At 41.2% G+C, this 70,404-nt stretch overlaps 1 long non-coding RNA gene across 1 annotated transcript; it reads left to right on the forward strand.

Annotated features, from left to right (window-relative positions):
- The first annotated feature begins 26,766 nt into the window (after positions 1–26,766).
- On the forward strand, positions 26,767–60,569 carry LOC137208549 (uncharacterized). The gene is made up of 3 exons (XR_010935658.1): positions 26,767–26,902; positions 49,268–49,369; positions 60,500–60,569. It is a non-coding gene; the product is annotated as an uncharacterized lncRNA (long non-coding RNA).
- The last annotated feature ends 9,835 nt before the right edge of the window (positions 60,570–70,404 follow it).

Raw genomic sequence — 70,404 nt, forward strand, 5'->3', positions numbered from 1 at the left:
AAGAATGAAATAGTGCCACGTGCAGCAACATGGATTGACCTAGAGACGATCATACTGAGTGAAATAAGTCAGACAAAGACAAATATCATGTACTGCTTATATGTGGAATCTCAAAAATAATAACACAAATGAACTTACTTACAAAACAGAAACAGATTCACAGACTTAGAGAATGAACTTACGGTTACCAGGGGGGAAGGGTGGGAGGGATAGACTGAGAGTTTGGGATTGACATGTACACACTAAAAAAAAAAAAAAAGACTATCTCCAAATACAGTTACATTCTGAGGAAATGGGACTTCAACATATGAATTTGGGGGGAGACACAATTCATCCCATAGTGCTCGAGAATCCAGGAATCTGACAGCTCGCCCTCTCATAGCCCTGTGTTCACTGACCACCTCTAGCTACACTTTACTCTCCAAGGATCAGGCTTAGAATCCCAAGACTTCTTTCTGACCCCAGGGCCCACAGTGTCTCCGATGCTATCACAGATTCACTTCTGCTTACCTTCTTACGGCTGCCATAGTTACTAGGGACCAGGCAAAAGAGTTCTATATAGAATTCTGAGTGACTTCTTTCTTCTACTTGACTGTGTGTATGTATGTGTAGGTACTCTTTTGATACAAAAAAACAAACCTCTAGTCCCTTGTTTGAATTTAAGCATCAATAAATCAATGACAATAATTCCACTTACATTTGTGTAGAACTCTACATTAAGAGGAGAACTGTGGAAGAAAGTCTAACAAAAGTGACAAAAGGGACAGCCAGACAGAGGTAAGAGAACTGTGAGAGAATGAAGCTAAAAGAAGAAAGGAGGAGATTCAAAAGTTGATAGATGCTTTAAGGGATATTGACCAATAAAAGATCAGAGAGCTTGGAAATTAAGAAATAACTGATAATATTAAGAACAGCTGCAGTGGAGTGGAGTAGAATTTTGGAAGGCAAATATAACTGGTTGGGAGTTGAATAAGAAGTGGTTAACAGAATAGTGAATACGAGACAACAACAAGTAGCTTGAAGGGTGGCTGGGGGAATGTGGAGGGCCAAGAAACGAGTTTGTAAGGATGGGTGAACACAGTCATAGGCTAGGACAGGGAGAAAGGGCAAAGAAATTGTTAATTAGACTGAGGGAGAATCTAACAAATGAAGCAAGGTTTGGGGAGAAGAAACGGCATCCAAGAGATAAAGCACAGACAAGGAAATAACAAGAAGTTACTAATAAAGTTAGTAAAAAAAGAAAGCCCACATCCATCCTTAACAGGGCACATCGGAAAGGATGATTGCCAGCACGGCCGACAGGAGAGGCAGCTACGCCTCTGTTGGGGTTGGTAAAACGAGACAATCTCAGTAGCTCCCATTCGATGCCCATTTGAGATACATGACATGTTTCAGATGGCAGCGGGGAAAAGGCGGCCTTTGGGGATCTGGGCTCACGTTCAAAAACTCATTTTGCTGGAAAAAAATCAATTAAGCAAAGAGTCAATTCACCAAATTTATCAGTTTATTTAAATTTTGTTTATCTTAACTGTACGTTTACAGCAATCAGTATTGGATGAGATTTAACAGATTTTTGAAGCTTTGGGGGAAGTTTTTGTTGACTGATTTTCATTCGTTCTTCATGCCACCCTTACAAAAGCAAAGTATCATGGAGTGCTTTAATCTCATTATGAGCATAGCTAATATCTAGAAAAGTACATGTAAATACCAGGAATCAAAATGTCAGGGTTTCCTAAGGAGGGTTTTGTCTTGCCCACTCTTTGCCCTACTTAAGGCTGTTTGGCCAAAATTTTCAAGCAGAATAGCCCACCTATGTTGTTATCATAGCAACAGGTAGCCAAAACTTAAAATATGGTATAGCTGCTCTTATTGCTTCATAGTTAACTTTTTCCACCCCCGAAAAGCACAGTATTCCCAAGATGCAAAGGGTCAGTGAACGTGTCAGCTACTGAGTAAAACTCATCACAGGGAATTGTCCCGAGTCCCGCCTCTGGAAGTTCTGCCATGGCCTTCAGAAGCTATCATTTTTTAAAGTATTTGTCTGTCCATCACTTAGAGCATAGCTATGTTACTTGGGCTTTTTATGACAGCTGGAAGAGGCAAGTTCAAGATTTGCTGGAAGGGTACCAGGAATCTAGGGCAGCAACAGCGACAGGATCACTAGGGGACCTGTGATTGCAAGGCCAGGATGTGTAATCAGCTCCATAGAAAACTGGCTCATTGGAGCCAGAAAAGACTTGCGCAAGAGTGACCACTAGGGACACTCTGAACTAATATATTATGTGACCTCTCGATCAAAATTTTGTATTTAGACTTAATGTAGTTTGACTTTGAAGTCCTAATCACATGGTCCTTTATAGTAATTCCATCTAAGCAGACTTATATTCTTTCCCATCTTTGAATGGTTCCAAATTCCATTTTCTGCAACTGTCAACAAGTCTATGCCTTTGGAATGCTTTACATAGTAGCTAAACATTTATTTCCTAAAAGACTGATACGAAATATACAAGTGCCAAGATAAATTTTATTGGGGCCAAAAACATACTTCTCTTTAATGAGAGAATAACAAATTGGATTATACAAGCATCTGTCTAGAGCCCTTTGGGGATGAAAGAGGATCCCTTCTGACCCTTCCATGTTGATCTACAGCCTCATAAGGAATCTGGTGCACAGCCCAGAGTCAGAGCTGAGCCACACTCACGAAGTCAGCCGCAAAGCATGTAGATAGGACAGTTCTCCATAGCGGTTAAAAACTGGAGTCAGGTTTCCGAAGTGTAAGTTCTGGTCAGCAATAGGTTCAAATCACTTAGTACTTAATATTTGACAAGTTATTTAATCTCTTTCTGCCTCTGTTTTATCTTTCATGAAATTAGGTGGGAAATGGATGAACTTGAGTATGTGTGGTATATATGCATATACTTGGCACATAATATACACTCAATAAATATTAGCCCTTTTGTACACAATGGAAAAGTTTATAGATGGCAACTTGGGGTCACACACATTACTTTGTAAATTCTTCCCTTTTTGCTTTTCACAAGGCAAGTCTAAAAAGTTGGACTTAAATTAAATGCTATTGTTTCTCCGATACAGAATTTATTCACTCATTCAAGAAATACTTATTGGGGGGGGTGGGGGAGGGATGCATTGGGAGTTTGGGGTTAGCAGATGCACACTATTACATATAGGATGGATAAATAACAAGGTCCTACTATAGAGCACAGGGAGCTATATTTAATATCCTGCGATAAACCATAATGGAAAAGAATACATATGTATGTATACCTGAATCACTTTTCTGTACAGCAGAAATTAACACAACATTGTAAATCAATTATACTTTAATTTAAAAAAAAGAAAAAAAAATTATTGAGTGAATACCATATGTCATGCTTTGTGCTAACGTGTAATAAAAAAAGAGTGAAAAATAAAACCCGTGTGGTCTCTACCCTCAAGGAGTTTACAGTCTGACAGGCAACAGTTCAAACTATAAATAAAACACAGTTAGAATGTGTGTGATGATGACAGGAAGGAGAAGAAGAGATGTAAAACAGATGTAATATTCAAAGTTTCCATCAGTTTAAACCTGCACTTATGATAGGTGGCAACCAGAATCGCCGCCAGGCAAGAAGAGAGGTATTTCCTTCCCTGCACTAATGGAGATCCTCAAAGAAAATTAAACAGGTACAGAGTTAGTCTCCTTTAATACACTTCTACCTGCATACGTTGAGAGAGCTATAGCAGGATTCACCTATCTCACTGGAGAGTCAACTATTAAGCAATGAAATCTCTGCCTAAAAGAAAAATCCAAAGAGAGAAAAAAATGGGGGTAATAAGTCATGAAAGATGGGGAGAGGGAAACTAGGAGAGACTAGAAAATACTCCCCCTGACTGCTGTCCACGCTCAGTCTTCTCTGCCCTGGAACCATGTCCCTCTGCTACATTTACATCCTCATGGGCAGCTAGGAGGGCTGAAAAGTACACTCCAAAGAGTCTTGGGGACTCCGCACCACTGACCCCCTTCAGTATGGACGTCACAGAACTCACGTATCAGGGACGCATCAATCCCTTGGACAGCTGTAACAGGCCCCTCCATGCCCAAATGAGAAATAGATTTGCACTAGCCGTACTGGTCACCAGCTGCCTCAGTTTGCCTGGGGGCTGAGGCATGTCCCAGGGAGTGACTTTTGATGATAAAACTGGGACAGTCCCAAGCTAACCAGGACAGTTGGCCATCCTAATGGCAGGGAACTCTCACAAAGGCAGACGTCCGCTCTACGCTCTAGAGGATCTGCAGTGTGGAACCCCTGGTAATGGAGCGTGGTGGTCAAATACGGGGGTCTCTGGGGTCAGAGGACGTGTGTTCAAACCCAGCTTTCACTTACAAGCTGTGCAACCTCAGACATTTTACTCTTCCTCTCTAGGTCTCAATTTCCTCCTCTGCAAAGTAACCATGTGCTTCAGTTTGCTGCAAGGATTAAATAAAGTACTGGATGTGAAGCTTTCCACACACCACCTGGCACACTGGCAGCACGCTGTATGGGTTATTACCTTTTCTACTTTAGGAAGCTCTCAACAAATATTTACCGAATGAACAAATACTTGCACGTACTTCTGATGAGTCTGTCGTGTTCCTCACAGTTACAAATCGCTTTTCCTCTGGAAGGAGGGGGGTGTGGGATAATGAATACGACACCGCCACTGCCCAGCACCCCCACCCCATACCACCTCACAGCTCGGCATATGCCTTCCTGCACTCTTCAGGATCCAGTCCTGTTCCTTTAGAGTCTCCACATCCCACCAAGCACGTCTTGAGCAGAAGGACACTTCATTGTCCTAGCAATGGACAGTCACATTCTCTCCATCCCTCCCTTGCTCTCAGCCCAGGAAGACAGGGCTACCTTGTAATCCTTGCTACATGGGAAATATTTGGTTGATTCAGCCGGGATCCAAGGAGTGAGCAGCAAATGAAGAAGACAGAGAAGAACACGTTGTGCTTTTTCAAGGGTGTGGGGAAATGGACAGCAGGAGCCCAGTCAAATCTGATCTGTCAGGGCTTCCCTGGTGGCGCAGTGGTTGGGAATCCGCCTGCCAGTGCAGGGGACGCGGGTTCGATCCTTGGTCCGGGAAGTTCCCACATGCCGTGGGGCAACTAAGCCTGTACACCACAACTACTGAGCCTGCGCTTTAGAGCCCAAGAGCCACAACTATTAAAAAAAAAAAAAAAAAAAATCCGATCTGTCAGGAGAAAAGTTGGGTTCCACCGGTTGGCAGGCTGGCTTTGAACTGAACCAAAAGTGACCAACATACCGAAGCGTTCACTGTATAAATGAAGCAGCTGACATGTATTATATAAACAGTAAGTCTAATGAGAAGGCATTTTAGTTTCCAGAATAAGAGATTTCCAGACTCCCAGGGGAAGATGCAGGAGGGATAGAAAGAAATATTTAGAAAAACTACAGAAAATCCATTAATACTACCCATGAGCTTCAAAGAGCTGGAGACTTGTTCTTGGAGCATTTAAAAACTAAACTCAATAACCCCACCATGATTGTGATACCTACCCTTTGGACAGTCTCTCTCTCTCTCTCTCTCTCTCTCTCACAGACACACACACACACACACACACACACACACACACACACACACACAGGCACTGTAATCCATAGTATCCAGCGGAATGTGTCATACATCAAGATGGATGCCGGTGGACAAGCAAGGCTGGGAATTCATGGCTGGTGGACAGAGCACTGGGTTAGGAGACCAGAAATCTTCATTTCAACCCAGTGAACTTGGGACTGTGACAAATCATCCACTTCTTTGTCCTTTAGCTGCTCTAGCTGCAAAGGGACCGCAGCCATTTCTGTTTTCTGCCATATAGGACACTCGTCAACTGGAGTGAGATCGCATGTACGGAGTCCCTCTTCAGAAGAGAACATATGCACACCCTCTATGATTAATAATAAAAGTCGGACTCCAAGATTCTGTCAGGAAGCCTTTGTCGAAAGCCCAGGAGAGCATAATTCCTCCGTAACGGTGCCAGTCCTTTGTACCACCCTAGGCTTTAGAAATGTGAAGATATTTTTAAGCAACAGGACGTCACTGGCATATAATCATTCCCCACTCATATTTTCAAGAGCCTTGTTCAAGCTAGTTTTAACTTAATTGAAGTAACAAGTCGAGACTTTAAAATAGATATCAATGAAAGAAATCCCTTTCTGTAGTAGATATTATATAAGCTTATTCTTTCTTTATGAAGCATTAGTTCATATTGAAAGAAACAAGTGGTTTCTGATTATAAAGCCCAGTGAAAAATACAACCATCATTAGACAGCATATGTTGAATAAATAACACTCAATCACGTGAGTTAGCCAACTACTGTGGATACAAATACATTTCTGAGTCATGCCGGCTATTAATCAGTGGTAAGACCAACGAACAGAAGGAAAAGTTTCATCCCAAGCCAACTACTGAAGTGTTGCACAGAACATTCCCCATTCATTCTCCACAGAATTAGTCGTATTGCTAGCTCTGATAAGAGGGTCTGGTTTCCTATATCTTTTCCGGTTTCTTGGGTACTGAACGGTGTTCTGCGAAGGGACAAGAACAGCATCTGCTTTCAATTCTGCTTGTGATTCGAAACTTTGCTCACATGAAAGTCACACCTGGAATAAAAGGCGGAGCCATACGAGCGTATCTGGCCAGTTACAGCAAGTAAACATTGTCATCAGTAAAAAGTACACACAGTTTCCTGAATCACTGTGCCTCATGACATTCTTTTGGAAGACTGTCAACAGCGTGGGGTCAATATTTCAACCTTCCAGAACAAGAGCCCAACTTACCACCTGATTGTGCTACTTAGACCTACTGCGTAACCATAGCTCAGGCTGCTCTCTTTGAGTGTTAGAGACCAGACAGAATCAGCGATCAGTCAATAATTATTAACAGAGCTCTCTTTCCACAAGCTGAGCCCTGACCTCGTCTGTCTGTGTTCACTTGGATGTGGCTCGTCTCTAAGACAACACAGTCTCCCTACTGTCAAGGAGATTACGATCTAGTGGGGAAGTTAAAACATATACTTGAAAAATTAAATAACCACGCAAGATGTATTGTGGCTGAAGTATGAGAAATGTCAAAAAGCAGTAACTGATTAAATGCTAAATGAATGATACTGAGACCTGCAGTTTGCACACTGTGCTCCAGGTAACCCCAGCTGTTCAGGTGACCCCAGTTGTTCAGGTGGGGGCAACTGTCAAGGATGCAGCACAAAAAAGAGAAGCACCAAGTAAGTGGGGCTTCCGCTGAGCCCCCCATCCTGGTCTCCACCTCCACCAGAGTCACTCCCGTGCTTTTTGTTTTCTGTTCTCTGTTTTTGTTTTTCACTTTCTATACTGGATCTTCACATACAATTCCATATCAAGGAAGGGGCTCAAATTATTTTTTTAAGATCACTTATATATTTTTCAATGCCCTAAGTTTCAAAATCACATAGTGTCATCACTCTGAGTTGTGGTGGCAGAAGGTTTCCTGGAGGAGGATGACGGGAGACTTGCCAGATGCAGAGGACACAGATAGTTAGAAAGTTTCCAGGCTAATGGTTTATATAAGACCACTAAGATGCCTCACCAAGTGGCAGTCCTCAGCCTAGATTAGCAAAGGAGACAGTGCCACCTGCACACAAGCTGCGGCGCAAGACAATGAGATGGGGATTTAAGAGGCCTCCTCTTGGAGAGGAGCCATATCAAAATCCACACCCACAGTCATCAGTTTATAGAAAGAATTCAGGTACACAGATGCAACACCTATCGGAGAACTCAGTGGAGAACAACAAGGTTCCTAGTAAATGGGCAGAGCTGGACTGGCCTGACAGGGAGTCGGTGTGGGTGGGGCTCCTGGCCCAGCTAAGGCAAACATCACAACCAGATCAGTTTTAGGAACTAAGAGTGAGAGTCCTGGCTTGCTAGGAAACACTGCAATGGCAAAATATGAGGATGGGGTCCTCTTCTCCCATAGATCATTTACCCCTGAATTGAGCAGGCACCCTCTGTACAGAGAGGTGAGCAGAAAAAGCTCTGAAAGAGGTCCTGACACCATTTCTCTCTTCCCCTGACCATCAGACCCAGACACCAGGGGGATATGAATTCTGCTATTACTATCTGAAGAAACAGAGTTGTAAGGAGTCAAACACATTTCTCACAGCATTTGCAGTTAATAACAGAATTGGTGGGTACTACCTGAGCATAGGTAATACGTTTCTCTAGATTACACAAACAAGACAAAATAAGATACAAACACAACACAAGCATTCTTGGGATGCAAGCACCAAAAAAAGGATAAGTTAAGTATTAAAAAATTATTAGAAAACTAGAACAAATAATCCTAAAATTTATATGGAACCCCAAAAGATCCCAAATTGCCATAGCAATCTTGACAAGAAGAACAAAGATGGAGGTATCATGCTCCCTGACTTCAGACTATACTACAAAGCCACAGTAATCAAAACAGTAACGGTACTGGCAGAAAAGCACACATAGATCAATGGAACAGAATAGAGAGCCCAGAAATAAAGCCACACACTTATGGTCAATTAATCTATGATGAAGGAGGCAAGAATATACAATGGACAAAAGACAGTCTTTCAATAAGTGGTGCTGGGAAAACTGGACAGCTACATGTTAAAGAGTAAGATTAGGACATTTTCTCACATCATATACAAAAATAAACTGAAACGGATTAAAGACCCAAATATAAAACTGGAAAACATGAAACTTTTAGAAGAAGACAGTACATTCCTTGATAGAAGACTTAGCAAAATATATTTTTTTGGATCTGTTTCATCAGGCAATGGAAACAAAAGCAAAAATAAACCAATGGGATCCAATTAAACTTAAAAGCTTTTGCACATTGAAGGAAATCATCAACAAAATGAAAAGACAGCCTACTGAATATGATAAACTATTTGCAAATAATATGACTGATAATACCCCAAATATATAGAGAGATCACACAACTCAATATAAAAACAAACGAACAACACAAGAAAAGTGGGCAGACATTTTTCCATATGTCTTTCCAATGAAGACATACAGATGGTCAACAGGCACATGAAAAAATGCTCAGCATTGCTAATCGTCAGAGAAATGCAAATCAAAACCACAATGAGATATCACCTCACACCTGTCAGAACGGTTAACTTCAAAAAGTCTACAAATAAGGATGTGGATAAAAGGGAACCCTCGTACACTGCTGGTGGGAACGTAATCTGCTATAGCCACTGTGGAAAAGAATATGTAGGTTCCTCAAAAGACTAAAAATACAATTCCTATATGATCCAGCAATCTCACTCCTGGGTATGTATCTGAAGAAGACTAAAACTCTAATTCAAAAAGATAAGTGCACTGCAATGTTCATAGCAGCATTATTTATAATAGCCAAGATATGGAAACAACCTAAGTGTCCATCAACAGATGAAGACTCTGTTTTATTTACACACACATACACACATACACACACACACACACACACACACACACACAGAGGAATACTATTAAGCCATAAAAAACAATGAAATTTTGCCATTTGCAACAATGTGGTAGATATTATGCCTAGAGAAATCAGAAAGAGAAAGACAAATACTCTGTTATCACTTATATGTGGAATCTAAAAAAATAAACAAACGAATGAATATAACAAAACAGAAAGAGATTCACGGACATAGAGAATAAACTAGCGGTTACCATGGGGACAGGTACAGGAGCAGGAGCATGATAGGGGTAGAGGCTTAAGAGATACAAACTACTATGTATAAAATAAATAAGCAGGGCTTCCCTGGTGGCGCAGTGATTGAGAGTCCGCCTGCCGATGCAGGGGACACGGGTACGTGCCCCGGTCCGCGAAGATCCCACATGCCGCGGAGCGGCTGGGCCCGTGAGCCATGGCTGCTGAGCCTGCGCGTCCGGAGCCTGTGCTCCGCAACGGGAGAGGCCACAACAGGGAGAGGCCACAACAATGAGAGGCCTGCGTACTGCAAAAAAAAAAAAAAAAAAAAAAGATAGAGACTGTTTCCTATTCATCTTTGCATCTCTAATTACCATACCGCAGTTAGGTGATCAATAAACATTTCTTACATGTTAAATGAAAATCATGCCTGCCAGACTGAGGATGGATGTAGCTATTGGTCAGACTCAGAAAAAGTCTGTGCTCTCCAGGCACCAATTTTGAGGAAAATAACAGGAGAATACAGAAAGATGTGACCCTTGATGAAGGACTCATGCCATGCACATGGTTGGGAAGCTAATTAGAAATCAGTTACACAGTTAGCTCATGGGAAGCAGATCTCCACGACACAGACTGAAGCAAACAAGCCCCTGGAGACAGCCCTGGTCAGTGCCCATCACAGCCCCTAAGGCACGGCCTGGCCGATCTTATCTAAGGATGGGGCTGTTATCTTCAGACAGGTTCTGCAATGTCAAATGCTGGGTCCTCCATTATCTACTCTTCCTCTTCTAAAGATCTGTCCTAAAAGCGGAGAAGCAGATGGGGGTGAGGTGCAGAGGCAGGCTGTCTGCTTCCCCTTGAGCCCCATCCTCTATTCAAAGAGAAATAGTTAACAGTTCACCTTCTGTATAACCCATCCCTAAACTGCTAAGGAAAACCTGATTTCAGGCAGTTTTATTATACCTCCTACTTCCCAGGGAGGTTTCTTCCACTCTAGAGGAGAGAAGCTTTCCTCTTCTAAATCAAGAGTCCAATTAATCAGAGGGCCTCCCACCTCCCATGGAATTCAGTGATGGCAAAACCATCTCCAGTCCAGCTACCACTAAGGCTCACTAGAAATCACTGCTTCTTTGAAGAATGTTGCCAACATAGCTGACCACTCCCCAAATACTAGCAAGAATTCGGGTCATCGGTGATGATCTTCAGAGTTATTTGATCATGTTTCCTTGTGGATCATACTCATGTACTCAGAGTATTTTTAAGATAAAGGAACATAGGTTATAATAAGACTGACTCTGAGCTCTCTGTGTAACTTCTTAACAATACTGCTCCTTCTAATGAATTACCAGATCTTTAGAATATGATCAAAGCCAAAGTCCCCTAGTGGCCAGGATGAAGGTCCAAAAGTGATGCAGAAAACAGAGGCTAGAGCCCAGGAGAAGAAATTTCATCCGTCCTGGCAGGGAAACACAGAGAGGAAATGTGGGTCAGGAGCGAGACAGCTTCTACAGTAACATTAGCATCAAAGAAAAGGATGAGAATATTATTAAATATAGAATAAATACATAAAATGTAACATACTTGAAACCAAATAGCATCTCTGTCCTTTTCAAAAACATTATATTGCCTTCTTAGGAAGCATATATCTAAAATTATAATAAATCAGATTGCTTTAGGTTCCACTCAGAAACATTTTGTCAAAAGACTGCCTTGCATCTTATTTGAAAAACATAAGCAGACTTTTACCAAATATAGACACAAGGATCATAAACTGAAAATAGAAACCAGAAGACAGACTCAGTGGAAACCAAGGGAATACTGAACATTGTATTACACTTGGCAGTGAAGAAATAGAAATCTACAGTGATTTACTATCTTTACATATGAATATAGAATTAGGTGAAAAAATATTCAAACTATCAGAAATAGTAAGACACTTTTGGCAATAAGTAAGGAAGAAGATTTATTTAACTTTGGAGAGGGTTGGCAGAAAGGGACTAAAACGAGAAACAATAATATCACATATTAACTTTGTTCTTCAACAACCACATTTTAATGTATCAACTTTGGCTGTTGTTGTATGCCTTGGCAATTCAATAAAGTTACTGAAATGGAAAATTGAAAATTTTTATTGTGATATTTCCAATTTCTCCACTCGTGGAATAGTTTAATAATAAGCCCTTGCATATGCTTCCAGCATTCTCATTAAAATGACTGAGCTATCATTTTTCTTTCTATTCCTAGTTATCAGCAACTTTATTTACCAGGGCGTATTAAGTAGAACACAAGGCTCAGCTAACCATTTGGGGTTGTACTTTCTGAACGGGCAAGGATTATCCACTGCAAAGACACAGTTTTAAAGCTGGAAGGAATCCTAAATGTTTTCATTTTCCATACGTCATGGTATCAGCGAGGAAACTGAGGTTCACAAAGGTTAAGTAACTTGTCCTAAGTCAACAGTCAGTCAATGGCAGAGTAGATGTCATGCTTCCAGGATGTTCTACTACAGCAGACTATCCTAGAGTCCAAATATTATTTTAGTAGTAACTGTGGAACACTGGCCTACACATGCCTGTCTGGCAAAACAACAAAAAACTAAATGGCCAAAGAGGAGTCTTAATTTATTGAAAACCTCCCTCAGCCTTATCACAAGGAATTCCAGATTGCAAAGGAATCAGATTCCACGTACAGTCACCTTACTTGGGACATTTTCCTTTCGGCTTTTATGAATCTGCCCCCAGCTTTGACATGTTCCAATGTTCTATAAAATGTCTCTTTGTGTTCACACAGAGTCATGTGGAATATTGACAACTCCCTAATTTGTGAGGTGATGTCTCCATAAAGCTGCATTAATTCCTTTGTTGGTCTTTGCAGAGTAAATCTACTTCTAATCTGGTACCTGCCATTAAGCTGCTCATATCACTAATTTATTTCCCTTTTAAACAGCAATTTGGGCATGTTTTCTTTGGCTCAGGCTCTACATAAAACATTTACATTAACTATTAACCCTCCTGAGGCAGTGGGCTTGATCGGAAGAGGAACAGAGTGGAGCTGAAAGAGCCAGGGGTGGGTCCAATAAGCTGTGTCACCTTGAACAAATCATTTACCCTCTCTGAACCTTTCTTCACGGGTAAAATGTAAGAGGTCAATTTCATGACCCCTAAGATCTAAAACTCTACATTTCTAAATTGATCATTTTAAAGCCAATCCTAACAATAATTATTATGCTTCTACCCTAAACTTCCGCCCCATTTACCTCTATACACCTGGTACGTATTTCAGTCCTAGCACTGAGACAAGTAAATAAACTACAGTAAAATGTGATGTCTCCCTTACTACACCATGAACTCCATGAAAGGTTAATTCATTTTTATAGGCTCAGTGCCTGGCAGAGTTGACATTCTATAAATATTTGATATATGAACAGAAGGACGGATGATTGCCACAGCCTAAGAGTAAGAAGAGCTTACATTATCTTAATAATGTTTATATTATCTTTGTAAATAGCCCAGAGATCATTATTCTGAACCTTATCAGAAGAGCTAGCACTTACATGTAATTTTGCCTATTTACAGCCTAATGGACTTCACAGTACATCTCTTATAGCCTGATCTCTTCCTGCTTTATCTTACACTCTTAACCTTCCTTCTTGACCATAAGCTTTTTGAGAGTAAGATCTATGCCTGATTCATCCCAACTTTCTGCACCTATTCATTGCACTTAGGAGGTCTTCCACCAATTGTAACTCATTAAGTGAATCAAAAAGAGTAGTTTCAGTATAACGGTGGCCAAATAAATGATACATCTGGTAACAAAGTAAAAATTTTTTTTCAGGGCAAAAGGCTTGGAACAAGTTATCAGTGATGATAAAATTCCAACTTTTTGTCCTTTTACCCTTTCATTCATCTCAAATTTTTACCCCTATAAAAATCACTCATTCCTAGTGACTGTATTTTCCTTCATAATTCCATCAGTTCATAATTAATGGAATATGATGAGGTCTAATATAATCTAATAAGGTCTCGCAGAGGACAGGAAGCATGAAGACTGCTTTATACTTCAGTTGCAGTTCCAACAAAGAAGACACAGTATTTGCATGGTTTCCGTTTATATGAAATCCAGCAGTATGGGATGCCTTGTACACAAATTGTCTCTATGTTGCTTCAATAGGGACTTTGTCAAGTGTTAACAGTTCACTACTCTGAGTGATACGGAATAGCACCAGAAATATTGACTCCTGGTGGGATGTCCTGCCCTCCTTTGACTTATCATATGATGCCAGGGTATTCACTTTAGGATGGTGTATTTTTGCCCCCAGGCACGTCCATTCCTCTGGTTGAGGAAAGCCTTCCCTACGTGCAGTTCTCTCTTTTAGGCAACATCAGTTTCTCGATTGCTGTCTCACAACTTTCACACATTCACGATTCCCTACTGGCATAAACAATCCATATTAACGCATACATAATGTTAATACTTTCTAGCTCACTTTTTAAATAGTCATCACAATTCTAATTATGCTATTAGTTCATTCTAATTATATTCATTATTACAAATATGATTTGTTAATGGGGATCTTCATTATTATAAGCAGTACTTTATATTACTGTTATAAAAGCTGCCAATAAACCACAATTATTAGAAACAGTCTTAATGTATTTACTATTTGTTTCGTCAAGTCCCACATAATCAACATGGACATATTTATGTCTATATAAACTTCAAAGGAACCAGACAAGCCTTTATTCCTAAAAAATGACTGTCATGCTAATAAAGATAATGGCTAAGATGTACTGAGCATTGCCATGTGCCAGCACTAAATGAGTTAACATGGATCATCTCATGAACGTTCCCAAGGATCCTATGACGTAGAGGCTTTAATTAACCCCATTTTACAGATAAGAAAACCAAGGCTTAGACAAGTTAAATAATGACTAAAATGTTTACAGCTAACAAACGATGGAGCTATAACTCAGAACCCAGATAATGTCACTCCAGATTATTGTGTTTGGGGGGAGAGGATGAACTTGCTCCTTTTGGAAGATACCATACTTTTTGTATTTGTATAATTACTTCTCCAAATTCAAGTTTGCATATAGTTTTAAAACTCTGCCTTAAAACCAAAAGTACACAGAGAGTGCAAACTGAAATATTTGCAATAGGAATTATAGGCTATCAAAAATATACTGAATCATTATTACTGAGAAATTAGCAGATAGAGTAAATCAAAGTAAGAGCATAATATAGTATTGTATAAGTATCAGCATAGTTTTCCAACTGTGAATTTGCTAATGTTGACTGATTAACTTTACAGTTAATAAGCTTATTAACTGTGTACCTTAACAGCTTTTTCTTTTTAGTGTGTAAGGTTTAAAGTTTAATTTCTTTTCACAAAGATTAATCAAAGATTTTCCAGCTGCCAAAAGATAATACAGCAAAAAGGATTAAAACTAAATTTAACCACAAAGGTTTTGATAGTACCGCATCACATCCCATCCATTTATGAATTGATTTTTGTATAAAAGCAAATACGTAAAGTCTGATATTCATTGTTGCCTTTATTAGTTTCCATTTGCTGGTCCAATTAGTATCACATTCGTAAGAATTATGTGCATAAAAGAGGTATGAAACCACATTCTCTCTGAAAGTTTAAAGAATCTATGAGCCTTTTAGAAGACATGCTTAACATACTGTCTTAATAAAGACAGCTTACAAATCAGAAAGATTTCTTGGTTTTATGATCTGAAGCCAAAACTATATGAAACTTAAGAAGCAAATATTCCTTGCTTTTAAAACTATGAAACCTAAATAGTTTAAATATTTACTCTGGGAAGCAAATAAGTACTTTGAGACTATAAGAGTTCACCCAAATAGCCTTTAGAACAAAACAATGCATTGTAATCCATTTCAATACCACTGCTCTATCTACACATTAAAACGTATTAAGGTTTGTCATGTTGAAGACCCTGCGAGGCATACTCTACGGAACATGCTCTCCAAGAGCTTACCTTTTGCACTGTTTAGTTTATTCTGTTTTTAATTATGAAAATAATAAAACAGATACTGTTTCATAACACCTAGATTTAAGAAAGGTTAAATATTTCTCAGCCTGTTTTTGTTACACAAAAATCCAGGCGGAGATACTAGAACCAACAAATCAGTTTTTTGCTTAGAACTCCTTATATATTCAGACCTCTGAGGCCTATAGCAGTACCATGTTTGGGTTTGCAAAACCAGTCTACTAAAATTTCCCTTCAACTGAGATAGATGATACTTCAGTACAAAAGGCGAATTTACATGAGTACATTTTTAAGAGCCGTATTGCTTTTAAAAAGAAACTGAGTGAGAAGGGGAGCTGAGGCAGCATGGTAAGCAGTTGTGAACGTCGGGGTCTATAGCAGGTGGAGCCTGAGTCCAGTACTAGTTTTGCCATGTACTAGATGCAAAGCCTTGAGTAAGTTTTTTAATTTTATTAAACCTCAGTTTTCCTCATTCATAAAATAGACAGAATTACATTAGTTCCCTAACAGAGCTGTTGTGAGGATTGGGTGATATAAGTAAAGCACTTAGTATAACGCTGGGTACAAAGCACATATTCAATAAATGGCAGTGACCCTCACCGTTAGAAAAGAGGTCAACTGGGGAGGAAAAAATGTGTCATTTTTCAGGGAAGTTGCAACAACAACAAAAAAAACATAACACAAAAAAATTAGGCTTCTTTGGTTTACTATCGCAAAGCCACTAAGTTTGGGCTGAACTGAAGAATGAAGGGCAGGTATCTTTCATCACCATAAGCCATGCAGTTAAGAGACGTTCAATGAGTACTTGACCTAAGGAAAAACCACATGCTCTGAGGAAACTGTGGATAATTAACTTGTTAAATAACTCACTAAAATTAACCACTTGTCATGTCGTGAACAACCTGGTCATGCTTGAAGAGGCTGTGTAAAACAATGGTGCTTAGAATTCAGACTTCTATGTACAAAATTCCTCCAAGCTCCTATTAGAAGACCTTAATTAGGGTTACATCGAGGCAAATAGGTAAAATAAAGGAAATGTCAAATATCCTAGTTATTTTTTATAACTAGTATTAACTATAAGGATGAACCATATAAAACTGCCACCTTTGTTAAGTTCTTTAAAAAATGGTTAAATAGCAATAATTTCATAAGGTTCAACCTAATTGTCTGGGGCTTTTCACGTATGAGTGCAGGGAAGCACTGCAAGTCTACAACTTATTCAAGTCTAAGACTATGGAATAGCCTAAATCCAGTCCTTCTGGAGTCATTGCCAAAGTGGAAGAGGTTAGACGAAACAGCAAACACAGAGCAGTTTTCTGAAGGAAGCAAAAGAACATAAATACGATGACATGATGTCAGTATACTTGGCTATATCACATCTGCCTGAAGAACGAATTTTTTTAGTGGGATCCTTGAGTGGCCAATAATCCAATTTTACCGGTTATAAATTTACACGAGGGTCAAGGCCCCCTTTTGAATAATTTTGAGCTCTGAGCTAAATTCTCGGCTTTAAAAAAAAAAAAAAATCAATTTCAAGGCATGAGAGACACAGCTAGTCCACACTAGTATCACGTTCTTTACTCCTCCCAGGGCACATGGAAAACTTGACTTCCCCAGGCACTTAGTTAGGTGGGACCATATGAATAGTTAGAGCCAGTGAAATGCGAGCGGGAATAATGGGTATCGCGTCTCAGTGCTAGAGAACGGGAAAGGCCCCTGGGGTCTCCCTCTCTGCTCTGCAATCACCAAGGAGATCTTCAACTGAGATGGCAGAATCACAGGATCAAAACAGCCCGGACTGGGCTTCCCTGGTGGCGCAGTGGTTGAGAATCTGCCTGCTAAGGCAGGGGACACGGGTTCGAGCCCTGGTCTGGGAAGATCCCACATGCCGCAGAGCAACTGGGCCCGTGAGCCACAACTACTGAGCCTGCGCGTCTGGAGCCTGTGCTCCGCAACAAGAGAGGTCGCAATAGTGAGAGGCCCGCGCACCGCGATGAAGAGTGGCCCCCGCTTGCCACAACTAGAGAAAGTCCTCGCACAGAAACGAAGACCCAACACAGCAAAAAAAAACAAAAAAACAAAAAAAAAAACAGCCCGGATTGCCAAGGAGGACAACTGCCATGAAGCCACCCAAACCCACTGGGTCCCTGCATGAACAAGAAATAAACTTTTATTATATTAAAGGCATTGAGAGTTTGGGAGGGGTTGTCACCACAAAGTAACCTAATCTACCTTAACTACCACTACCTTTGAAACTAACCAGAACAACTGATTACCCCTCTGCTCCTCTCCTTAACGGAGTACTGCTGGGCTATTAAAAAAATGCATAGAGAACAAATACTGAATGGAAATACTCTAAAATGACATCAGAAATTAGAATGTGCTTTTTTTTTTGTCAATTCTCCAAATTTTCTCTATTTAGACATTTTCTCAGAAAAATCAAAACAAAAAATTTAAAACTCATAGCACTCTTCCTCCCCGCCACCCACCACCCCTGCCAACTCCTTCCGGAAAGGATTTGGCTGTGTGGTTCTTTGGGTTCCGGTTTTAGTTCTGTTTCCTTCGGTTTTAAGGAAAAGTTATTTAGGGTTTGAGGGGAAAATTTTGAACTGGGACATAAGGTCTGAGTTCTAAAATCCTCAATCCTGTTTTCTAAAATGTGTCTCAAGAGGACTGGATTAAAACTTTTGGAGGCCCAAGCACTGGAGATATTTTGTCTGGCCCTGACCCCTCTGCCCATAAGTAAGTCAACATGGCCAGGCAAAGTCCTAAGTAAGTATAAGGAATTCTAAGGAAGTTTTAATTTTTTTCCCATGACTACTGCACTGTTCCTTCTTTTTCTTTTTCATTTTTTAACCAACAAAGATAAATTGTTTTCAACAGGACTTTGCATATTATTTGCTAGTGCCCTAAGCACTATCTATGCCTCTATTATCTTAGAACCAATTACCATCAAGTCATCAAATAAGGTTTACCTGGCCTTCAAGCTTCAGGGTGAAAGTGAAACAATAAGACATATAAAAGGGGATAGTTTACAGAATAATCAAAACTGGGCTCTTCTTATTTACAACACGATGCATATAATATCCAAAATAATTTCAAATATTAACCAACAAAGTAATATGCTTCAGCTATAATGTTTCTAGCCTTGATCCTGAGGTTTTAAGCCAAACAGTGTTCTCCCTGCCCATAAAAATGGGCTCAGAGAACTCCAATTCCACTGGCAGCAAATGTCTCAAACCTTCTACCTTGCTTCTTGCTCTCCCTTGCTCTACCCAAATTCTCAACATTGGATGTTTGTGCTTTTGAACTTGATCAAAGAATCTGCTTCCTGGCTTTTGACCCCTGGCATACCCTAGGATTCAGAGTACACCTCGTCTCCAGCCCATCCTGTTCCTTTCCTATCTCGAGGAAAAACTGTGAGAGCTAATATTGAATGAGCAACTGCCATGTGTCAGGCATGTGCTAGGTACTTTGTATACATTACCTCAACTAATACCCACCACAGACCTGACGGATATGTATTTTTACCGTCTTACTGTGATTGACACAACCAAGGAACTTGAGAAAGAGCATATGGCAAGAGGCCAAGATTTAATCACAGATCACAATCCTAATATTTTCTTGACATATTTTTAAATTTATTTTTTTATTTTAATTTTATTTTTGGCTGTGTTGGGTCTTTGTTGCTGCGCAGGGGCTTTCTCTAGTTGCTGTGAGCAGGGGTTACTCTTCGTTGTGGTGCACGGGCTTCTCACTGCAGTGGCTTCTCTTGTTGTGGAGCGCGGGCTCTAGAGCACAGGCTCAGTAGTAGTGGTGCACGGGCTTAGCTGCTCCACGGCACGTGGGATCTTGCCGGACCAGGGCTCGAACCCTTGTCCCCTGCACTGGCAGGCAGATTCTTAACCACTGCGCCACCAGGGAAGCCCTACAATCTTAATCTTTTAACTACTGCTTATATTGTGGCATCCATATTTTCACTAAAAATAAGTATTTACTGAGCACCTACTACGTTCCAAATTCTGTGCTAAATAATGGTTATACAGGTATGAATAATACAGACAGGGTCTCTAACTTCATGGCAATTAAATTCTAATGGAGATCATGTCATAAACATGTAAACAAATAAATAATATCCTTTTTGAAAGTGATAAACGCTATGAAAATAAAAACTGTTTAAAGTGACAGAGAAGCACTGGCGAGGAGTTCGGGGGATAGGGGGCAACATTAGACGAATGATGAGGAAAGAAATATTGGGAAGGGGCCAGTCATTTGAAAATCTGGGCTAGGAACATTCCAGACTAAGTGAAGTACCAGTTCACAGGTGCAGGGTCAGGAATCAGTGCGCTGTCTTCAGAAACAGAAAGTCGCCTTGAGTCACTGAACTTGGTGACCCAGGGGAACATCTGTAGAAAAGATCGAAGCAGTCAGCAGAGCCTACTCCTACGGGGCCTAGTTGCCTGTGCTGAGTTAGCATTTAATTCTAGGTGCGTGGAAGCCACATTTTGAGCGGGTAAGTGATTTGATTACAACATTAACTTTTTAAAATATAGATAATGCATCATTTTTAACAATGAATATGGAGAGGAAGACTGCAATGCAAAGGTACCCCAAAAGACCAAGGCACAAAAACCCGAAAAGCAAATGGATTTTATGCACCCCAAGCAATGAGCTTTATCCCAGAAAAGAATGGAGTTTTTGAGAGATGAAGGATCAGACTTTCATTTACTAATATTAAGCGATATCAATGGGTGTCATCTCCTCAATGGGCACATTCTCCCTAGGTGAAATTTCCTCTCTCATATTGGTACTGTAAAAGTATGGTTTCAGAATTCAAGATAATACTTACAATAAATTCCAGCTCTACAGTTTCTACTCACAAAGCATGTTATAGGTGGAAATGAATACATTACAATCATAAAATAATTTTATTAAGCACTGCATATTGAGAAAGAGAAGTAGAATCCTTATAATCAAGGACTTGTCTACTTTTATGGAAGGAAAAAAGATGGTGTCACTTGTACAAAACCTATCTGGACAGACATTACAGAGATGTCATTTTATCATACAATGTTTTCTTTTGCAATAAAACCCAGAAGGCATAGTACTGTAAAAATATGAAGTTTACAAATTCTGAGACTTTGTTATTAAGAAAATAAAATGAAACTTTTACACAATCCATGGGAATTTGGTTATAGAACTTATAAGTCACATGTATACGAATTACAGATAAACTTCTGAATTTCTCTCAGAAATATTCTACCCTATTGCAGCTGCTAATGTTTGGGGCAGGGGAAGAATCAAAGTTAGAGTGATCAGATTATAACCAAATCTTAGCAATTTTTTCCTTTAACCCATGCCATAAAATCTAATATTAACTAGCTTATCAGGAATATCGTAAGAAATATAATGAACAAGTTTAAAATCTGGAGTCTAGAGCCAGAAATTCATATCTAGGGGGAAAACACAGGAACTAAGGTGAGTTCCAGAATAAATATGAGTGTTCTAGAAGTAACAAAACAAAATTATTCAGCATATTTTAACAACTAAACTGCAGGGTAACTTCATGCCCCTGGGAAAAAGAAAATCTTTATTTTCTCATAAAAGAATAAAGAACATACACATTCTAAGAACCATATAAGCTGTAACTAAGGAAAGGCCATCTGGGCAACTAGATTATCTTTACAATACACTCTTCACTATTTTATTTGGTCCTATTTTATGTACCTCAGGAAATTAGGTTTCATCACTCTCCTTGAAAATTTTCTACCAAACTATTACATATTATTGCTAAGTAGTAACCAATAATCCCCACCAACCAGTTTAAAGTACTCAGCCTGCCTGTGTCTTACTGATATTTTTATTACTATTCTTTCATTAGGATTGTATTACCAAAATAATACTTTTTTGTGAAGCTTAAAGTTCTAACTGAGAAAACAGCTGCTGCCAGTGGCTTAGTGGCAAGTTAAATTCTGAGACCCCAAAGCGAAAAATTACATACTCTGTAAGGTTTCTTCTCGCCCTTTTTTGCGGTACGCGGGCCTCTCACTGCTGTGGCCTCTCCCGTTGCGGAGCACGGGCTCCGGACGCGCAGGCTCAGCGGCCATGGCTCACGGGCCCAGCCGCTCCATGGCATGTGGGATCTTCCCGGACTGGGGCACGAACCCGTGTCCCCTGCATCGGCAGGCGGACTCTCAACCACTGCGCCACCAGGGAAGCCCTCGCCCTTTCTTAATTGTAAAATAAACCTCTAGGAGAGAATGATCCCTTTTCCTTCATGGGCACCATTTGGGGTAGGGGTCTTTGGGGAATTCAAGCACCCTGGGCTGCCTGACACATATATGTATGGATACAATGAGGCAGAGTCCAAGGAGTCCTATTTTCTCTGACTCATACTTACAAAGAAAAACAACATCCTACCAGGCTCCCTCTGAGGTGGCCTATCACATTGGAGGGTACTCAGAACAAGAATCAGAAGGTTTTGAGTCTAGTCGCAGCTCTGCCAGGATGCAGCAGTTTGCCCACAGGCAAGCCCTCTGGTTTATTGAGCCTCAGCGCCTTCACTCACACAAGGAACTGTAGCCAGGTCTCTCTTCACCCTCCAAATGTTAAGGTGTGTTGATACTCATCGAAGAAAATACAGCTAAACAGATAGTCCTTCTACTAAAGATATGCTGATAACGGTTGCTATACAACGTTGGTGGCTGAATAACAGAAACGTTATAAATTCATCCTTCAGAGCAACATGTTAAGTTTTAGAATGGGGAGGGGGATTTTTTTGGAGAGCTTGAAAAAATGGGGCAAACCATTCTTTTGTGTGAGAAAGAGCTGTAAGAGGAGTATGAACGTGTTTTAATATTACTTCAAATCACAGGCTCTGTGGGCACATTCCACTGTAAGAAAAAATCAACCAGTTTAAAGAAGATGGGTGAATATAAAGTCATACTAATCATGATCGGCAGTAATTCAAAACCAACACCGCTAAGTAAACCCCAAACTTTTTTTTTTTTTTGGCAAGTTTAATGTTTTCTGTCAAATACCATGGCAAATTAACAAGCTTTCTTCTCTTATTTCCCTTGAAATTTAGGAATGATCAAAATACTGTAAAGAGAAGAAAGCTATAAAAAGGTTCTGGATAATCCATTCCCGGAATAGGTATTATTTGTTCTTTTCTTGCAGGACCAGCGTTTGGTGTTCTAATCAATTATTTTACCCCTGGTTTATGTAAATCAGTGTTTCCAAACTTTTCCAGTAGGACACTCCATCAGTTAAAACTGTTCTGTGTAGGGCTTCCCTGGTGGCGCAGTGGTTGAGAGTCCGCCTGCCGATGCAGGGGACGCGGGTTCGTGCCCCGGTCCGGGGGGATCCCACATGCCGCGGAGCAGCTGGGCCCGTGAGCCATGGCCGCTGAGCCTGCGCGTCCAGAGCCTGTGCTCCGCAACGGGAGAGGCCACAACAGTGAGAGGCCCGCGTACCGCAAAAAAAAAAAAACCTGTTCTGTGTATATCCTCAATATTTATTCATCTATCTATTTATTCATCAGGTGGCTTATTATATGTACCATTAGACATTATAAAACATACACATAAATAAAACTGTTAAAAATGACTTCATGATGAACTAGATCATATTTGTTATTTTCTTGCTAGTACAATGCTTCATATTATCATTAGCCTGTATCTCAAAGTACCATATATACTTAAGGCAACGCTTGTTGTTAATAAAAGTGGATATAAATCGGTATTTCATGTGTTTTCTTCACTATTTCAATGAGAGGGAGAAGCTGACTTCTTGGCAGACGGAATTCAATAGATCATCAGCATTGTTAACCTCCCATTATGGCTACGAATTCTCACTAACAATAGCAAACGCTTCAATTCCACCAATTTTCTATAGTTTGCTTATGCTTGCATTATTAGTATTATCTAATTATCTGAGTCACTTTTAAACCCTTTTAAGCCACGTTTCCATTTTGTGATTGCTGGTTTGGTTAAAACCGGGTAATAGAATCCTTCATTCCTTAATTGAACACACATAAAATCAATAAGATGCAACACAATGGAAATGAAATAAGCGTAAGGACCACGTTAGCCTGTACATGCTGTGGATCTCCCAGGATCTCCTCAAGACACCTCTGCAAGGGAGGACAGGCCACCAAATGACCTATGGGCAAATGAGAGTGCCAGTATCAATCTGTGTATTACATATTTGCAAGAGCTTATGTTTTTTTTTTAAATAAAAAAACATAAATGGAGGTTCTAGTATTTATTCCCCACAGCCTACTTTGGAGACCAAGAGTAAAAAGAGTAGTGATAGGTAACCAAAGCTGTTATCTGAAACATCTGATCCTTTGTTTGAATATCAGTGAGCGATGTTTATGTTCTAGGCACACAGCAGCATACGAGTCCTTCAGCTTGACCAGGAGGGAAATTTTCCGGAGTTAAGAGGCTGAGTTCTCTCTTTGAAACACCATTTGTCACCATATCGCTGGATCATTCTTTCTCCTCTGAGCTTCAATCATTCATGACCTCAGAAACAGACAACAAAGAAGTTGTAAAAGACATTTGTTTATCTTGAATACTATTCTATTCTCAGGTCCAGATAAGATTAATCTTCAAGCCTCAGCTTATTCTGGGACGTGCTGCAAAGTTTATTCAGTGGTTAAAGGTCAGAACATCACACCATTCCGTGAATTAGAGATCTTGAAATGATGAGCCACTGTACGAGTATAGATTGTACCTAACCTCCTTCTTTTATATTTTTTATTTGTCGTAGTCTTCTCAGGCTGCCGTAACAAAATGCCACAGGTAGAATGGCCTAAACAACATAAATTTATTCCTCACAGTTCTAGAAGCGGGCAAGTCCAAGATCAAGGTGCCAGCGGATTCAGATCGCAGTGCGGGCTCTCTTCCTGGCTTGCAGACAGCTGTCTTCTCACTGTGTGCTCATGGCCTTTCCTCCCGCCCTGGAGTGAGCTCTCTGGTGTCTCTTTCCATAAGGGTCCTAATCCTATCAGATCAGGGCCCTATGCTTAAGACCTCACTGAACTTCAATTACTTCCAAAGACCCTATCTCCAAATGCAGTCACGTTGGGGGTTAGACCTTCAATGTATGAATTACGGGGAGACGCATTCAGTCCATAATATAATTTATATACTTTCTTTCAACACATATTTATGGAGTGCCTTCCACGTGCCTGGCACTACAGCCAAATTGCTGTTCTCATTCTAGAAGAGAGCAGACAATAGGTGTGCCTGTGTGTGCTTGTGCACATGTATATTAAAAGGAAAACTTACGTAGATTAGAGACAGGGAGTGAGAGGGTTGAGAGATGGGCTATTGTAGAATAGGTGGTCGGGGACTGCCTCTCTGAGAAGAGGACAAAGGCGTAAACATCTGATGCAACTGAGGAACAAGCCTTTAAATACACGTTCAGAAGAAGAAAATCCAGGCTCAAAGGCCAACGGGCAGCAGTGTGAAGAAGGAAGAACAGAAAGGCCAGAGAGGCTGTGGGAGGGGAGAGTGATGGAGAAGGACGGAACAGAGGTGAGGGGAAGGCAGGTAAGGCTTTGGTGGCTAAGGTCAAGTCTGTGTCGTCACCAGGGCAAACCAATGGGTGGTTTTTGAGCAGAGGATTGACATGAACTAACGCATATACTTCCAAAGGGTCACCCTAAATTCTACCTGGCTAACAGACCATGGGGGCAGGAGTCAGAGTGAGAAGATAAGTTTAGAGGCCTTTTCACAAATCCAAATGGGTGATGCTGGTCTGGAAGAGGGGTAGTGGAAGAGGTTAGAGTTGGAACACCTTCTGGATTTCCTGATAGACTGGATATGAGATATGAAAGAAAGGATGCCCTCCGCCAAAACTTTGCACTGAAGTTAATTCTAGGGTTCAAAACCGAAGAGGAATATAAAAGACCACTTGGAGGGTGTCCTCTCCTAGCGCTCTATACTTCTGCATGCAACTTTTCACAGGTCAAATTAACTATGTTTGCCCTTGTTTAGTCAGTAGCTATCTCTCCCCCATTAGAATGTGAGCTCCTGGCAGGGCTTGTATCCCTCTGTCCAGTTCACCCTTATATCACCTGCACCAAGCTCAATGCCAGCCACTTTTGGAACCTTCACTGAATACTTTAAAGAATGACAAATGTCCAAAGCTTTGAGCAATCTTGAAGTTACATCTTATTAGAAACAGTTGAAGTAAGTGGGGATGCTGAAAAGGAAATATTTTCATTAGATGGCAGACAGGACTATAAAGATTGTATAATGTTTTCCAGCTTATCCTTACATGTTATTTAAACTCTATTTAATTGGTTTTGACTGACAAAACCAATTTTACCACTTTAAAAAGATGTTGTGTCTTCTATGCGATCAGCTGGCTAACACATTCTTCTGTAGACAGTTTTACTGTGGTCTGACACGGTACCATAACCACATTATACATTTAATCTATTTAATAATTCTTAGAAAAGTATTATTTCTGCTAAAAATAATAGATAGCCCTCCATTATTCAAACTCGAGCAAAACAGTAAACCGAAGTGTGAGGACTACAGACAATTTTTGATTCATTTTCAGTGATTGCATACTGCCTCTCCCATAAACTTTTATACCAGCTGTTAAAAAGCTCTTCAAATTGATTTTGTTGCACTTCATTTTCACCCCTGCTTCCCATCACTGGGGAAATAAAAAAGAATAAAGAGACCAAAAGTTCTAGTGATGTGGAAGCAGGGTAGTGACCAGCCTAGGTATTCCTGGTCACTGGAAAGCCTGAATTATTCAAAGGTGACCATACTTAGAGCTGGGGGCAGAGCTAACACGCCATGTATTGGTTTCTAGCATTAACTTTTTATTTAAAAATTAAGTTCCTTTAACGCTTTCACGGAAATGTCACAGGAGTGGGGCTTTGAAAGGCGAACGTGCGAAAGGCTGCAGGGATGATGGAGAGCCTCTGTGCGAACTACGAGAGAGACACGACACCCAGCAATGTGTGGTTTGTGATGTCAGCACAACCGCAGCTAGAATCGTTTAACTGCCCATTTCTTGGCTAGAGAAGGTCCCTACAAGAAAAGGCTGACCCTTGACATGACCAGAAACTTTCCCGAGCCTTGGCCTCCAGTTACAGAAGGAGTCGCACCCCTGCCAGCGCCCGAAGGGAATCCCAGAGGTGGGTGGTGGGGATGCCGACCCTGGGGCGGGGCGAGGCCCCTCGGGCCCAGCCGGAGAAGGGCGGGGTCACATGCGCAGGTCGGCCAAGCCTGGGGTGGGGGACGCCCTGGCGCAAGGGGAGGGGGTGACAGCTCCGGAGGTGGAGGCGGGGAGGCGGCCCAGGGCCCCACCCGGATGACTCCCGAGCAGGCCGCGGCCGGGCGGAGGGGGCCGGAGGTGGGGCGGGGTCGGCCCCCCTCCCTCGAGGCTTCACAAAGCGCGTGCGCCAGCCCCAAGCCGTGGCCAGCAGGACCGCGAGCCCCCAGGCCACCGCCTCGGGGCCTCCAGCGTCCCCAGGTAGCGCGGGCGGGACCATGCCGGAGGTGCGGGGGCGGGGTTAGGGGGGCTCTCAGCGCACCCCCTGTATCCGCAGACTCGGGGACGCTGGAGCTCGTTGCACCCCCCTGCACCCCTGAAAGGGAGGTGACCTGGTTACCTTACACTGACCTCCTGACAGCTGCCCGGCTGCACCGAGAACGCACGGGGCCGCAGAGGGTGCTTGCTTCCAGAATACTTTGGGTACTTTCTGCACCTGCCTACCAACTGTCCCCCAACACACACACACACACACACACACACGCACGCACGCACGCACACACACGCAGGCGGGGGCCTGAGGGATTAGAGGGATAGAGTCACTTCAGTCAGAAGAGATTAGAATCTGGGCTGGACGTGTCCACGCTGGGGTCTTCAGAAAGAAGGCACAGCATCTGCGGCTCCTGGTGTCCGGCCCTCAGGTGACGCGAGATTGCTTTTTCTTGGTTCCTTAGCTCTGAAAGCCCCCCGCTGTAAAACGGTTGGGTCTAGAAGGAAACTCTGATCCACAGAGGCTCTCCTTGCCCCGCTCTCCAACACCTTCTGGTGTCTGGAAGAGGGGCAGACTGGAGGATTCTAAAGAGTTTGAGGTGGGTGTTGAAGGAAGCTTCGTTTTTAAAACGTGTGAGTTTTCATAAGAAGAAAACACAGACTCTCTTCGTTTGAAATAGGTTTTATTTTTCAATATACGTGTATGCATTTTAACAGTAACTGGTGCTATCATCAGATAGTGAGTCCAGAGGGTATGGATGGCATCATTAGATTTGAAAACTAAGTTCACTGTACAGTTGTAGAAAAATTAACTGCTTCCTTGTGTGCCTTTTTATGTGCTGTATCACTGGGACGCATCTCTGTTGGGAATCCTGTCGTATCACCTTGGTGTCTTGTGAGGTTTCCTCTGGTGCTGGCCACCTGACCCGCGACAGAGTCCAATATATTCCCTTTTATATTTCGGGGTGCAAGCCCGTTTCCCAGGCCTCTAGCCTTGGTCTCTAGTGAGAAAAAAAGGGATCAGAAATGTGCCCTTGGCGAGTCTGGGAGCACGGAGGAACGGCACAGATTTTTTTTTCCTCATTAAAGTTTTCACGTATTGGCAATTTAGAACCCAAAGTTTTGTTTACCATCTATCAGACGCACAGGGAAGTGTAAGGATTAACTAATAAAAGACTTGTAAAATGCCTCCTGAATATAAAATTCCATAAATATGTTAAATAGTAATAATCCACCCATTGTTAAATTTATAGAGCGGCTTCTGCCACGCATACAAGATGATTTAGAATGCATGTTTCCTGTCAATTAAACAATGAGTCTGGAATAAAATAATGAGTTCAGTTCTCATCTTATGAAACTCTGAAATAAAATGTCTCCCATAAGGCACCCCTGGCGGAAAGCAGTATTTCAAAAAGCTATATATATGGAATGGCATTTATCTTATGGCTAGGGGAAAAGGGACCCAGTGAACTTTGAAACAGAAATATTCAGCCCTGGTTCAAGCGTGCCTGAACCATAAATATTCCCTTACGTTTTGGAAAAGTCAACGGGGAGGGCAAGCAGGTTCTGTGGGATGGCCTTAGAGCTGTCCGCTAAAATCCATGAAATACGCCTCTCGGTATTTTCAGGCTGAAGTTCAATCTGTGGTTTTGTTCATAAACAAAGAAGAAAAGCTTCATGGTTGCCTGGATAAATTATTCATTCTTCCAATATCATGGGCTTGGTTTTTAAGCATCCTTAACACCAGCAATCATTTTAATATTCTGCAGATAATTGAATTAGTTTGTTCCCAGTGGATTGAGTGACATATTAACATAACATTGTTCTCTTTGCATGTATTTAATAAGAAAGTGTATCATTCTTCTGTTTACCAGTCTCCTAGAGTAAAACCTGTTTCTCATATGCTAATTTTAAGTATAAATATTGCTATGGATGGTCTTTTCTGTCTTATGAAGACAACTCCAGATTCTCCACTAGCAGATTAAGGGGTGAGCAAAACCATGAAGTTGAAGATGCTTTTCCTTGATACCTTCCCACTTCCAGTGGCCTTTTCGTCTCACCTCCTTTACTCAGCCTCTCAGATGGATAGCTGCTAAACAGACACCAGTCCAGTATCCCAGAACTTCCCCTCTGCCACCTCTCTTCCTTGATCTGCTCTACCTATTTTCCAACAGCTGGCTATGAGTGAAAGCGCACTAGGTGAAAAATCACGAAAGTCTGCATTTATCAGGCGGCTGTGATATACCTACCAGGCACTGTGCGGCATTATCTCATTAAATCCTGTTAACGAGCTGAGGCAGTAGATGTCATCTGTGTTTCACACAAGAGGAAACTGAAGCTCAGGACCAAGGCACCTAGGCACTTCCTGATGCACTGTGATCCCTAAGAGAGGTTCCCCTTCTGGACTGAAGCATGCAAGGGTTCTCCCATTAACTAATTCACCCCTTGATGAGTCCCTTAAACTCTCTGGGCCTCTGATTCCCTTTCTGTAGTCTTGAATTAAATGATCTCTCAGGGACAGAAGGGACTGTTCCAGGATTTTGGCTGCCAAGCACATAAGCTGCTCCTTCCAGGGGACTCCTGACTATGCCCTCCCCTGCCCTGCCCTTGCCTCCAACCCCTTTCCCTCGTTTATCTTTTTTCTTCCTTTAGGTCCAAGAAAATATCATCTACCCCACGAGGCTTTTCCCCGTCGTTGCTCAGCCTTCTGTTATTCTCTATCTCATCCTTAGTGATCCTTCAGACCACTGGTTACAAACAGTGGTTATTTTATTTATGTGTCAATTTACATGAGGTGGTTGTTCTATTTTGTTTCTTTGTTTATTTTTGGCTGCGTTGGGTCTTCGTTGCTGTGTGCGGGCTTTCTCTAGTTGCAGCGAGTGGGGGCTACTCTTCATTGCGCTTGTTTTTATCTTAGCACCCCCATCACTCCCCCCACGAGATTATAGGCAGCATGAGGCCAAGAGCTCTTTTTGTCTGTTTCCATTGTTTTACTTTCAGGGTCTAGCACCGTGCCACATGGCTGGTGATCAATATGTATGTGTATGTTGAATGAATAATTGTCTCTTAGAAAGGACATGTGCCGATGGCCAATATATTGTCCCTTCCTTGGATAACCTAAATGAGCTATCACCTATCTTATGCTGCTAGAGTAAGTCCAAATTATGAATGGGGACCCAAGGATAGTGATGGAGACAGCAGGGCTACCCTTGGACAGCAGGACAAATGGACGCAGGCACATGGTCCAACCCCCATATTCTACAGCAGAGAAAACAACCTCAGGATGATAATAGACACTTGAGCTTAGAAGATACTTCAGGGACCATCCAATGGTCTAAACCATTGTTTTGTTGACAAGGAGACGAAAGCTCAGAAAAACACAGAACTGAAAGTATAGAACCTAGGCCTTCCGACTTCCAGACCAGCACTCTTTTCACCAAGAATCAAAAATCTCGGGGACCACCCAGTCAGCAGGGCTAGGGAGTAGTAGACAATGATGCTTTCTTTCAGAAATTCCAGAGATCCTTAGGTTTCCCAGACCAATCCTGGGTAGCAGCATTGGTACACAGCAGAGCATCCTACTTCATATAATCTTATTTTTTAATTTTGTATGGCCTCTATAAACTTCAGTGACTCATTCACTATTTTAATGATCCATCAGGTAGCCTTTTAATACCTATCATTAATTTACCAAGTCAAATAGTTGGGAGCTCCGAATGGGAAATCTACAGTGCTGAGCATTTAACACTAGTGTGATAGATTCCAGATACATTTAAAAGATGATCGATATTTTGAACTCCAAATAACGACGGCTTGTTTTTAAGGACAAAAATAACTTTTCACCTCTAACGAGAGAGCAATCCTTGCTAGAGTATTACATCCCATAAATAAACAGTCCTTAAACTTTACAGGTCATAAAAATCATCCAATAGGCTTTTTATAAACCCAGATAGCTTGGAGCCATTCTGAATTAATAGGTCTGAGATTGGACCCAGACAGCTGCATTTTTAACAGATACCTTCCGTGATTTCTCAGTTGAATGGGCGGAAGATCTCACTTTGAGGTCCAATCATAATTTGGGTATGTTTTGAACTTTCCCAGAGTCCTTCTAAGAGGACATTTTCAACAAAAAATCGATGTGTTTGAATCCAGCAAATAGAAGAGATGATCAAAATTAGTGTATTAGGTATTATGGACATCCATTTCCTTATAGTAAAAGCCATATACGTATCATGATTTAGCTACTAGGTTTGATACTGGCCCCAAATCAAGAATGTTCCAAAAAATGCTGAACTGGGCGATTGGGATTGACATGTATACACTGATGTATATAAAATTGATGACTAATAAGAACCTGCAGTATAATAAAACAAACAAGTAAACAAAAAACAACTAACACTAAACTTTCTTTGGGTTATCTGTATGGAAATATGTTAATATAAATGTTTCAGACATTACATGAAATTTCTAAAAATCTTAAAAAAAAAGACAATGTTCAAAAATGTTTCTGTTGGACCACAAAAATGACTCAGTAATTAGCAATAAAAGTTGAGGGTTAAGTTCAGTGGAGAAGTAAGGAAGCCCCTTGCCCTCTACATGATTCTGTTCCATACAGTTGAGAAATAAGATTAATATCCACGAAACATTCAAGGACAGGGTTGCAGGTCAGGTACAGGAGGCTCGGTTAAATTTGAATTTAAAACACAACAAATTATGTTTTAGTATAGGCACGTCCCATATAATACCTTTATTTGCTAAATCTGGCCACCTTGCTCAAGAAACATTCGCATTTAATGTCACCAGAACTGTGTGACTGTGTGTGTGTGTGTGTGTGTGTGTGTGTGTGTGTGTGTGTGTGTGGTGAAGCTTTAAAAACCTGATAAAAGCTCGGGACATGCTCCTGAGAAAAATGTCCAGTGGCACTTTGCCACAGAACTCCCATACGGTTCCATGGAGTCCAGGTTGCCAACGCTCTTGAGGACGCTAGGGTCACCAGCCGAAAGAGGCCAGCGGATCAGGTATTTACTCTGGGCTGGGGAGGCCTGGAAGATGGCTTGGATCAGTGGAATTTGAACAGGGCCTTTAAGAGCAGTAGAATTTAAGCTGGATTGTGGGCTTAAGGGGCTTCTGAAGCTTTCAGAGGAAGCAGGTTCCCACAGGGTTTGAGGGTATTTAGAGAAATTAGCTTGGACAGGTTAAAAAAAAAAAAAGTCCAGATCATGGACAGCCTTGGATTCTAAAGGGTTTAGGCAGCCTATGTTGGGAAATAGAGTGACCTCATCCATGTGTCCATTAGGGGAGAAAACATGATCAAACAAAAGGAGATGGTGTGGGGAGACCGCAGGGAGCCTGGGCTCAGGACCAACAGGCTTGGTATAAGCGCCTCCATTAACAAGCTGGGACCCCTTCAACATGTGGGCAACTTCTGTGAGCCACCATCTCCTGAGCTGGGAATTGGGAATAATAATAAAGGCTACTAACGGGGTTGTCGTGAGGACAAAGTGAGCTCGTACAGTGATGGGCACAGTGCATGATACTGCGTAAATATTCAATCAGTGGTACTTGGTACTATCGTATGCTACTGCTGCTACCACTGCTCTTGTTATTTAAGTAGGATTAGCCTCTGAGCAGCCGGCAAGAATGGTGGCGGGGGGAGGGAGGGAGACGCAAGAGGGAAGAGATACGGGAACATATGTATATGTATAACTGATTCACTTTGTTATACAGCAGAAACTAACACACCATTGTAAAGCAATTATACCCCAATAAAGATGTTAAAAAAAAAAAAAGAATGGTTCAGGGAGAGTGAAAGACGGGGGAAAATGACTGTTTGATCTAGATTTGAACAAAGCTTTAAAATGTCTCTTTTCCAAGTTGAAATTTCATTATCAAAGATCAGTGAGGGCAGAAACAAGTTAGTTTCTACTTTTGACTGAGAATTTTTTTTACCATTTTTTTAAAATCAAGTATAGTTAATTTACAATGTTGTGTCAGTTTCAGGGGTATAGCAAAGTGATTCAGATATAATATATATATATATATATTTTTTAAGATTCTTTTCCATTATAGGTTATTACAAGATACTGAATATAGTTCCCTGTGCTATACAGTAGGTCCTTGTTGTCTGTTTTATATACAGGAGTATGTAAATGTTAATCCCAAACTCCTAATTTATCTCCTCCCCTCCCCGCTATCCCTTTTGGTAACCATAAATTTGTTTTCTATTTGACTGAGAATTTTAAAATAAATACATTCAAACTCTTCGTTACTTCTCCGAGGGGAGAGTGTATTAAAGATAACCCAAATAATTTGCTCTGATCCAAAGTCAAATGACCTTTTTCTTTTTTCACCTGTTACTCTTAATAGCAGCTTTGCTGCCTTACTTGTTTTGTCTTGGCTAGTATTTAATTTGCACACTGTGAGCTCAGACTAATCATTCAGAATGTTGTTCCCCAAAGCCTTTTAAACAGCAAGGCAGATGAGTTTATTAGACAGAACTCACAAAACCACCTCCCTTCACAGAGCTAACTGATAACGGTGAAGGTGGGATCGTGGAGGCTCTGGAGCCAGGCTTCTTAGGTAGCAAACCCTGCTGGCTCCTCCCACTAGCTCTGTGGCCAGGCAGGTCGTTTTGCTTCTTTAAGCCTCAGTTTCTCCCTCTCTGTACACCAGAAGTAGTAACAGCCTCTACCTCGAATGTCATGAGCACAGAGGTCTCACACGGTGCCTGGCACACTCTAACTATCACAGAGAACTCTGTGGTATCAGTCTTGTCTTCATCTCACCAGTGTATTATTCCTGTAACATATTTATAGACAGTTTAATTCAGGAAAACAGCTAATAATGTGGGAGATACTTACAATCTTCAGTCACATCTTAACTTACTGATTTACACAGCCAGGGCTGTGTAGGGCATTTTCCAAGCCACAGAGTACAGTGTTCTTATTTCAAAGAATTTTTAATCCCAATTTTCATTACGTGTTCCTTTCCCCTCCTCACCCATCTTCAACTTTTCTAGCATGATTGGTGCCTTGCTAAAGAGCTTTGGGTTTCAAGCTGTACATTAAAGCATCTGGGCCCTAGAATTTACTTGGCTCATAAACCTATGTTACGGAACAACACAAGATCCGTTTAAGGTACATTACGGTTACATGTATGGCAGTTATATTTTATTTGGCCTGTGCTGAGCACCTTGAGGCCATCTCCCACAGTGCCTTCAAGATGGTAGACTCAACTATTGATCGAGTGAATTTCATGTGTAATAAAATATATGGCACTCTTTTTCTGAAAATACCTTTCCCTCACGTTAGGAAATCAAGCTTTTTAAATAAAAGAAAATGAAAACAAGGAAAAGCTATCTAACTTTCACACAGATTAGTCTGATATTTCTAGACTGAAGTACTAAAAATGAATTTGAAAAGTGAATTTGGAGAACAACCATTCCTACTTTCTAGAAGAGATATGGATTATAACAAGCCTGTACCTCCAGGAGGGTCTCTGCATTAGCTGGCCTCTCTCTGGAATGCTCTTCCCTCCAATCCTGCTTGGCCCAGCTACGATGACACCTCCTCAGAGAGGTCTTCCCTGACCATCCAATCTCATTCATTTTCTATTACATTACTTTGTTTTATTCGTTACGGTACATTACCATCCACTTATTTCACGTTGTTTTTTCATTGCCTTCCCTCATCCCCACTAGACTAGGAGTACCCTGAGGTCAGAGGTCAAGTCTACATGTTTCCGCTGTTTTCCGAATAACTAGTACAGTGCTACGTGCTTAGTAGGTAGTCAGTAAATATTTTGTCACTTAGTTGAATGTCAAAAGACCAAGATCTGGTCTTCCAGGGTTATTCCGCTGCAAAGGAGTAATTTCTAATCTTTTGGGTCTAATTCACCTTTCAGAATTGGATTAAAATGAAACTCCTCCGTGATAAAAATTTATATGCACAAACTTTTGCATATAATTTGAGAGTCCATAGACCTCAGGCTAGGAATTCCAGCTCTAAAAGTGTATGTATAGATTAAGAAAACGTAACTGAAATATTGAGCTGAATATCACAAAAAATTTTAATTACTATGAACACGAGTGTCCTAATGTTCATTTATGGTAATGAATTATGTGTTGCCTTGGGAAAATTCTGCAACCCTCCAAAAGGAAAAAAAAGCTGCCTATAAATGTTGTATATTTTATTTATATACTGGAAAGGAGTTAAAGCTTATAGAGAAAGGCTAATAAAAATACATACTGTAGAGCAATATAAAATATATTTCAAATAGGTAGGAAAAAAATGAGTCACAGGAAAAAAAAATAAGGCTAGAAATGTAAGATAGAGCCAGGAGAGACAGTCATACTCAAAACTTTTTTTTCCCCCCCCCAGGGTGAAATGTGACAAGAGGTGCACTAGAATCATAGGAATGGGGCTGTTCTCCCTTATCTGCTACCAAGACTGGCTGATTCAGGACAGTCCTCACTAGTTTCTTGCCTCAGTCTCCTCACTGATCCAATTCAGGGCTGGGTTTAATGACTCTGCTGTCAATCTTTTTTTTTTTAATTTTTTAAATTTAATTTTATTTTTTTATACAGCAGGTTCTTATTAGTCATCCATTTTATACACATCAGTGTATACATGTCAATCCCAATCACCCAATTCATCACACCACCACCACCACCCCTGCCATTTTCCCCCCTTGGTGTCTGTACGTTTGTTCTCTGCATCTGTGTCTCAATTTCTGCCCTGCAAACCGGTTCATCTGTACCACCTTTCTAGGTTCCACATACATGCGTTAATATACGATATTTGTTTTTCTCTTTCTGACTTACTTCACTCTGTATGACAGTCTCTAGGTCCATCCACGTCTCAACCAATGACCCAATTTCGTTCCTTTTAATGGCTGAGTAATATTCCACTCTATATATGTACCACATCTTTTTTATCCATTCGTCTGTCGATGGGCATTTAGGTTGCTTCCATGACCTGGCTATTGTAAATAGTGCTGTAATGAACATTGGGGTGCATGTGTCTTTTTGAATTATGGTTTTCTCTGGGTATATGCCCAGTAGTGGGATTGCTGGATCATATGGTAATTCTATTTTTAGTTTTTTAAGGAACCTCCATACTGTTTCTCCATAGTGGCTGTATCAATTTACATTCCCACCAACAGTGCAAGAGGGTTCCCTTTACTCCACACCCTCTCCAGCATTGGTTGTCTGTAGATTTTCTGATGTTGCCCATTCTAACCATACTCAAAACTTAAGCCATGAAATTCAATACTCTCGCTAGAAGACAGTAACAAATTCTATTCTCAGTTTTTTAGTAGCCAATGCAAAGGAGAGAAAAGTAATCAGTTATGCCTTGCAGAGGGTCATATTTTATATATATATGTATGTATGATTATATGTATTTAACAGCACACTGCTGCTTGAAAGAAGGAAGCTTGAGTGCAGGAATAAGGAACAGAGATTACGTTTCCAGTGTTTGTTTTTGGTAAGTGCCCTTGTACCTGAGCGTGAAATAACCTAGAGTAAAATGTTCAAAAAGAACTAGCACTGGGAATGTTTATAATCAAGATCTGATGGCGCTCTGTAATTTTTGTGAGCAGCGGGTCGAGCAGAAAGAGGCTTTGTTCACCCAGTAAGACCCTCCTAGAACACAAGGGTGGACGGATAGGGGGAACAGACAAGGGAGACGAAGGTCTTTCTCCATTTTCTTACACCCCCATCAGTCCTGCAGCATTCCACCCCTCCTGCTGGTGCACACAATTTAAATACAACAACTGGAGCTTTCCTGCTCCCCTTTAAGGGGTGTGCATCTAGGACGCTAACGTAAGTTCTTCCACCTAACCTTCGTTTCCTTGAATAGCAGTCCATCTGGGACTTCTGTGCCTTCTCTTCGAGAGAGCAAATACAAAAACTAGCTTCTCAGAACATTACGTGGATTTGTGGCATTCTCTGAGGGGCTATAAATGGATCACACTGACAGCTTTATTTGCCATTCTTAAATGGAATGTGTTTTTCCCCCTTTGTGTTAAATCGAAATCAGATGGCATTTCTTATTTCAATGTGGAATGTTTTTACTCTCATAATTGCAAAAGTACATTCACAACTGATACTGTTCTAATTGACAAAATTTGTGTTTCATTATTGGGAGGGAGGGTCCTGTATTTGGAATGTAACTGAGGGAAGACAACTTAGGCAACATTTTCGTTTTGCCTATTTATTGAGAACCTGATACAGTTGATAGAATTCTGTCACCATATGGAAGCAGAGACAATTATAGTGCATGTAATGACATGGATTTTAGAAGCAAGGATATAAAAAGCTATACCCAGCAGAATAGCCACAATCCAGAGACATCAACATTTTTGAAATCTCGTCTCTCCTTTGCCTCCCCAGCTCGTCTCTGGTCCTATTCTTCTCTTCTCTTCCTGCCCTTGCAATGGCTCTGGTTCAATATATGCAGTGATAAAAATGGCAGGAGTAGGGTTAGAAAGTACTACCTTCATATCTTAGCATATTTTTACATGCTAAAACCACTTGCTTTTCAGCCCAGATAAAATTTTTCCTTAAAAAATCCATATCATTCCCATCCACCCATTGCTGACTCTGAGTGCGAAAGGAAGCCCTCCCACTTTGATTTCTTAAATCCATCAAAAGCCTTCAGTGCTCTTGTTACTAATCTCAATACTGTGTTTATCTTTAGAATTTTTAAACACTGGGCTATGGGTCCATTTTTCTTGCTGAATTTATATCGGGGTTTATTTTCATATTCATTTCATACACACGTTTTCAATACAGCTGTCTTTAGTGAGTACCTACTATGTGCCAGACACTGTTAGGATGCAATGAATTGCATCAGGTATGCTCTGCCCTCATTTGGCCTACAGGCTGGTGGGGAAGACAAACAGTAAAGGAATCACCCAAGTAGGTTTGAAATTGCAGCTGTTCTAAATGCTACAGAGGAGAGACACAAGATTCCAGAAAATGAGATCTATATGATGTACAGGTAAGGAGTACAGGCAGAAGGCATGATGTACGGGACAGCCAAAATGTAAGGAAAGCAGAAGAGAGCAGGGGCAACGCGAGAGACAAGGGAAGCCAAGTGGCCGAAGGACAGGGAGCAAGATAAACAACTTGAATCTGAGGACATAATCAGGAGCCATCACCATGAAAGGCTTTTTAGCTGTAGCAAAGCATATTCCTTTAACCTAGCACCAATAAAAAGGTTGGTTTTGGGGAGGACTTTTTTGAGGGGGAGGATTATAGTCAATCACATCATCAATTGTGCATTTCAAAAACGTATTTCTGGGGCTTCCCTGGTGGCGCAGTGGTTGAGAGTCCGCCTGCCAACACAGGGGACGCTGGTTCGTGCCCCGGTCCGGGAGGATCCCACATGCCGCGGAGCAACTAGGCCCGTGAGCCACAACTACTGAGCCTGCGCGTCTGGAGCCTGTGCTCCGCAACAAGAGAGACCGCGATAGTGAGAGGCCCACGCACCGCGATGAAGAGTGGCCCCCGCTTGCCACAACTAGAGAAAGCCCTCGCACAGAAACGAAGACCCAACACAGCCAAAATAAATAAATAAATAAACTCCTACCCCCAACATCTTCTTTAATTAAAAAAAAAACAAAGTATTTCTGGCTACAATGCAGAGTACTGGTTGGCCAGCGGCAAAAGTTATGTAGACCAACTGAACTTTTTGAGCAGAGATGCTGGTAGCTTGACTTAAGGGAGGAAGGATGAATTCTAAGGGGTCAGTGGATTCCAGAGAAGTGCAGGAGGTGAAATCGACAGGTCGCCTTCTGCAGTATTTATGTGGAGCCCACAAGGAAGTGTCAGGGAACACTGGCAGAAGAACAAGTCTGTGAAGACCAGTTTGTAAGTTCAGTGTTGGACATGCTGTGTTTCAGATGGCTTGCAGTCATCACAGAGCAGAGCAAGCAGACATGCGATTATGGGCGTGGAGCTTGTCAGAAAGCTCTGGGATCCGAACCAGAGATAGAAACTTGTGATTCAACTTCACATTCACTGGTCTGGATATGATCAACAGGATCCACAGTTGGAGATGACGCCACAGAAAGGGTATACAGTGAGTCATGGGAGAGAATGCTACGACCAAAGCCTTGAGGTATTCAAATCCATCGTGGCCATGTAGTGAAGGATAAGCCTGCTGAGGGTGAGGGGGGAGAACCAAGAGAAAGAAGGAAACCCAGGAGACAGCTGGCTCGTGGGACAAGGAAACAAGGATTTCCTTTTGAGAAGGTGCGAGTGGTCAGTTGCCTTGAATGTGGAAGACTGACAAAGGAGACACCTGTTTTGAATTAAAATAAAGAGAAACTGGAGATTGGTTCAAGATGGCGGAGTAGAAGGACGTGCTCTCATTCCCTCTTGCGAGAACTTTGGAATAACACTTAACTGCTGAACCATCATCTACAGGAAGACACTGTAACTCACCAAAAAAGATATCCCACATGCAAAGACAAAGGAGAAGCCTCAATGAGACGGTAAGAGGGGCGCTATCACAATAAAATCAAATCCCATAACTGCTGGGTGGGTGACTCACAAACTGGAGAACAATTATACCACATAAGTACACCCACTGAGGTGAAGGTTCTAAGCCACATGTCAGGCTTCCCAACCTGGGGATCTGGAAACGGGAGGAGGAATTCCTTAGAGAATCAGACTTTGAAGGCTAGCGGGATTTGATTGCAGGACTTCAGCAGGCCTGGGGGAAACAGAGATTCCACTCTTGGAGGGCAAAAAGTAGTGTGCATATCAGAGCCCAGGGGAAGTAGCAGTGACCCCAGGGGAGACTGAACCAGACCTACCTGCTAGTGGCAGACGGTCTCCTGCAGAGGCGGGGGGCAGATGTGGCTTACCCTGAGGACAAGGACACTGGCAGCAGAAGTTCTGGGAAGTACGTCTTGCGTGAGTCCTACCAGAGTCTGCCATTAGCCCCACCAAAGAGCCCGGGTAGGCTCCAGTGTTGGGTGGCCTCAGGCCAAACAACCAAGAGGGAGGGAACACAGCCCCACCCATCAGCAGACAAGCAGATTAAAGTTCTACTGATCTGTGCTCACCAGAGCAACAGCAAGCTCTACCCACCACCAGTCCCTCCCATCAGGAAACTTCCACAAGCCTCCTGGATAGACTCATCCACCAGAGGGCAGACAGCACAGACAAGAAGAACTAGAATCCAGCAGCCTGTGGAACAAAAACCACATTCACAGAAAGACAGACAAGAAGAAAAGGCAGAGGGCTATGTACCAGATAAAGGAACAAGATAAAACCCCAGAAAAACAACTAAATGAAATGGAGATAGGCAACCTTCCAGAAAAAGAATTCAGAATAATGATAGTGAAGATGATCCAGGACCTTGGAAAAAGAATGGAGGCAAAGACTGAGAAGATGCAAGAAACATTTAACAAAGATCTAGAAGAATTAAAGAACAAACAAACAAAGATGAATAATACAATAACTGAAATGAAAACTACACTAGAAGGAATCAACAGCAGAGTAACTGAGGCAGAAGAACGGCTAAGTGACCTGGAAGACAGAATGGTGGAATTCATTGCTGAGGAACAGAATAAAGAAAAAAGAATGAAAAGAAATGAAGACAGCCTAAGAGACCTCTGGGACAACATGAAATGCAACAACATTCACATTATAGGCGTCCTAGAAGGAGAAGAAAGAGAGAAAGGACCACAGAAAATATTTGAAGAGATTATAGTCGAAAACGTCCCTAACATGGGAAAGGAAATAACCACCCAAGTCCAGGAAGCGCAGAGAGTCCCATACAGGATAAACCCAAGGAGAAACACGCTGAGACACAAAGTAATCAAACTGGCAAAAATTACAGACAAAGAAAAATTATGGAAAGCAGTAAGGGAAAAATGACAAATAACATACAAGGGAACTCCCATAGGTTAACAGCTGATTTCTCAGCAGAAACTCTACAAGCCAGAAGGGAGTGGCATGACATACTTAAAGTGATGAAAGGGAAGAACCTACAACCAAGATTACTCTACCCGGCAAGGATCTCACTCAGATTCGATGGAGAAATCAAAAGCTTTACAGACAAGCAAAAGCTAAGAGAATTCAGCACCACCAAACCAGCTCTACAACAAATGCTAAAGGAACTTCTCTAAGTGGGAAACACAAAAGAAAAGGGCCTACAAAAACAAACGCAAAACAATTAAGAAAATGGTGATAGGAACATACATATCGATAATTACCTTAAACGTGAATGGATAAAATGCGCCAACCAAAAGACACAGGATTGCTGAATGGATAGAAAAACAAGACCCATAAATATGCTGTCTACAACAGATCCACTTCAGACCTAGGGACACATACAGACTGAAAGTGAGAGCATGGAAAAAGATATTCCATGCAAATGGAAATCAAAAGAAAGTTGGAGTAGCAATAGTCATATCAGATAAAATAGACTTTAAAATAAAGAATGTTACAAGAGACAAGGAAGGACACTACGTAACGATCAAGGGATCAGAGGAAATCGACAGTAACACAATAATAGTGGGGACTTGAACACCTCACTTACCCCAATGGACAGATCATCCAAACAGAAAATTAATAAGGAAACACAAGCTTTAAATGACACAATAGACCAGATAGATTTCATTGATATTTATAGGACATTCCATCCAAAAACAGCAGATTATACTTTCTTCTCAAGTGCGCACAGAACATTCTCCAGGATACATCATATCTTGGGTCACAAATCAAGCCTCAGTAAATTTAAGAAAATTGAAATCATATGAAGCATCTTTTCTGACCACAACACTATGAGATTAGAAATGAATTACAGGGAAAAAAAATGTAAAAAACACAAACAGATGGAGGCTAAACAATATGTTACTAAATAACCAAGAGAGCACTGAAGAAATCAAAGAGGAAATCAAGAAATACCTAGAGACAAATGACAATGAAAACACGATGATCCAAAACCTGTGGGATGCAGCAAAAGCAGTTCTAAGAGGGAAGTTGATAGCTATACAAGCCTACCTCAAGAAACAAGAAAAATCTCAAGTAAACAATCTAATGTTACACCTAAACACCTACAGAAAGAAGAACAAACAAAACCCAAAGGTAGCAGAAGGAAAGAAATCATAAAGATCAGAGCAGAAATAAATGAAATAGAAACAAAGGAAACAATAGCAAAGATCAATAAAACTAAAATCTGGTTCTTTGAGAAGATAAACAAAATTAATAAACCATTAGCCAGACTCAACAAGAAAAAGAGGGAGAGGACTCCAATCACTAAAATTAGAAATGAAAAAGGAGAAGTTACAACAGACACCACAGAAATACAAGGCAACCTAAGAGGCTACTACAAGCAACTCTATGCCAATAAAATGGACAACCTGGAAGAAATGGACAAATTCTTAGAAAGGTATAACCTTCCAAGACTGAACCAGGAAGAAACAGAAAATATGAACAGACGAATCACAAGGAATGAAATTGAAACTGTGATTAAAAATCTTCCAACAAACAGAAGTCCAGGACCAGATGACTTCACAGGTGAATTCTATCAAACATTTAGAGAAGAGCTAACACCCATCCTTCTCAAACTCTTCCAAAAAATTGCAGAGGAAGGTACACTCCCAAACTCATTCTACGAGGCCACCATCACCCTGATACCAAAACCAGACAAAGATACTACAAAAAAAGAAAATTACAGACCAATATCACTGATGAAGATAGATGCAAAAATCCTCAACAAAATACTAGCAAACAGAATCCAACAACACATTAAAAGGATCATACAGCATGATCAAGTGGGGTTTATCCCAGGGATGCAAGGATTCTTCAATATACACAAATCAATCAATGTGATACACCATATTAACAAATTGAAGAGTAAAAACCATATGATCATCTCAATAGATGCAGAGAAAGCTTTTGACAAAATTCAACACCCATTTATGATAAAAATTCTCCAGAAACTGGGCATAGAGGGAACCTACATCAACATACTAAAGGCCATATACAACAAACCCACAGCAAACATCATTCTCAATGGTGAAAAACCAAAAGCATTTCCTCTAAGATGAGCAACAAGACAAGGATGTCCACTCTCACCACTATTATTCAACACAGTTTTGGAAGTCCTAGCCACGGCAATCAGGGAAGAAAAAGCAATAAAAGGAATACAAATTGGAAAAGAAGAAGTAAAACTGTCACTGTTTGCAGATGACATGACACTATACATAGAGAATCCTAAAGATGCCACCAAAAAACTACTACAGGTAATCAATGAATTTGGTAAAGTTGCAGGCTACAAAATTAATGCACAGAAATCCCTTGCATTCCTATACACTAATGATGAAAAATCTGAAAGAGAAATTAAGGAAACACTCCCATTTATCATTGCAACAAAAAGAATAAAATGCCGGGCTTCCCTGGTGGCGCAGTGGTTGAGAGTCCGCCTGCCGATGCAGGGGACGCGGGTTCGTGCCCCGGTCCGGGAAGATCCCACATGCTGTGGAGCGGCTGGGCCCGTGAGCCATGGCTGCTGAACCTGCGCGTCCGGAGCCTGTGCTCCGCAATGGGAGAGGCCACAACAGTGAGGGGCCCGCGTACGGCAAAAAAAGAAAAAAAAAAAAGAAGGATTACTAAAATGAAAAAAGAAAGAGAAATCACTAAATGATATGTCTGGGAAACAGACCTATAACTGGTTCTGAATGTGGTCATGCATGTTTGAGACAATTTCACACGTTCATATTTTACACTTATCTTAAGAAGATGCTAGGGAGAAAGTGTGATAGAGAGGAAAGCCATTTTGACATGTTGGCAACCACTAGAGAGAGAGTGGAACTGGGTGGAATCTGTGCACAGAACAGTCTGAGGTTCTGGGGATGTGAACTGGAGAGAAAATCAGACCGTGACACCAGGGAATTCTATGAGCTGCCTGTTCACCCGCCCGGTGGTGCTCTTGTGAGCAGGGTAAATAAACCGAATGTTCATGGAGCAGTGTGGACTCACCTCACCCACTTGCTAGCATCGCTGTGGTGGGGGAGGAGGCCACGGGCTGAGACACTGCAGCGTACATTCTCCGCGACTTCTGTGGCATGAGCTGCAGCCTCAACTTCCCTCCCTGCCCCTGGACAATACCAACGTGTGAGCCCACCCAGAGGGCAAGGACTGCAAAGCTGTACCTCGGCACAGTGAGCACCGTGGTAAGGCAGAGGTCAGACTGAAGTGGGGTGAGCTGCAGACGGAAGGTAAGAAAAAAAGACGAGCGTCGGAACTTATTTACAGCAGTGCGGCTATAAAGGGGAAGAGAGATTGGAGGCCAACTGGAGAGAAATGAGTGGATGAGTCACCAACTTATTCATTCAACAAATAGGAAACTATCTTATATGCGTCGGGCAACGGGACAGCACCAGGAAGACATTTTCTATCCCTAATGGGAGATCAGATGTAAACACTTACTTGATTTTTATAAATTGATCGAACACATTTGTCAAAATAATGAAGAGAGGAAAGTAATACTCTACCGCTATTTGGGTTTCTTTCTCATCTTCTCTCCTTTCATTACTTTTGTCTTCCAAATTTGGACAGTCTTGCTATTGTCGCCTATTCAGAAAATATCTTCTAAAATGGTGTCCGTAACCCATGTTCAGAGCTTTTCATGGTGCCATTTGACTTTAAAAAAAACCATCTTACCGCCTTTTATACGGTACCCACAATATTCAAGCATGAAATATTACACCAGGGCAGTTAGAAATGTGAATAAAGCAGGGTTTCCCTAGCTAGATTATAAGCTGAGAGCTCTTCACGATGCTGTATTTACAGCTATCAAAAGTAAAGCCAGGGCTTCCCTGGTGGCGCAGTGGTTGAGAGTCCGCCTGCCGATGCAGGGGACATGGGTTCGTGCCCCGGTCCGGGAAGATCCCACATGCCGCGGAGCGGCTGGGCCCGTGAGCCATGGCCGCTGAGCCTGCACGTCCGGAGCCTGTGCTCCGGAACGGGAGAGGCCACAACAGTGAGAGGCCCGCGTACCCCAAAAAAAAAAAAAAGTAAAGCCAGAACTGCTACTTGTAAAAGAATGAAATTAGAACACTTCCTAACACCATACACAAAAATAAACTCAAAATGGATTAGAGACCTAAATGTAAGGCCGGACACTATAAAACTCTTAGAGGAAAACACAGGCAGAACGCTCTATGACATAAATCACAGCAAGATCCTTTTTGACCCACCTCCTTATTTTTGAAATAAAAACAAAAATAAACAAATGGGACCTAATGAAACTTAAAAGCTTTTGCAGAGCAAAGGAAACCATAAACAAGATGAAAAGACAGCCCTCAGAATGGGAGAAAATATTTGCAAACAAAGAACTGACAAAGGATTCATCTCCAAAATTTACAAGCAGCTCATACAGCTCAATGTCAAAAAAACACACCCAATCCAATAATGGGCAGAAGAGCTAAACAGACATTTCTCCAAAGATGGTATACAGATTGCCAACAGACACATGAAAGGATACTCAACATCACTAATCATTAGAGAAATGCAAAGCAAAATTATAGTAAGGTATCGCCTCACACAGGTCAGAATGGCCATCATCAAAAAATGTACAAACAGGGCTTCCCTGGTGGCGCAGTGGTTGGGAGTCCACCTGCCGGTGCACGGGACACGGGTTCGTGCCCCGGTCCGGGAGGATCCCACATGCTGCAGAGTGGCTGGGCCCGTGAGCCACGGCCGCTGCACCTGCGCGTCCAGAGCCTGTGCTCCGCAACGGGAGGGGCCACGGCAGCGAGAGGCCCGGGTACCACAAAAAAAAAAAAAAAAAAAAAAAAATCTACAAACAATAAATGCTGGAGAGGGTGTGGAGAAAGAGAACCCTCTTGTGCTGTTGGTGGGAACGTAAATGGATACAGCCACTATGGAGAACAGTATGGAGGTTCCTTAAAAAACTACAAATAGAACTACCATACGACCCAGCAAGCCCACTACTGGGCATATACCCTGAGAAAACCATAATTCAAAAAGAGTCATGTACCACAATGTTCACTGCAGCTCTGTTTACAATAGCCAGGACATGGAAGCAACCTAAGTGTCCATCGACAGATGAATGGATAAAGAAGATGTGGCACATATATACAATGGAATATTACTCAGCCATATAAAGAAATGAAATTGAGTTATTTGTAGTAAGGTGGATGGACCTAGAGTCTGCCATACAGATTGAAGTAAGTCAGAAAGAGAAAAAGAAATACCATATGCTAACAGATATATATCTAAAAATCTAAAAAAAAAGAAAAAATTGGTTCTGAAGAACCTAGGGGCAGGACAGGAGTAAAGCAGCAGATGTAGAGAATGGACATGGGGAGGCGGAAGGGTAAGCTGGGACGAAGTGAGAGAGTGGCATGGACATATATACACTACCAAATGTAAAATAGATAGCTAGTGGGAAGCAGCCGCATAGCACAGGGAGATCAGCTCAGTGCTTGTGACCACCTAGAGGGGTGGGATAGGGAGGGTGGGAAGGAGACACAAGAGGGAAGAGATATGGGGATATATGTATATGTATAGCTGATTCACTTTGTTATACAGCAGAAACTAACACACCATTGTAAAGCAATTATACTCCAATAAAGATGTTAAAAAAATAATAATAATCCAATGGAAGACGAAGACCCTCCATAAAGTGATAGGGAAAGAGAAAATAGGACTTCACATGATGGTGACTGTGAGGCTTTCAATTGACATGTCCTTATTAAATTACTACTAAGCATAAGGGAATATAAATTTCCTTAGCAGTGAAAAACCCAAAACCAATTTCGATTTGAAAAAAATAATTCAGATGACAGAAATATAGAACTGTATAATACAATTTGATACTTAATAAATATTGTAATTGCTCTATAAAGTAAATAAATAAAGCCAGAGTACTATAAGTGTGATTCTTGTAGTGAGGGTATAGTTAAGCATCCTTGGGTTTGTAGAGGAGGGTACAATGGATACTGCACAAGAATTCAGGAAGATCCCTGAAAGAGGTGGTATTTGAACCTGTTGTTGAGAGGAGCATTTCATCGGCAGAAAGCTAGTAACCAAAGTCAAGGAGGCAGGAAACAGCTTTTGGGGAGAGGGGCACAGAGAGGGGAAATGCCTTAGTAGGACTAGAAAGGTTCTGTGAAAAGTGGTAAATGTATTGATCTCAGCTATCGGCAAGTTCTGCCGAGAAGGTTTAGACTTGATCCTACAGGGACTGGAGAGCTGTTTGAAGTTTTCAAGCAACTGGGGAAGCATGAGGTTTAGGAAGAAAACTATGATCCATCCCGAAATCTGCGAAATGATGGCGACTGGAAGCAGGGGTACATGAGATTGGAGCCCACTGCCTGGATGGGAGATGGTGGAGGCTGGGTGAGTTTTTTGATCACCAACGGCCTTGGACATGTAAAAGGGAAGTGAAGTTTGTGTGCGAAGTGGCCATGGTCAGGCGGGTAATGTTTTGCGTGGAGGTGCGGTGATGGAGGAGAAGAATGAAGATGACACCAAGGGTTCAAGCCACAGAGGGTGACAATGCCACTGACGTCAGGCACAAAAAAGAAGAGCAAATTCAGGAGAGGATGGGGATGAGAATCCAGCCTGGAGAAGCATCAAGAAAGACAATATAAGGTGGGAGTGTGAATGAAATTGCTGCCAGTGGAGAGCCTTCAGGAAGGTCCACATTTAAGGGGAGGAAGAAGAACCAAAAGAGGACAATTGAGAGGCGTTTCCTGTAAGATCGGAAGTGAGGTTTCAAGGAAGTCAGGAAAACACGTGGATTTCAAGGAAGAGCTCCATGCTGTGACTTGTTTCGTTTATAGTATAATCATGTGGTTGTATCTTTTCCCTTTCTCATCCTTTCCCTTTGGAATGGCCTCACAAAATGGGCTGTGCGGAGGTCAGTCCTGTATCACGTCTGCGTTCATTATCTTTGCGGCTCTACCACCTGTTTATTCATGCACAGCGACCGGCCTAGCGTCATGAGCAATCAGTGACTTCCTTCAGAAACTATCCTCATTGCTGACAACATGACTTATGGAGCTCCTTCTGTGTTTCTTAGGAAGGCACAGCGAGGGAGGAGAGCTGGATGATTTGTTAACTGGGAGTGAGGTGGGCTTACATTTAGGATTTCCCTAATTCAAGCTTCAGGTTTGTCTCTAGGAGTAATACAATTTTCATAGCAGTAATAACTACCTCCAAGCAAAAGTCCTCTTTTGCCCTTCAGTTGTCACGGTAGGTAGTCAGCTCTACTCTTATCAAATGGGATATTAGCCCATTGTATCTCAGGGTCCCTCTATCGTGTTTTACCTGTAAGAATTTTCTATGAATTTCGTATCAAGAGGATAAAATACTTGGCTTCTTTGGGGGAAATGATGTATTTTCTCCTTTCTAATAATAGGAGATTAAAAAGAAATTATGTTTTCCTTTTTCCTAAATTACCAAGAAATTCAAATCCAAGTTGTAACTTCAATCATCTCAAGTATTGACCATTGTCAGTCATATACACACTTCTTCCTTTTTCACTTTCAACCCTATTTTCTTATTTTTATTCATATTTCTTCATTTTTCTTTTTGAAAGCCACCTCAAATCTTTACGATAGAGTCAGAGCATAAATAAGTGAAATAGTTTTACTGTTAACTAAATGTCCTTCTACACATTGTCTCATGTGCTTATCAGAGCAGCCCATCGAATAGCTGGCGTGAGTACTCCCACAAGAGAGATGAAGGAACTGAGCCTGGGTGAAGTTAAGGACCTTCACTTCACCCAGACAAATACAAAATGGGATGTGGACGGCCCCCGGTCTCCTTTCTTTAATGGCGGTAGTCATTTTAGCCTTTCTTGCTCAAACTTTTGTGGGCACCGAGTTGATCTGTAAATAGCATATGGTTGGCTGGGATAGCTCTCGTTCAGACGGGAAACAATCACTGACATGACAATCTATTATTCCTTGTAAATTTTTCTTCTTGATGATAAAACATTCCATGCTTGTATCTCCTACCCAGGTTTTATAACTACCCAGAAGCACATGAAAGAGGCCTCTTTCAGCAAGTATTCTTGATTAAGTCATGAAAATGGAATTGAAGCTCATTCTTCCCCTTCATGGGGTAAGTAACTACTACTATGGGTAATTCTAATCCTCTCATAATATTCAAAAAGAAATGGAAATACTTCTTGTGTGAACATGGCATAACTTCCAATATCTAGATCTGTCTTCAGAATGTTTCATAAAAGAGGGGAATTTCAAGTTTTTAGTTCAGTTGTGGTTTTTATCACTGCTAAATATGTTTTACATGGTTTAGAATTTTAGTCATTTTGATCTACTCATATGTAGACCTACGTATGAGTTTTGATCATTAAATTAACACAATTCTTCTACTCACTTTATAAGCACTTTTGAGATTCCTTAGTGAGTGGCATCTGTGCAGAAAACTGTCATGCGGACTCTGAAAAGTCATGGCCACATGTAAGAAAGATTTCAAAAGGCCAGATTGCTGTGCAGTGGTACTTGTCTTCATCCCAGATGCCCTAGTTTGGAGCATCCACCCCTTTTGGTGTGGACACTGACTGTCTTTAATTGGAAAGACTTATTACCACTTTGCAAGTGATTGGAACTGAGTCATCCGAAGTGAGCAAAATTGGCTTTTGAGTAAAGGGCTATATTATTGAGTTTTCACCAGTGCATTGTGCCTAAAGGACTTAAAATGATCTGAAACAGTTCACTCTCCTCTGTCCATACTCACAAAATCATTTATTTTCCCTCTTCGTTGTATTTTACTTTTCTTTAGAGGTTCTAATGCATGTTGAAAAGAAAAATTCTATATGTAGAGATGCGAATGTTGCAAAATTACATTTATTCTAATGAATTAGGGATGTGGGCATATTTGAATTTGTGAGAAGGATGACTTATAGATAGCTGTTAAACAAATGTGGCTTTATTACTTTAAACTACATATAGCAACTTCAACAAAACATTATAAAACAGAAATCCTTAAGGAGACCTGTTATAGTAAATCATATGAGCATTTTGTTATTAGCATATAGATTGGGTGTATGTAGGAGCTTGTAAAGTGCCCGAGGTTCACTGAAAATAGCTTATTGTGTCTAAAAGAGTACATAAGACTGGAAAAAAATGTTTAAAACACCATATGTTATCTACCTATAAATAAAATGTTTGCAGAAGAAAGGTAAACGTCAGGCCAGCTCATGATCAAATTATCAAAAGATTTTAAATTCACTGAAGTCCTAAATTAATGAGATATTACCATGTGTGCATGAATAATCTAAGGAATAAAATTTGCTGATACGTCTCTCATACGGGTATTTGTGCTAATGAATCAGGATCCTATTTACACGATTAGTCCCCAAAGTAATTGCTTATTTGAAGAAGTTCTGTCTTATGGGCTTTCAGTTAATTAAATCCATTTGCATTTTATGCACACATTTTAAATTCTCAAGTCCCGTTTTTCATAAGTCAGATTCAAATATGTTCATGTGATAATACCTCTCATTAAGGCATTAGTCTTTCATTTTTAAAGGAACTTTCAGAATAGCCATATGCATAAAATGCTTATTAATGAAATCCAATCAATATTTTAGAGAAGTCAACCAATTAAATGTTGTTTTCTTAGTTTAAATTTTCCTATTTGTAATGGTGATTGCCATGCTGAATATGCCTTCAATTTCTAATTTTTCGGTTAGTTTCACTTATTCAATTTTTTTTTGTCCTGCTGTCGTTCTGCATGGCAGTTTTTAACTTCTAATCATGCCATGGGATTACAAGCATCCCTTTCCTAAAGAGTAGCTTTTTCAAAGTATGTGCATATTAACTGATCTTGCCAACCCAACTGGGAGATCACTAAAGTATGGAGAAAAACTTTTCTAATACTGAAGGACAAAGTATAGTAATTCACAAAGTTAGGTATGTTTTTAAAGGCATAGTTTGCTTAAGGTTTTCAAATATTTGAGAAGTTGGGAATTAAAGTACACAAGTCATAAAAAAAAAATTGTAAATGCCTTCATTAGATCCAAACCATAGTAATCTCGCGGTGCTACCCTAGCTTGGAACCTTGAAAAAGCTACTGAGGTTAGGAGAGGAGAAGCAGCAGCAGGACAGGCGAGATGAAAACAGGGGCCAGGAAGAACCACAGGACGCGCACAGTGGGCCCAGGCTCTAAAATGAAAGAACGTGGCAAGGTCAGATGCCGGGAAACACACAGAGGGGCACAATATGGAAAGCAGATTTGAAATCCCGGTTTTATTTGCTTGTTTGTTTTTGGCCGCGCCTCACGGTTTGTGGGATCTTAGTTCCCCAACGAGGGGTCGAACCCATGCCCTCACAATCCCCCAGCAGTGAAAGCGCAGAGTCCTAACCGCTGGACTGCCGGGGAATTCCTAAAAGCCTGGTGTTAAATCTTGCCTCAGTGACCTATTTCTAGGTGCTTATTAGATGTTTATCTAGTTTACTGTTTATCTGGGTTTATTAATTCCTCTTTGCAAAGAAGACGTAAAATGCAGAATCTGGATATAGGTTCCAATTCCAGCCTAAGATTATATCTGAACAAAAAAATGTGTAGAAATACCGTAGAAAAAAAGGAAGAAAGAAATGATATCCTACAATCAGCATATGACAGTTATTTTGTCCTGTTTAGCAGTATTGGTCAATAATGTAATTTTGTTGTCATCTTAACCTGGGATTATACTATAAGTATAAAAAGAAAAACAATTTTTGATACCCTGAAAAACTTATACACTTTACAATAAAATAAACAAATTTCATTCAATTAAATCTTACTGATTCATTTAAGCAATGATCTATGTTAAGTTTAATACCAATAGTCTCCTCAGAAGATACCATTTTCTTTGTAGCTGGAATTGCCCTAAGGAAGCGCTTCTCATTTAGAGAAAGTAGGAATAAAGCACTTGTATTACCATTTGTACAGATTTTTAATACTGAATAAAATATTAGTGTTTAGTGTAATATTGATTCTCAACGTAATACTCCTCCCTAATGGCATGCTAATTGGTTAGAATTAAATCAGACAGACTCAAAAACCCTGAGAACAGACCATCTAACACTTGTAATTTTTTTCATTAGTTTTCAGAATTCCAATTAAAATGGAATTAATCTGTCAAATAAAAGACCATGATTCAACAGAAATTCTGTGTACTATGTCTTGTACACCCTTTCTTCCTTCCCAATGCTCCACCCCATGATGAAATATAAGAGTGAAGAGGGGGCTTCCCTGGTGGCGCAGTGGTTGAGAGTCCGCCTGCCGATGCAGGGGACGCGGGTTCGTGCCCCGGTTCGGGAGGATCCCACATGCCGCGGAGCGGCCGGGCCCGTGAGCCACGGCCGCTGAGCCTGCGCGTCCGGAGCCTGTGCTCCGCAACGGGAGAGGCCACGACAGTGAGAGGCCCGCGTACCGCAAAAAAAAAAAGAGTGAAAAGGGTGGGAAAGAGGGCACTCCTTCACTTATGAGTTTCAACCATGGAATAACAGCATTCTAGAGGCAGGTGATCTACGTGCATTCCATCTCTGTAATTTACTAACTGTGAGACCTCAGCCATTTACTTCACCCTCCTGGAGCCACAGTTTCCTCAACAGTAATGTTACTAATCTAATAGTACTGACCTCCCTCGAGTTGTTGAGGAAGTAACACAGAGGTTCTCTCTCAACTGGGGGCGATTTTGCCCTCCAAGGAGACGTCTGGCAATGTCTGGAGATAGTTTGGGCTGTGACAACTGGAGGGGGTGGGTGCGCCACTGGCAGCTGGGGAGTAGAGGCCAGGGATGTTCCAAACCTTCTTAAGATGCACAGGACAACCCTCCCCACTCCAAAAAGTCATCCAGCCCAAAATGTCGGTAGTACCAAGACTGAGAAAGCCCGGAGCAAAGTGAAGTGGTGTATGCGATGAGCACAGTGTCTGACACACAACAGGCCCACAGTAAATATTAGTATAGTTACATTGTTATTATTGTCATTATTTATTGGAGAAGGAACTCCAAGTAACCTGCCTGGTATCAGGACTGAATAAGCAATTCGGGAAGCCCATCCCAGCACAGTCAGTCGTGCCTGTCAGCCACGTCATCTACTTGGGGTGGCCAATTTTTAGGGACAGACTGACCCACTTAATACTTGACTAGTGTAGCACGCGCATAAACAGGATCGTACCAAAGTTCGAGGGCTATCATTTAATTTTTACCTTCTTAGAAATTCGAAGGAAATAGGAAAGACAAATAATAACTTACAGTCACAGGTGACTTTTACTTTTTAACTTCTGCTGTTAGGAATGGCTCAGGAGTCTTCCTGACAATCAATTACTTTATAAAATAAACTGATGTTTGGACAAATAGCTAGGAAATATGGTCTTCTGATTAATATAAGATCCTGATTAATTGTTTATATGGTACGTGAACATGATCAATTTCAAAACCAGCTGAATGCAACCATACAGTTTTAGCTTTGAGGGCGGGGGAACTCTTGCTTAATGCAAGATTATTTTGGTCAAAAAAAACTTGTATTTCAGCTTTATAACCATCAAGCTGTGTGACTTTGAATAATTTGCCTAACTTCTCTGAGCTCAGTTTCCTCACCTGTTTAATAGGCATAAAATTACCTCATAGGATTGTTGAGGGATATTAGCAGTGAATAAATGGCAGCAGTTATTATTTTCATTCTTATTATTTCTTCTGGGAACCTTGCATTGCTTTGCATGGCCATCAGTTCTCATTCTAAAGAATGATAACCAGGATATATAGGTACTTTTTTTTAATTAACAGAGGAAGCTCAAATTATTTCCATTACCTCAATAAACAAAATCTTAGACTTGCTTCAATAAAACTGATTTAAGATGAAAAAGGAAAACATACATATTATACATGGAATTTTCCAGTGAGAATATTTTTAAGGAAACAGTGGATTTCCTAAATTAAAGAACAATTGATGTGCACATCTTTCTCTCATATTTTAATACAGTTGATAATCCACTTTTTAATTAGCCACCTAATTATAATTCAATAGAAATTTCCCTAGATGAATGTAGTAACCTACTTCAGAGAGAGAAATGGTGATGTGAGTAGGCGATCCTACTGTGAATTTTGACACTTTTTCAGGTCCAATTTGTTCCAAACCTAAACCACCCAGGAGAAACGGGGAGAGCTCTGTTGCATAACCTAATAATTCAGACTGCCAGGAAGGGAGACTATAAGGCTGAATTCACCTTTTGTCAGTATTTATTTTTTTTAATTTATTTATTTTTTTTGCGGTACGCGGGCCTCTCACTGCTGTGGCCTCTCCCGCTGTGGAGCACAGGCTCCGGACGCGCAGGCTCAGCGGCCATGGCTCACGGGCCCAGCCACTCCGCGGCATGTGGGATCCTCCCGGACCGGGGCACGAACCCGAGTCCCCTGCATCGGCAGGTGGACTCTCAACCACTGTGCCACCAGGGAAGCCCTCGTCAGTATTTTTATTTCTCCATTTCTTTGTTCCCTGAAGGAGACTCAACTATTTTTTTTCTTCCCATCATTCGTATGTTTTAAATTTGAAAATAAAAACACAATTAATCCAAATTACGGCTTCCTTCATTTTTCTTGCTGGTCTGCATTCTTCTTAACTCTTCAAGTTTCCACAGCTTCCAACTGAAAGGTCTTGATTTTTTTTGTTTTTTTGTTCTTTTCAGTTTCCAGGACCAAAAGGTACTTGAGGAGACAATTTCAACATCATAATAGGCATCTCTTTGATTCCACAACCCAGACCCTGTGTTAAGGAAGGAGATTTTTTTTTTTAATATATCCCTTAGCAAGAGATATGCAAAGTTCCCAAGCCTTAAAATGTTATCATTGGTTATCCATCAACTTAGTTTAAAATGTTTTCAGACTTAACATTTGGTGCTGAGGACATGGATTGCTTTATTGAACTCTCTCTTCCAACCAGTTTTAGCTTTGTGTAGTTACAACTTCAGTGTCTTTGCATATAACTGAACTATTGTCTCCCAAGTCCTGGCTCATATTCATTAAATTTATGCAGAGAGGAGAGCTGAACTTTTCATTTTAATTATCTCCTTGCTTCCACCCTTGCACCCTACCGTCTCTTTTCTTTTCTTTTCTTTCTTAATTTTTATTTTATATTGGAGCAGAGCTGATTAACAATGTTGTGTTAGTTTCAGGTGTACAGCAAAGTGACTGAGTTATATATATACATGTATCTATTGTTTTTCAAATTCTTTTCCCATTTAGGTTATTACAGAATATTGAGCAGCGTTCCCTGTGCTATACAGTAGGCCCTTGTTGGTTATCTATGTTTTAAAAATAGCAGTCTGTACATGCCAATCCCAAACGCCCAATCTGTCAATAAAGTATAAGTCAGGTCATTTTGTTCCCTGACTCAAAACTCTCCAGTGGTTCCCTGTTACAATCAGAGTAAAAGCTAGAGCCTAACAGTGGTCCTCAGTCCATCTATGTTTCAGCCCACTCTGACCACTCTCTCCTCCTTCCCCCATCCCCACACTTACTCCACTCCAATCACTACAGCTCGCTATAGTTCTGCCAGCACAGCAGGCATGTTCCTGCCTCAGGGTCTTTGCACATGCTATGTCCCATGTGGGACACTCTTCCCAGGGAATCCACATGACCTGCTCTCTTATCTCCTTCAAGTCTTCCCTCAAATGTCAACTTCTCAGTAAGATCTTCACTGACCACCCTTCTAAAAATGCAACCCCTTCCCACCAATTCCTATTTTTCTCCCCTGATGTATTTCTCACCATGATAATCGCCACCGTCTGATAAATTATATAACTGACTCATTTATTGCTCATTTATTTATTGTCTGTCTCCCTCCACTAGAATGTAAGCTCTATGCGGGCAATGATTTTGGTTAGTTTTGGCTGGTATCACGCACTTGATATTAGTTAACTTGAACTGAAGTAGAACTGTTGCCTTACTGACCTTATTTTTGTTTCCCTCAAAGCCTTAATTTTGCCCTCCCTGGCTTTTTCTTCTGGTGCTCTGCCCTTACGATAGTTCCTTTAGGAAAACTTCAATGCCCCTAACCCCGAGTTGGATTTAGGAAATGGAGGAAACAGTTTCACTGTGTTTCCTTTTGATCTCTGATAAGCTTCAACTGGGATAAGTATGCATTTTAGCCATGTTCCTTTCCCTGTTACTTTTCCTATTAGACAAGGAGACTGTTATCAGTAAAAGGGTAAATTGACTGGGATAGATTAGATTCCTGATCAGAACACTCCTTGGTGAATCGTGATGCAAAAAAGAGATACTGATGAAAATGCCAAGTGCTAAAAATAGTTAAATGAAAGAAAACGTGAGGGTTATTTCCCTTTGGACCTAGGTAGACTTTTTCTAGCACACACATTCCTAGCATAAATATTAGAGCCTTAAACCTGATTCGAGCAAATACATACCTCCCGATGACAAGAAAGCCATCAATATAGTCCATGACCAAAGATTAGTCGCTGTGTATCATCGTTGATGACACATGATACATAGAGGAGATGTGGCAATATTTCAGACTTCTCCAGTCAGCCATTTGTCATTTCATAGTGGAAGATGAGGAGGTATTTCTGTATTAACGGCCGCTATAAAAAGGAAGTGAGGGAAGAAATGCCTGATGTGTTTTATCATTGAGAGTCAAAGGGACACTTGACAATGTTAAAAATGTGCTGAATGGATCACAGGTTTCATACAAGTTGGTCTTCTAAATGATAAGATTCCATTAAAAAAGAAGAAGAAAAGGTAGAAGAGTGAGGGAAATATGTTTTATATTGCTTAGTTCTCCCTTGTGCCCTTGAACGACATTTCTGAACCTGAGCTGAGAAACGGGAGCTTGATTTATCTCTAAAGCCTGTAACGTGTGGAGCAGCGTGATATCCTTGAAACCCTGCTGCTTCAGGCCACGCTGCTGAGACACAGAACGTTTACATCTCAGATGAGTTCGATGCAATGTGCAGAGACCCGACGTACCTCCCCGCTGATTTAACATTGCTTCCCCATCTCAATCCATAATTTAGAATCAACCAAGCCACAGAGCATGTTCATCACTTCCACCTGATTGAAAACTTCACACCGATGTCCCCTTCGTAACTACTATGTCTATGCAAGTGAAAGACCTAAGTCCCTTCGGGAAAGAACCTTAAAAATGGGACTGGGGATGTGAACAGCCTAGAACTTTGTCTCAGAAATGTTGGGACTGAAAAGTTTCTAACGTAACCAGTAGCTTCTGCGATGCTCTGCAGAATTCCAAAGACACCAATAAAAATTAAATAAAAAGCCTCAGCTTGCTTATGTGTACACTCAGATTGGCAAAGAGATATATTTAAGGCAGAGGGTGTTGAACCTGAATTAGTATAAATATTATTAATTTAATGTTCATACTGTATTTTATGGTTTATAGACTGCTTAGCAATAATTTCATATATTTTCCCTCACAGCACCACTGTAAAATATATCAGCATTTTTTCCCCATTTTATAGATGAGGCAACCTTTAATAAGTGATCTATTTCTTTCCTGTGCATATTGGTTAACTGGTAAATGATTAATTTATGTCTACGTGAACTTCACCGTGCAGAGTATTTATTTTAGTGTGAGTTGGTATTTATCTTACCCTCAAAGCATTACAGTATCCAGTTATATATGCATGTTTTAAAGGCAGTAAAGCAGCCACCAGTAGTTAATGCAACATTAAGTCAGAGACTTTAAATCCACAGTAAATTCTGCATTAGGGTATTTAAATCAACCATCCCCCTTTTCTCCCCTCTCCGGTCCGTGTGGGTCATAAATGGTCCTTCTACAAAATGACCACATGGCACCTGTCCAGTGAGAGTGAAAAGATATGCTGAGATTTTCAGAGTTTAAAATCTTAACTGTAAAATAAAGAACCTAAAGGCTTATAACTACATCTGGCAAGAGTGGAAGAGCAAGCACGTCTGATCAGTGACTTGTGCCCATGGAATAACTGTGGCTGTGTGGCTTCTATCTGGCTCTCTTCCTTCTGCCGTCTTTATTTTTCTGCCTTCATTTCTTCCTTTCCTCTTCTTTATCAATTTTTTCCATCAGTGCGATGACTGTTGTGGCTGCTTGTACGGAGAAGAAACTAATCACACCTAAGTGATATATTAAAGGTTTAATAAAAAAGGGAAACATCTCTGGCAACACTATCGTTTGCATTATTTCTCCATAATGCACTCTACTATACTATTCCTGTAACTGCCCCCTCAATGTGTGCAGCACTTACAGTCCAAGGTTCTCAAAAAGCTTCCTAAGCACTGACTCAGCTAGACCCCCTCGACTATCATTTCACCGCGCTCATCTTATAATTTAGAAGACAAAATACCACAAAGTTCAGTCATTTGATCGTAAGTCAAAAAAATTTTAATTAATTAAAAAACGTGCTTTCTTCTCATGATAATTTATAGTATGTAATTCTCCTTCACTTATTGATCTCAGGACTCCTATATTTAGCCAATAAAACCAAGAGTCTAAAAAATTCCTTGCAGAGGGTCCCTGCCCTAATTTCACATGCAAACGTTTCTGATAAAGTGTAACTACTGGCATGTTAGCTGTCAAAGGCAGGTGATTCACAACACATTGTGTGTGCTGGGTATTTTAACTCTTCCCAGAAATTGTCTCTTTCAAAATTAAAATGTATTTCTTTTTATAAATTTTTTTATTTTATTTATTTGATTTTGGCTGCGCTGGGTCTTCGCTGCTGCGCGCGGGTTTTCTCTAGTTGTGGTGAGTGGGGGCTACTCTTTTTTTTTTTTGTGGGGGGGGTACGCGGGCCTCTCACTGTTGTGGCCTCTCCCGTTGTGGAGCACAGGCTCCGGACGCGCAGGCTCAGCGGCCACAGGCTCACGGCCATGGCTCACAGGACTCTCAACCACTGCGCCACCAGGGAAGCCCGGGGGGGCTACTCTTTGTTGCAGTACATGGGCTTCTCATTGTGGTGGCTTCTCATTGTGGAGCATGGGATCTAGGCGCACGGACTTCAGTAGTTGCGGCACGCAGGCTCAGTAGTTGTGGCACACGGGCTTAGCTGCTCTGCGGCATGTGGGATCTTCCCGGACCAGGGCTCGAACCCGTGTCCCCTGCATTGGCAGGCAGATTCTCAACCACTGCTCCACCACGGAAGCCCCTAAAATGTATTTTTGAAACTAAGAGAGCACCTAAAGATTCAGGAAGTGCTATGATATGAATTTTATGCAAGTATTTTTATTATTAAAAATGTTGTACCTACTGAAATATAAACTCCATTACATCAGATCTACCAGTAAGACAGTGTATTATGAAGTAATATTTTTTAATTTGTGTCATTCATTTAGGGATCTATTGTACAGTACCTATTTAATCAAGGCATAGAAGTTTTGAAAATGAATTTTTTTAAACAACAGGAGCATTACTACAGATGAATGTCACTGAAATATTATCCCCATGCTACTTGCTTAGACATCAGTTAAAAAAGGAATCAGCACCTCAGTGTGCAGGTTTCTAACTCAGACTTAGATACAGTTGACCTTTAAATGGACACTGTGGATTACTTTCATATAATGAAGACAGAGAGACAAATTGGGAGGTTTTAGCCATCTTACTCTGCTATAAAAATAGAAAAAAATACAAATACAATTAAAAGAAACATTTCAGAATATGGGAGTAATATATGGAGTATACAAATTTCAACCTTCTGAAAATCCCTCCTACTAATAAAATACCCAAATGAAATGCCATTATAGCTTCCCTCACATACTGCAGTTCCAATATCTAATACCGCAAGGCTTTTTCCAGTCCAAGACTTTTTAGTTATTTATTTATTTATGGCTGCATTGGGTCTTCGTTGCTGCATGCGGGCTTTCTCTAGTTGCGGTGAGCAGGGGCTACTCTTTGTTGCAGTCCGTGGGCTTCTCATTGTGGTGGCTTCTCTTGTTGCGGAGCACGGGCTCTGGGCACACAGGCTTCAGTAGTTGTGGCTCGTGGGCTCTAGAGCTCAGGCTCAGTAGTTGTGGTGCACGGGCTTAGTTGCTCCACGGCACGTGGGATCTTCCGGGGCCAGGGCTCAAACCCACGTCCCCTGCATTGGCAGGCGGATTCTTAACCACCGCGCCACCAGGGAAGCCTCCAAGACTTTTTCGACAGCAGTTATTCTTCCCATTTACATTTATTTGATCCGTATTGCCGCTTCTAAATTGGACGTATCATTTTCCTCTGAGAACTCCATGTCCTTACACAGCCTTACAGGAGAACCGTGAATTTACGTCACTTTCTGGTTCAACAGTGGACTAACTGGGCGGAGAGCCAGGTAAGACTCCCTTACACTTGCTCATTCTCCACCACCCCTCACAGAACATGAGACACGAATGTGCGTCCCATTACTCTAAATGTTGAACTGGGCTTGATTCCCAGGTTCTCAGTCTTGTAACCCCAGTACCCACTATTACGGTATTTCTGTTTTCACTGATTGTCATCTTTTTATATAATTCTGTTAGTTTCTGTGAAAAAGAACCATTTCGAGGAAGGATTCTTTTATGGAAAAACTGAAAACTAATGTTCATGCTCAGTAAAAACACTGTGTTCCTTTTCAAAAAGAGAACTTACCAAGTATTCCTGATTTTTCGGAAGTGCATTTGGAGAAGTTGCTGAAACTTAATCTTGGTTCCAGATAAAGTCAGTCCAGCATTTACACAATTATTACCTAGCATTTCCATGCAAACTAATAAATGGTATTTCAGCCTCAAATTTCAGCTTTAGTGTACACTGAACTGAAAAACTCTTACAAGGAAACATTCTTGTGCATCACAAGTTAGTACTGAAAAGGGAAATTCAAAGCGGCAAATATGGACAGGGCCTTTCCAGCACCAATAGGGCAAGAAGATCCCGGCCCAAGAACATGGGTCTCTAGACCATGTGGCACATGGATCCCCAGAAAGAGCAAAATCCCTTAGGTTTCCATGGCTTTGAATCATCAGCCATTTACACCTTCCAACTTATTCCCCTGGTTCTGAAGTCAGATCCACTCGGTAACCAGTTCATTGATTACAATAATTCTTCACATATATTTATATCTACATCTGTATCTGTACCTACAGGGAGAAAATACAGCAGTCAATATAACTCATTAGCCTGATAGATATATTTCTTACTGTAAAGTAATATATTGACATTCTGCTGTAAAAAGCTTTTTAATTAACGTGAATAGTGTCAATGACCTCATTTTAAAGTCAGGTAACTCTTGGCCACACATACGGAGGTAGAAGTTCCACTTCTGGAACTTGAGGCTAGAGGGAGATAGACATTTCTCATCCCATATGTTTATAAAATACAGCCACTCCCATATATACTATCACAGTGCCTTCCCCACCCCACAGGAAAGGGAACTAATGCTTGTAAGAAATGACAGTGAGTCTAACGCTGTCCTTAGAGAAATAAAGCTCCTCGTGCAGGTTCACCCAGCCAGTAGGTAAACAGAGGTGAGAATAAAACTCAGGTCTGGGACTTCCCTGGTGGCGCAGTGGTTAAGAATCCGCCTGCCAATGTAGGGGACACAGGTTCGAGCCCTGGTCTGGGAAGATCCCACGTGCCACGGAGCAACTAAGCCCGTGTGCCACAACTACTGAGCCTGCACTCTACAGCCTGTGAGCCACAACTGCTGAGCCTGCGTGCCACAACTACTGAAGCCCACGCGCCTAGGGCCTGTGCTCCGCAACAAGGGAAGCCACTGCAATGAGAAGCATGCGCACCGCAACAAAGAGTAGCCCCTGCTCACCGCAGCTAGAGAAAGCCCGTGTGCAGCAACGAAGACCCAACACAGCCAAGGAAAAAAAACTCGGGTCTGACAGATGTCCTTTCAACTAAACTTATGTCTTACTTACCTTCTACTACTAGCAACAAGTTCCCTGTCTGCTGGAGAATGAACACTGCTCCTATGGGCTATTCTAAACAACTCTAAACCCAGATCTCACCCAAGCAGTGGGTGTTCTGTAAGTCAGGGGTCCCCAGCCCCTGGGCCATGGACTGGTACTGGCCTGTTAGGAACCAGGCCACACAGCAGGTGGTGAGTGGCGGGCAACCGAGCGAAGCTTCATCTGTATTCACAGCCACTCCCCATTGCTCGCATTACCACCTGAGCTCCGCCTCCTGTCAGATCAGCGGCGGCATTAAATTCTCACAGGAGCGCGAACCCTACCGCGAACTGCGCATGCAAGGGATCTAGGTTGCGTGCTCCTTACAAGAATCTAATGCCTGATGATCCGAGGTGGAGCTGAGGCGGTGATGCGAGCAGTGGCGAGCGGCTGCAAATACAGATTATCATTAGCAGAGAGGTTTGACTGCACAGAGACCATAATAAATCAATTGCTTGCAGACTCATATGAACACCCTATCAGTGAGTAGCAAGTGGCAATTGAGCAGCATCTGGTGGCAGGCTTTAAGTCAGAATCCGACACTTATTTTAGTCCGCCCATTATTTCATTTACCACTTCCGTCTGCGCCTTTTTCCCACAATGAGCATTGTCTCAGCCACAGTTAGGGTAAGCCAACAAGCTAACCCTAGCCAAAATGAATAAAAAACAAATGTCGCTGGAGAGCTTCTTTGTAAAGGGGGAAAGACCCAATGATGAGAGAGCAGAAGACTCTAAGACTGCCCACAAAAAGAAAGCTGCACTTAAAAGAAAATATCAAGAGTCCTACTGAAAGTACAGGTTCATTGCAACAGGTGATTCACATTCTCCAAGCCTGCTTTGTATAATAGGTGGTGACCGGCTACCCAAGGAAGCCATGAAACCTTCAAAACTGCTTCTCCACATGGAGACCAAGCACCCTGCATTAAACGACAAGACTTTGTGGAGTTTTTCAAAAGAAAAAAATGTGAACACAAAGAACAGAAGCAATTATTGAAGGCCACCACTTCATCACATGCGTCTGCACTGAGAGCGTCATTCTTAGTGGCTGACCACATGGCTAAAGCTAAGAAGCCCTTTACTACTGGTGAAGAGTTGATCCTGCCTGTGCTAAGGACGTTTGTTATGAACTTTTAGGAGAGGCTGCAGTTCTAAAGGTGGCACGTGTTCCTCTTTCGGCTAGCACCACAACTAGACGAATTGATGAAACAGCAGAGGATGAGACACAATCGTTAGAGAGGATTAATGAGTCACCGTGGTATGCAATCCAGGTTGACGAGTCTACCGATGTTGACAACAAGGCAACAATGCTTCATTCTGTGTGATGTATTTTTCAGGAGGCTGTGCACAAGGATATGTTATGTGCACTTTTGTTGCCAACCAACCCCACAGCTGCGGAACTATTCGAGTCTTTGAATGATTACATATCAGGAAAACCGAACTGGTCATTTTGTGTAGGTATATGCACGGACAGATCGGCTGCCGTGACTGGACGGCTTTCTGGTTTCATTACTTGGGTCAAAGAGGTCGCTTCTGAATGTGAGCCTACGCACTGTGTCATCCATAGAGAAATGCTGGCTAGCCAGAAAATGTCACCTGAACTTAACGTTTTGGAGGATGTGATTAAAATTATCAACCACGTTAAAGTACACGGCCTTAACTCACGTCTGTTCACGCAGCTCTGTGAGGAGACAGACGCAGAGCACACACGTCTTCTCTTATACACAGAGGTGAGATGGCTTCTAGAGGTAGATCACTGGCCAGAGTTTTTGAGTTACGAGAGCCACTCCAGAGATTTCTTTTAGAAAAACAGTCACCACTGGCACCACATTTCAGTGACACAGAATGGGTCACAAAACTTGCTTACTTGTGTGACATATTCAACCTGCTCAGTGAACTCAATCTGTCACTTCAGGGGAGAATGACAACTGTGTTCAGGTCCACAGATAAAGTGGCTGAATTCAAAGCCAAACTGGAATTATGAGGGTGACGAGTGAACGTTGGGATTTTTGACACGTTTGAAACATTAGCAGAGATTTTGAAAGAGACTGAGCCAGGGCCTTCCTCCTCCCAGCTGGTGCATGACCACCTATCCCAATTTTCAAAAAACTTTGAGCATTACTTCCCAACCATAAAAGAGCCGTAACTGGGAAGGAATGGATCCACGGACCCATTTGTGAATAAGCCAGGTGAATCGACTTTGTCCGTGCTAGACGAGGATCAACTGCTTCAGATCGCAAATGATGGTAGCCTTAAAAGTTTGTCTGAGACAACTTCAGATCTCTATACATTCTGGATTAAAGTCAAGGTGGGATATCCTGAGATTGCCACAAAAGCACTGAAAAGCCTGCTTCCATTTCCAACATGCTATCTCTGTGAAGCAGGGTTTTCTGCAGTGACAGCGACCAAAACGAGATTACAGAGTAGACTGGACATAAGCAACACACGTCAGGTGTCACTGTCTCCCGTCACTGCCAGGCGAGACCATCTAGTTGCAGGAGAACAAGCTTAGGGCTCCCACTGATTCTGCATTAGGGTGAGTTGTATAATTATTTCATTATATATTACAATGTAATAATAACAAAGTGCACAATAAATGCAATGCGCTTGAATCATCCAGAAACCATCCCCCCACCCCCAGTCCATGGAAAAACTGTCTTCCACACAACCGGCCCCTGGTGCCAAAAAGGCTGCGGACCACTGCTGTAAGTGGTACTCTTATCTCCGTGGACGTCTGGAGAAACCCTGTCTGATCATTCACCTGTATGTATATTTTGGAATCTGATTTTCTTTTTATTTATTTATTTATTTATTTTTGGCTGCATTGGTCTTTGTCGCTGCACACAGGCTTTCTCTAGTTGTGGCGAGCGGGGGCTACACTTCTTTGCGGTACGCAGGCTTCTCACTGTAGTGGCTTCTCTTGTTGCAGAGCACAGGCTCTAGGTGCGCGGGCTTCAGTAGTTGTGACACATGGGCTCAGTAGTTGTGGTGCACGGGCTTAGTTGCTCTGTGGCATGTGGGATCTTCCCAGACCAGGGATCAAACCTGTGTCCCCTGCATTGGCAGGTGGATTCTTAACCACTGCGCCACTAGGGAAGTCCCTGGAATCTGATTTTAAACTGAACACTGTGAACACAACGACATGTGTTCGTAGTGAACTTAAGAATTTATTGTACACTCCTTATCAGGGAATTGGAAAGGCAAAGAGAAACAACAGTTATTATACCAAGCAGTGTCATAGCTGTCTTTCATTGTCTATTCATACCTCATTATTTGGTCTGGCTATAGAATTAGTTATGAGTCCAATTCCAGTGATCACATTTTGTTAATTAATCACATTTGTTTGCTTCCAAGTATACATTTATATTATTTACCTAAAACTAATCCGAGAAAAGGTCTTAAATCTGTTTAATTGGAGCTGGTACGAGTGAGGCTACTACTAACTAATTATAAGCTTAGTGACGCACAGATAGAATATTCTGGATTTTGACCATGCACGTTAGGTATCAGGAGTCTTATAGTCAGCCCTCTGTATCTGCAGGTTCCGAATCCACAGACCCTGCATCCCCACATGATTCAACCAACCGCATATCGAAAATACTCAGTGAGAAAGAATTCCAGAAAATTCCAAAAAAGAAAACTGGAATTTGCCATGCCAGCAACTATTTTCATAACATTTACATTGTACTTACAACTATTTACACAGCATTTACACTGCATTATGTATTATAAGTAATCTAGAGATGATTTAAAGTACACAGGAAGGTGTGCAGAGGTTATATGCAAATACTATGCCATTTTATAAAAAGAACTTGAGCATTCTTGGATTTTGGCATCTGTGGGGTCCTGGAATCAATCCCCTTGCTAATACTGAGGGACGACTGTATTTCATGTTATGGAGATAGACGTAAAATTTTGGAGATTATTTTTTCATCTTAGAAAATGATAGGTATCAAATGTCATTTATTAAATCATTCTGATTTAATTTAATGAGGTCATCTTTCCAACTTCCAATAATTTTGCCTAAACTAGTTCAAATATTAGAAACTTTTCTTTAAAAAAAAGATCATCACCGAAGACTGAAATTGTATAACCTAAACAGGAACTCATTTCAGTGTTTACCATACCTCCCCACTTTGAATAAATTCTTCCTAATATCTAACTCAGTTCTCTCCCAAAATGTTCTCTGCAAGCAATGTAATACTAAATCATCTTCCTTCATCTGGATTTTTCATCCTTTTTTTTTTTTTTTTTTGCAGTACACGGGCCTCTCACTGTTGTGGCCTCTCCCGTTGCGGAGCACAGGCTCCGGACACATAGGCTCAGTGGCCATGGCTCACGGGCCCAGCCGCTCCGCGGCATGGGGCATCCTCCCGGACCGGGGCACGAACCTGCGTCCCCTACATCGGCAGGCGGACTCTCAACCACTGCGCCACCAGGGAAGCCCCATTAGAATTTTGATTGGACAAAGCAACACTCCCACACCTGACCACGTGGCACACCTACTGAATGCCCTTCTGAGTTCTCTTCTTGTGCTTGTAAATGGCATTTCCCGGGTTTCCAGAAAGATGATTTCTGGAAATTCATCTGGAAACATTTGGGGCACTAGTTTTCCTGCTGGGGCTAAGATGGAGCCAAGTTTGAACTGTTTGCTGGGAGGGAGAGCGAAGGGCGGGGGCATTAAAGAACACAAGAGGAAGGTGAAGTCGGGGTCTGGGGGAGGAGAAAGGGATGCAGGTTTCCAGTTCGGTCCCTTGAAGCCTCACCCTTCTGTGGCCCACACAACTGGAGTCCCTCTGTTCTCTCTTTATTTTCCTCTAGGGACAAATTCTCTTAGGACCTGGCCCCTCTTCTACTAGTATAATCTAACCTGCACCTCTCCCTTCATCGACCCCTTAAGGGAAATTTAAGCCAGAAGGTAGAGAGAATTTCAGGAGGAACAGCTTCTAAAAACAAGGAGATGATGATGACCAAACCTCAGATTTCAGTAAAGCCCTGGCCACTGAGATTATTCAAAAGAATTATAGGAATGCTAACATCATCTCTTTGCCCCAAGATTGCAATCATTTCTAAGGGATGGAAAAAAAAAAAAAAAAAGGGACAAAGTTCCCACCAAGCGGAATCCTTGAAAGCATCTAGAACGTAGGCACCCTCTTACATTCTCTTTCTTCATCTACTCTTCCCTCTTAGCAACAGCAGACTATCATTTCCATTCCAAAGACACAAAGAAAATAGAAATCTTACAAATCTGCTCTCTTTCTCATCTACCCATGTTACCATCCCCTCTAAGCTGCAGGTCCATCTTTTACTGGAACAATGTGTTCCTGGAACTTAAAGAGCAGACAAAGAAAACCATGTGTATCCTGAGGTTTGTTTTTTTTTTTTTTTAAACTGGTCTCAGATCATCTGGGGGTTTTCCTTTATGTCTGCTATTCCCTTGTCTGCACAACCCTGGATTTTCCCAAGGCCAATTCATACCATGGAAGCCTCCCATCAAGAGTCACTCCCTAAGGACTTCCCTGGTGGTCTGGTGGCTAAGACTCCACGCTCCTACTGCAGGGGACCCAGGTTCGATCCTGGCCAGGGAACTAAATCCCGCATGCTGCAACTAAGATCCGGTGCATTCAAATAAAAAAATAAATATTAAAAAAAAAGAGTCACTCCCTTCTCAGAGGACTGACTTCCTTAACCAGCACATCTGAAACCACGACACCATGTTGTTCCCTCTCCTCTTACCTTCCTTCATTTTTCTTAAAAGCACGATTGCTGCCTAGAATTAAAGACATGCTCTATTTGTTTGCTGTCTTTCTCCCCTACTAGAATATCAGCCCTCTAAGAACAAGGATGTGACCTTGTTCGTATCAGAGTCCCAGCGCCTGGAACACCGCTGCTACATGGAAGTTTCTCCGTAAACATACGCTTAATGAATGAAGCAATAAATGGATTATTTAGAGCAGAGATGCAGAGACACTGGAAAGAAGGTCATATAAAAACCACCACAGCAGAATGATGTGCAGCTACATAGCAGAAATTGTTTTAAAGTAACTTTTGTTTTATTTTTTTAGATGATAATATAATCAGAATTGCTCTGACCATCTGAAAACCACTTCATAGACAAAAATGTGGAGGGGTAAATTTTAAAGAAATTACTCATAATCCTAATACCGAAAAAAATGACATTAAGAGCTTTAGGGTATGTTTAGAATTTTTGCAAGCTCCTCAATCTTTTCAAGGCATTTTTCCTTTTGAAATTTATATGCTATAGAATTCTTCTAATCTGTTCCCTGAACTTTTAAAATCTGTTCTCATAAATTTACCATACTTCTCTGATATTTTTCAGAACTTCTATCCCCATCACAGTTTTTAAAACTCTATTTTTATCGTTCTTTAAGATTCCTGTTACTTCCACCTGCTCAACTGGCTCTCCCTTATGAGTCAGAACTTGATTTTTTTGAACTATCAGTTCCTCCATTCATTTCCTCCAATTCTGGGACAATGGAATTGCCAAGAAGGCAGGTCAATGACCTATCTGATGTCCTGAGTTTAGCTGAAAATGAATTCCAGGATAGCTGGTTAGAGACCACCATCGATACCATATGTCATAAAATATTGTCTCATTTAGTCTTCAGACTTTATTCTACCATTAAGGATATACCATAAGAATGAAGGTAATGGAAAAATGCTCAAAAGAGACTTCCTAAGAAATCTATATTCATTCATTCAACACTTAATTATTGGGGACCTGTTTGAAGCCCTTGAGATACCAAAATGAAAGCAAAGAATACACTACTTGGGAAAAGCACACCAATGATTCTTCTACAAATATTTATTGAACACCTACTATGTGCCAGGCACTATGCTAGGCATATAAGCAGGGAGGAATCATAGTATCAATGATCAGACACACTTGGATTTAAATCTCAATTACATTCTAACTTATAAGTTCCTGAATAATTTACTTTATCTAGAAACTAAGACTAACAACACACACTTAAAGGACTACTGTTAGGCTTGAGAAGTTAAATCATCCAAGGTACTGGTGATATAAAGATGAGCAAAATAAATTCTCTTTTCTCAAGATGCTTGAAGTCTAGTAGATAATATACATAAAAACTAAGCATTTCGATAATACTTATTGAATAAAATCAAATCTAATACAGGACAAAATGTGATACTGTAATACTATATTAACTTTTCTACCGAATGGTAAGTTTCTTTGCACACCTAGAGCCCCTAATATAGTATCCTTTGAGTAATGGAATACTCAACAAATGTTAAACGGATGAACAAGTAGATATTTTATAAGTGACTCTTCCACAATATCACCCTAAAGTCATGAAATTTTCTCTTAAGGCAGAATATTTACTTCCAGAAACCTCACTTTAGTATTATTTAAATTCTCCTTTAAGATTTAGAAATGAAAGCAGATTAATATCTGCCTATACAGTAGGATTACAGTAGATACTGTCCCTAATTTTTCAAGTTTTATATAAAGAAGCTTGAAAGCCCTGAGGGTATTTTAAGTTGTATCTCCCATGTAAAAATCACAAGTTGATTTTTGCTCTTCACTTCAAATTCTTTTGTCTAGAAATAAGTAACAATTTGGCAACTTCGGAAATGTTTGGACATTTTCCTCAGTACAAAATGACTTTATAAAGAAAGGCTGAAAGAGCCGGGGTTTCTGCTTGTTGGAGCACTGAAAGGTAAAAGTACAAACAGTGACTAACACGTTAGTCATAACAAGCAGCTGTTCCTTAACAGGACAAGAAATAACATGTTTAAAATTCTGCAGGGAAGTCAGGATAGACAGAATGAAGAACTTCTTATCAGCTGAGAGTGACTCTAAATTAGCTGATCCTAGAAAAGCATGTGATGTAAAGATTTCTTAGGATGATACAGCTATCGTTGAAGTAATTTTAATTAGCTTTTCATTAAGCTTTCCTTCCTTAATAAAAGTTAGGCAGACAAGATGACTTCCCAAGGTCTTAAATTTCTAGCAGAAGCATGAGAGACTTTGCTTATTTTCCATGTGTCCCCTAGAGGGCAGCGGTGGCCCAAAACACAGGAAAGGATTTTCTGTCAGTCTCATCCTCTGGTGACAACCTTCACTCCAGTCCCTTTACCATCTCTCGCTGCTCTGCCTTCTGTAAGCAAGCTGGCAGTGCTATGTTTATTTCTGAGTACCTAACTAGTAAAATCATTAAATACGAGAAAAGAACGTTGCATGGAGCATATTTTT

Source organism: Pseudorca crassidens, chromosome 16 (genome assembly GCF_039906515.1).
Source record: "Pseudorca crassidens isolate mPseCra1 chromosome 16, mPseCra1.hap1, whole genome shotgun sequence".
NCBI lineage: Eukaryota > Metazoa > Chordata > Mammalia > Artiodactyla > Delphinidae > Pseudorca > Pseudorca crassidens.